Source organism: Neoarius graeffei, chromosome 27 (assembly GCF_027579695.1).
Source record: "Neoarius graeffei isolate fNeoGra1 chromosome 27, fNeoGra1.pri, whole genome shotgun sequence".
NCBI lineage: Eukaryota > Metazoa > Chordata > Actinopteri > Siluriformes > Ariidae > Neoarius > Neoarius graeffei.
The window spans coordinates 5712385-5777460 of NC_083595.1; the positions used below are offsets into that span (position 1 = coordinate 5712385).

The following is a 65076-nucleotide window of genomic DNA, read 5'->3' on the forward strand; positions in this document are numbered from 1 at the left end:
GTCATCCGACAGGTTGCCGCCAAGATACGTGAAAGTTTGGGTGCGCTTCAGCTCAGAACCATCAATTGTGATGGCGGATGGCTGGTCACACTGAGTATGCATCACTTCCGTCTTTGGTTTACTGATTGTGAGACCCCAGGACCTGCAGGCGTTGTTCAAAGCTGTGACTCCTTCCTGAAAGGCAAGGCAAGTTTATTTATATAGCGCATTTCATACACAGTGGCAGTTCAATGTGTTTTACAGAAGTAAAAGTAAAACAGTAAATAATAGAAAATAAAATTGCATAAAATAAATGGAGAAGAAAATTAATAAGAATTAAACAATAGTAGAAATAAACTAAAATGAGATAAAAGTTCAATTTAAAAAAAACAGCAGAATAAAATAGAATAAAAGTTAAGTAAAATTTAAAACATGGAGAGACTGTAAAAGTAAAGAGTTTAAAACATGTAGAGATGGCAATATTAATAATTTAGCACAAAGCATCTGAAAACAGCTTGGTCTTTAGTCTAGATTTGAAGCTGCCAACAGCAGGAGCATTTTTGATGTCCTCTGGCAGTTGGTTCCATAGCTGTACTGCATAGTAGCTAAAAGCTGCTTCACCACACTTTGTTTTAACAACAGGTTTTAACAGTAAATTTTTCTGCTGCGATCTGGTAGATCTGATTGGGTTAGGCCGCTGCAACATATCAGAGAGGTAATTGGGCCCTGTACCATTTAGAGATTTGTACACCAGCAGCAATGCTTTAAAGTCAATTCTGTAGCTTACTGGAAGCCAGTGAAGGGACCTTAGAATTGGAGTAATGTGTTCTGTTCTTTTTGTTCGTGTGAGAACCCTAGCTGCTGCATTTTGAACCAGCTGAAGTCGTTTGACGTTTTTTTTTTGGCAGGCCTGTGAAAAGGCCATTGCAGTAATCAACCCTACTAGAGATGAAGGCATGTACAAGTTTTTCCAGATCATTTTTTGACATAAGTCCTCTTAGTTTGGAAATGTTTTTAGGTGATAAAATGCCATTTTAGTGATTGCTTTCATATGCCTCTCAAAGTTTAGCTCGCTGTCAATGAAAACACCAAGATTTTTAACCATTTCTTTTGTTTTAATCCCCTTTGTGTCAAGAATAGTGGTAATCCTGAGTCTTTCATCTTTTTTTCCAAATAGAATTACTTCTGTTTTATCTGTGTTCAGCTGAAGAAAATTTTGTGACATCCAGTTGTTGATTTGATCGATACACTGGTAGAGACATTCAAGGGGGGCATAATCATTAGGTGATAGAGCAAGATAAATTTGAGTATCATCTGCATAGCAGTGATATAAAATTGAATTGTTCTTGATAATTTGCCCAAGTGGGAGCATATAAAGGTTGAATAGTAATGGTCCAAGAATCGACCCCTGGGGGACACCACAGGTCAAGGACATTGACGCCAAGGTACAATTTCCCATGGTAACAAAGAAGCTTCTATCTTTTAAGTATGATTTTAACCAATTGATAACTTTACCAGTCAACCCAACCCAGTGTTCAAGTCGATATAGCAGTATGTTGTGATCAACAGTATCAAAAGCTGCACTGAGGTCCAGTAATACCAGGACCGATGTTTTGCCTGCATCAGTATTAAGACGTATGTCATTTATAACTTTAATCAGCGCTGTTTCAGTGCTATGATTGGCACGAAATCCTGATTGAAAGTTATCAAAACAGCTGTTTGATATCAAGAAGGCAGTTAATTGATTGAAGACAATTTTTTCAAGGATTTTCCCGATGAATGGTAGATTTGATATTGGCCTGTAGTTATTTAATACTGAAGCATCCAGATTATTCTTTTTAAGTAGGGGCTTTACAACGGCTTTTTTCAAGGACACAGGAACAATGCCAGTCTCTAGGGATGTATTTATGATTTGAAGCACATCTGTAATTATAAGATGTAGAACAGACTTAAAAAAGTCGGTGGGCAGAATGTCCAATTCAGATGTTGAGGAACTGAGATTTTGTACAGTTTTTTCAAGAGTCTCATAATCAATTAAACAAAATTCTGACATTGTGTTGAAGTTATCTGTCTGTGTCACTGGTGATTGCAGTTTTTCAATTATTTGCAACTGAGATATATTATGAGCAATATTATGTCATATTTTATCAATTTTACCTTTAAAGAAGGATGCAAACTCATTGGATTTATTAACTGAGAGAAGTTCAGGTGCTAATTGTGGTGGGGGATTTGTTAGCTTCTCTACTGTTGAAAATAGCACACGGGCATTGTTCATATTCCTGTTGATGTTGGAGAAGAAAGACTGTCTTGATTTATGAATTTCATAATTATATTTACAAAGCATCTCTTTATGGATTTGATAATGGATGTGAAGTTTAGTTTTGCGCCATTTTCTTTCAGTCTTTCTACATTCTCTTTTTAACAGTTTAACAGCTGGGTATTGCTTCCATGGTGCTTTCTGCTTATCATTGACTCTTTTGATTTTGAATGGAGCAATATCATCCATAATTTGGGTCATATTTAAATTAAAAATTTCCAGTAAATCATCTACAGAGTCTGACATTTTGGTTGAGATCCGAGAGAGAGCTTGCTCAAAGAGAACACGTCATTTATGACTCTCCTACCCATAGTCATTGAGCTGTTCTGAATGTGAGGAGACATAGAAACATCAGAGAAAACACAAAAATGATCAGATAAGGCCAGGTCAACAACAGTAGTAGAAACAGTAAGACCCTTTGTGATGACGAGGTCAAGGGTATGACCACGAGAGTGGGTCGGCCCCTGTACATGTTGTACAAGGTTGAAGTTGTCAATAAGTGCAAGTAGTTCATTGGCATAGGTGTTTTCAGGATTATCTACATGCAAGTTAAAATCCCCAGATATAATAAGACAGTCAAACTCTAAGCAAATGACTGACAACAGTTCACCAAACTCTTCCAGAAAAACTTTGGCTGAATGTCTCGGAGGCCTGTAAATAGTTAATAATAATATGTTAGGAGAGCATGTAACAATTGCACATAAGTATTCAAAGGATGTAAAATCACCAAGTGAGGATTGTTTACATTGAAAAGAGAATTTGAATGTATTTGTGATCCCTCCACCTTTCCCCTGTTGGGTAACATTCATAAAATTTAAAATTTGGGGGAGTTGCTTCAATAAGCGTGGTAGCACTATTTGCTTGATCCAGCCAAGTTTCAGTTAGAAGCAAAAAATCAAGATTATGTTTGCAGATAAGATCGTTAATTAAAAATGACTTGTTTGAAAGTGATCTAACGTTCAGAAGAGCTAGCTTTACAGAAAGTCTAGAAGTAATATCCGTGTGGGCACTCTGATGTTGTTTTGAAACAGGAAGGAGACTAGACTGGTTTACCCCCTGGGTTAAATATGCTCTATGTTTTCTATTTCTTATCAACACAGGAATAGAGAATGGCATAGGCATACTGGGTCCCAGCTTGTTTTCAAAACTACACCCAATGCAGGGACCCCCAGCACATCATACTAGACTTTCTTTATGTTCCATTTTGTTTGAGATTGAGAGGATTGGAGATGTCATGTATCTTTTAGATGGTGAAAAAGATTGGTAGCCAGCTGAAAGTCCTGGGCGAACACAGTTCAGTCTGTTGGTTGATTTTTGATGAACTGGGTACACAGCTTGTCGTGACAGATTTGGGCTGGAAAAAGAGAGTGTAGCCATTTGCATCAGTCTTTGCATACTATTTGGGAAATCCATTCAAGGGGGAGACGGAGATGGTACGATAAAATCAGAAGAGCGAGACTTTGGTGAGGCCTCTGCAAGTGTCTCCATGACTGTCTCTGTGGTGACCGTCTCACTGATTGTGATAGTTGCATGGGGTCGAGAAGTGGACGAAGCAACCTTGACATGGTTATCTTTAGTCAGGTCCTTAATCTGGATGGAATCGCATGATAAAATCGCATGCTCACATTCTCCGTGTGATTGTTGTTGTCCTTGGCAGTCTGCTCCAGATGGCTGTGGTGAAGACTTGCATAGATGATTGTTTTGGCATTGCAGAGGAATTGTTTGTTTATAACTAGGTCAGTCTGCGACATCTTATCAACTGTTCTCTTCAGTGTTGACTGAGAGAAAATTGTCTATAATTCTGCTAAAACTTTGGTCCCAATCCAGCTAAGTTCAGTGCTGTTTGGCTTGAAAAATTCTCTGCGATTCCAGAAAAGGTTAAAATTGTCTATAAAGTTCATACCAGATGAAAAACAAGTTTTTCCAAGCCAGGTGTTAAGACTGAAAAGTCGACTAAATGCAAAACTTCCCCTTGCAGGAAGTGGGCCACTGATAAAAGATTGTATTCCGGTCTTATAGAGATGAGAAAAGAGTTTTTTGAAGTCCTCTTGGACAAACAGCTGTTCTCTGAAAACATCATTTGCTCCCACATGCACAACAATACGTTTGATAGTTTTATGCTCAGACATGAGTTTCAAAATGCTGTCTTTGGTGTCAGAGATGGATGCATTTGGAAGGCAGCAAATAATCATTCCATGTCCTTTTAAATGTATTACAGTGGAATCATCAAGAACAAGGGTTGTGGGATCAGGTGGTGTTTTGAGCTGCTTTTTGCCTCTTCTCACAGCTCTTCGGTTGTGATGTGTTCGATGTGTTTGTCCGCCTGAAAATTCCTCTTCCACATCCCTGAGGCATTCAAATTTGTTCTGAAGCCTTATGGGCTGTGGATTTTCCATAGGATTGTAAATCCTATTGTAATTTGTAGACCTAGCTCTATTTCTGATAGCATGGCTGTGGAGCATGGGTCGCACAGTATCAGAACAAGCTGGTGTTGAGGTAATAAGTCTTCTGTTTTTATTTTCATCTGTACTCACATTTTGCCCTGTTAGATCGATGAATTCATCCACTCAATCTGCAATGTCATCGGCTTGTCGGGGTACATTCTCTGCATTCTCAGCCACTGTTTCTGTACTCCTTTCCTGAGATATTGCTCTTAATTCGTCAGTCTTTGGCAGAGCATCAATCTTTGATTCCAGGATAGAAATCCTCTGTTCTAGTTCTGTGCATTTTCTGCAGGATCTCCTGGATTTTTTGCCCCCTGGCATTTTGTTTTAAAAGCTAACTTATCTTATAAAGATGAAAAATAAAATGAAGAAATAGTGGAAATTAAATTAAAAGCTTATAAAGATGAAAAATAAAATGAAAAAGTAGTGGAAATTAAATGAGAAAGTAAAGTAAAATAAAGATCAAGCAGGAGTAAAGCAGGAGCAAAGCAAAGAAGTGTCCTCCTCGCTTGAGTAGGAGGAGCAGAGCAGAGTCCTGTAAGGACTCTGATGTTTGTGTAGCTAAGGCTGCATCATCTGCATAGAGAAAGTCATCAAGTTTTGATGTCGTTACAGACTTAGCTTTGAGTCTCCAGAGATTGAAGAGTCTGCCATTAAGCTTGTGTTTTATATCTACGCCAAACGCTGGGATGGATTTGTGGGCATGCAGGAGGACAAAGGAGAAGAGGAGGATAAACAGCGTAGGGGCTAGGATACAACCCTGGCGGAGACCATTAGCTACTGCGAAGGATTCAGTGAATTCTCCACCAATAAGTACCCTTGCTTCCATGCCATCATGGAAGCCTTGGATAATGTTGACAGTTTTGGGGGGGGATTCCGATCTTCTTCAACAAAGCCCACATAAGTGGTCTGTTAACCATGTCGAAGGCCTTGACTAAGTCAACAAAGACTATGTGTAGTTCGTGGTGCTGTTCACGACATTTTTCTAAGAGCTGGCGGACAGCGAACATCATATCACTGGTCGCCCGGCCACTTCTAAAGCTGCACTGTGCCTCTGGGAGGTGTTTCTCTGGTCAAGGCCACACTCTGCTCAGAATAACGCGGGCGAAGACCTTTCCAATAACAAAGTAGCGTGATCCCACGATAATTGCGGCAGATGAAGCGGGATTGCTTCTTGAAGATAGTAATAATGGAACCATTTTTCAGGTCCTGAGGCACCCTCTCTTCCTCCTAGATGGTAAGGAGGAGTTCATGGAGTTCCACGAGAAGGGTAGGACCACCTGCTTTAAGAACCTCTGCTGGGATAAGGTCTGGACCAGGAGCTTTGTTGTCAGCTAGATGGTGAAGAGCTGACTTCAATTCCTCAGTTGTTGGGGGTCCTTCGAGATTGGTGAGTGGCTCCTCCTGTGGTATATCATCAAGAACACTAGCGTCTGCTGTCCCTGTTTGGTTCAGTAGGGCACTGAAGTGCTGTTTCCAGCGAGCTAAGATGTCTTCTTTTTCGGTCAGTCAGTTGCCACCTTCATCGTTGATGGGGCTCATGCCACTTTCGTGTTCCTGATAAACAAATTTGACTGACTGAAAAAAGGATCTAGAATCGTGCCTTTCTGCATGCTGTTCAATTTCTTTGGCATGATCCAGCCACCACTGGTCTTGGAGGTGGCGAATTTCCCTTTGGCAGATGTTCCTGGCAAGTCTGTAGCGCTCACGGTTTTGCTGGGTGTCACTGCCAAGTACAGCCTGGAAAGCAATTTGCTTCCGGTGCAGTAGGTCCATGATAGTTGGATTATTTTCATCGAACCAGTCCCGATGATTGCGCTTTTGATAGCCAATGGTGGTAGCAGTGCTAGAATGGAAAGTATCCTGAAGGTTTTCCCAACGTTGTTCGAGGGGCTGGTGTCCAGCACGGTTGCTTGGTAGGTTCTTACAGATGGATTTGCGCAGTTGCTCAGCTTTGCTAGGGTCCTTCAGGTTGTTGACATTGAATCGCTTAGGTGCGTTGCTTTTCCGCTTTTGAGCTGAGAGATGGAAGCGGAGTTTCAGATGAGCGCATACCAATTTGTGGTCAATCCTGCAGTCCGCGCTGCGATGAACCCTTGAATCAATTATGTCGCTCTTGTAGTGTTAACAATAATATAATCGATGAGGTGCCACCTTTTTGACCTTGGGTGTTGCCACGTTCCCTTATGGATGTTCGCATGGGAGAAGAGCGTGTTGGTAATACAAAGGCTGAAACGGGTACATAATTCAAGCAATACGGTGCCTTGATCATTCATGTCACCGAGCCCGTAACGGCCAATTACATTTGGCCAGGCTTCTGAGTCTGTTCAAATGCGGGTGTTGAAATCACCAAGCAGGAAAACTCTGTCGAGTCTGGGAGTTGCAGTTAAAACTTCCGATAGTTAATCATAGAACAGTGCTTTCTCCTTGGGTGGTCTTTTGAAGGTGGGGGCATAAATACTAATCACTGTTGCAGTGAATTTATCCAGCTTGATCCTCATGCTCATTACCCTGGAGCTAATTCCCTTCCAGCTGATCACAAGGGGGCAGATGGTGTTCTTAATTACGATAGCGACTCCTTCAAGCTTAGGTTGTTCAGGGGGTCTTCCAGAGTGGAGAAAGGTGTAGTCTCCTTCTACGAATTCGCCTTCACCTGGTATACGACATTCACTGAGACAGGGGATGTCGATATTAAGGCGTTTAAGCTCTAAGGCTATCAGGGCTGAACGGCGCTCTGGGGCCTGGCGTTTGGTGGTAGCTTCCATCAGACATAGTCCTGACGTTCCAACAAGCTAGTTTGACTTGCTTGGGGTTCTTACGAGCAGATCTGGGTTGATCAGGGCCACGGGGTCTTTTAGGCTTTACCCGGGGGCCGTCATGCTTGTTGTTAAGCTGCCCAGATCCACGGCGTACTAATTGGAGTTGATGTGCTTTTAATGGGTCCGTAGCGGGTAAAAAAATACCATTGCTCAGGGTTGCTAGCCCCATGCAGTGGGCAAGTAGGCTGCCCTCTTCCGTACTTGTGTTCCTCAGTGGTTTGATTTTGGAGTTTGGAGTCGATTTTGGAGTTAATCAGGGGTTTGATAACTGCTAGTTTAAAGGATTTGGGTACATAGCCAATCCTAAGAGAAGAATTTATTATTTTTAGAAGCGGTTCAATTACTTCAGGTATTATCTGTTTGAATAGATGTGTAGGTAAGGGATCTAGTAAATAAGTTGAGGCTTTTGATGCGGAGATTAATGAAAGTAATTCAATTTCTCTAAGGGGAGTAAAACATTCTAATTGCTGATCTGACACAGTTATATTATTAACTACAGGGTCACTTACATTGTCTGACCTTAAATTACTAGTTTGAATTTTTTGTCAGATATTCTCAATTTTGTCATTAAAAAAATTCATGAAGTCGTTTGCTACTACATACTGCAGGTGTGCACGTGTCTATAGTGAACTTATTCCTGGTTAATTTTGCTACAGTATTAAATAGGAATCTAGGATTATTTTTCTTATCTTCTATTAGGGAGGAGAGATATGTTGATCTAGCAGCACTAAGAGCTTTTCTGTACTTCAGGAAGCTCTCCTTCCATGCTAATTTGAACGCTACCAATTTTGTTAGACACCATTTACGTTCCAATTTTTGAGTGGTCTGTTTTAAAGTGCGAGTTTCATCATTATACCAGGGTGCTAATGTTTTGTCTCTGACCATTTTCCTTTTTAGAGGAGCTACATTATCTAAAGTATGGCGGAATGTTGACTCTAAGCATTCAGTTGCCTGATCAAGTTCTGCAGGGGCTGACAGTGACCCAGTCAGAGTTGATAACTCTGGGAGATCATTTATAAAGCTCTGTGCAGTAGTTGACGTGAATGTACGTTTAATACAGTACATACAGGTGAGGTGCATATATAACCCTGATTCCAAAAAAGTTGGGACAAAGTACAAATTGTAAATAAAAACAGAATGCAATAATTTACAATTCTCAAAAACTGATATTGTATTCACAATAGAACAGACAACATATCAAATGTCGAAAGTGAGACATTTTGAAATTTCATGCCAAATATTGGCTCATTTGAAATTTCATGACAGCAACACATCTCAAAAAAGTTGGGACAGGGGCAATAAGGCCACACCAATTTAATTAGTTGGTTCTCTGATTTTTTCAGGAAAAATATGAAGCGAGCAAGCGAAATAAAAATAAAATTAAAAAAATGCTCTGATGGTAAATTTAGCGGTGGAAATAGAGGGCTTTCATAATAGAGAAACAAAACAAAGACAATACATTATTGTTACACATTTCATATGGCTCTTTTAATAGCCATAATAGCATCTTCAGTTCTCCTTTAATGTTAAATGCGGCTGTTTTCAAAGAGGGGTGTCTCAATAGCTTTGTTGTACATTTTATTTCATGTTAGGGGCAGTGAAGGCGAGCTACATCATCGCGTGGGAGATCGCAAAAGTGTCCAAGCCATTTTCGGAGGGTACATTCGTCAAGGATAAATACGCATCTGTTGGAATCCAATCTTTCTATCAGTCATTGCCACCAGAGTACCCAATTATCACGGCCTTTGCCGGTAAAATACTCTGTATGTTCGGGACAACATATTTATGTGAACAGGCATTTTCAGTAATGAATATTAATAAATCGAAACTGCGTAGTCGTCTGACCCATGGACATCTCAACGATGTCATGAAAATAGCAACTGCCCAGAGTCTGTCCCCCAATGTCGACAAGCTGGTAAAAAGTAAAAGACTTCTGGCTTCCACATGTAAAATGTAGCTGGTATTTCTCCCCCATGTAACCTTGTGCTGTGTGCTTGAGGGGGAATAAACAGGATGGGTGTGTGGAAATATATGTGGGACTTGACCAGCAAAGTTAATGTGCCATCTGTAGTTTGTTTTTATTGGTATGTTCAGGATATTTAGTCACTTGACCTATTGGTGGAATTATTTACCCTGGCACTTCTTCTTTCTTTTGACTCGTTTAGGCCTACTTGCCAATCGTTTTAATTGGCCTAATTAGGCCTATGCATTGACGTTTTTGATGTGCAAGATCAATAAATCTGATCTAAGTCATTTACAGTTTACACTTGTGTTATTTGTGTCTTAGTCTATTTCTGTAGCATTTTTTTTTTTATAAATGTAGGCTACTTGCATGCTTAGACTGTCACATTTTTTGTCTGCCATGTTATTGTGCGCCTCATTTTGAGGCTATAGCTTTACAATTCCTTTTGGGCGTATAGGCCTTCAAAAATCATATAAAATAATGTCCTTTTGTTGAGTTAGTGTCTGGTCTTTTCAGGCCAAAAATGTAATTCGGCCCCCAAGGTCCCACTTGAAAAAAATTTGGCCCCCTTACCAATTTCACCCTGGCACCCCTGTTCTAGAGCAACATATGCTCCCATCCAGACGATGTCTCTTTCAAGGAAGACCTTGCATTTTCCAACATGACAATGCCAAACCACATACTGCATCAATTACAGCATCATGGCTGCGTAGAAGAAGGGTCCGGGTACTGAACTGGCCAGCCTGCAGTCCAGATCTTTCACCCATAGAAAACATTTGGCGCATCATAAAACGGAAGATACGACAAAAAAGACCTAAGACAGTTGAGCAACTAGAATCCTACATTAGATAAGAATGGGTTAACATTCCTATCCCTAAACTTGAGCAACTTGTCTCCTCAGTCCCCAGACGTTTACAGACTGTTGTAAAGAGAAAAGGGGATGTCTCACAGTGGGAAACATGGCCTTGTCCCAACTTTGAGATGTGCCGTCACGAAATGTAAAATCACCTAATTTTTCTCTTTAAATGATACATTTTCTCAGTTTAAACATTTGATATGTCATCTATGTTCTATTCTGAATAAAATATGGAATTCTGAAACTTCCACATCATTGCATTCCGTTTTTATTTATAATTTATCTGTCCCGACTTTTTTGGAATCGGGGTTGTATAATAAATAAACTCACCAGCTGAGTGACTGTGGGTGTAAAGTCTGATTCCACTGCTGATGTTGGGAGGTGAACCAGTTTGAGTAAAACAATACACTCCTAATTCATTAGTACTGATATTGTGAATAAATAAGCTGCTGTGACTTTGCCGTGAGAAAGTCTTGTTGAAGGTCATGTTTTTGTATTGTGCCCTCGTGGTTCTGGTTGAGTAAGAGCGTAATATAAACACTTCAGGTTCTGACGGCTTCATCAGGAACCAGAACACATGTTTTACAGATACATCACACTTTACAGTCACATTTTGTCCCAAATTCACTGACTTCTCGATGAAACCTTCTGCAGCTCCACAACACACAAGTAGATCTAATCATGACAAAACACACACAGATACACCACAAGGGTTCAGATTAGAATAACCTACATGTCATTCATGCAGAAAATAAACTCAAAAGACAACATTTTAGGTCCAAAGTATGGAAATAATATTGGATGTTGGATTAGAAACGTGTGAAGTTACTCACAGAAGTGAAGTTTTACGATCTTCATGCTGAATTCTGAACACTGTACACAAGCTCGAAACGCTCAGAGGCTGAACTGCTTCAGTCAGGAAACACTTGAGCAGTTGAGCTTCAGACGCTGGAGTATACGGAAGTGGGAGCTGATCTTGCACACACCACAATGAGCTTTCTCAGTACAACAAACAACATAAATGACGAGACAAAGACAGGTGCAAAGTGATGGGGACAGTGGTGAAAAAAGTGCTGTGTATAAGAGGAATAAAACACTTAGGGATGTGCTGTTATGGGAAAATAATCAACTGCAGGGTGGTAACAGTAACTCCACTTCATTGCACCACCCTGTCACTGATTCTGATTCTAAACTCAGGGGAGAATTTTACTGCAGAAGGTCACACTGTGAGAACGAGGAGCGGATGAAGGAGCTGTTCACCTTAGACACGTGTGAAATGTGTGAGAGTGCAGACCATAACCACAATCACATGACACAACTTATGGGGGGGGGGGGACAAACCACTGACCATTTGTGTGTGTGTGAGTGAGAGACATCACAGGGTGAAACGGAACAAACTCCACCACAGTGCAGCTGCTTTCATGAAGTCCTTTTGGAAACCAACTCTGTAAAACAGCATAAAGTCATGAGCACTGTGTGTACATTTATCTGTTAAATGGATTTCAATTATTATTATTTTTTCTTCAAAATAGAATTCATGCACATAATTTTACTCATAAATAAAATGAACACCTTAAAATATCAAAGTTTGATTGAGATTGAACAGGTTTTATTCTTTACACTAATGAAATCTGTCACTGTTCACACTAACACATAGAACACACACCGGTGGGTCCAGAAGTATTTGGACATTGACAATTTTTGTAATTTTCCCTCTGTACCTCTCACCACAATGGATTTGAAATGAAGCAATGTGACTGAAGTGGAAATCTGAAACTGCAAAATGGCTGAACATTGCTGTAGCTCAGTTCAGTGCAACATACGTCAGACACCGACTGTGTTTACATGCATCGATTTTCACCAAACTGAAGGAATTCATTCCACCTGCAGTATACCATTTTAAAGAAAGAATTATGGGATGTTTCCAAATTAAGGTGTGTATATGGTCCATTAATTTGATTGGTTGAGCAGCATTTGAAAAGTGCTTATATTGGAGTATAACCACACCGGGATGGGTTCTGTCATGTAATTTACAACATCATGGCGATACATTTTTCATGAATTCAACTTCTGACTGATAAAATATGAAAACTTGTTAGTTGAAGATGAAAAGGAAGAAGGGAAGCCAGTTTCACTGGATGCATCTTTAACAATAAAGCACAAATCATTGTTAGCTAGCTAACTAGAAGATTAAAAGATTCTAGACACAATCCCTTTCAGAGTACAACATGCATGTAGAGTTGAGTCGAGCTGGTACCATGCAGTGGAAAAGGGCTATTCATGAGACTCTTACAACATTCCTAGCAGTTCCTATTTTTGACCACTAGGTGCGCTGTAGAGAGCTACAACGGCCAGTGAGCAGGCAAACAAACCAAAGGATCTGTCAAATAGCAGAAATAATTAAAGCCACTAGCGGCCTTGATGGGCCCTCGCACATGTGGTTCTGCAACCCAGGACATTCCGCCACCCAACAAAACAGTCACGTCATATATTCATCAAATGTTCAAAGGTGATGGCATTTGCAACATGCACATGACTGCTTGACGGATGAGAGATAGACAGACAAAGATTGTGTGCGTTTTTCTGTGGTGTGAAAATGTACATTTATATAATGTACAAAACTATACATGTGTCTCCTCCTTATCTCTATCTCACGCCGTAATCTTAAGTCATCTTAGCTTTCCTGTGTGTGTACATGCAGAGTTTTCATATGTCTGCAGCAAAATGCACAATGATGGCAGGTCACTATTATTGTGTGTGTGTCTGTTTGTCAGAGGGAGAGAGAAAGTGTGTGTGTGTGAGAGTGTGCTCATAGATGTTGCGTGTGCATGAGTGCATACTTGTGAGAGAATGTATGTGTGTATGCATAAATATGCATATGACTGTCTGTATGAGTGTGCACAGAATTGTATATGTTACCCATTCTCGTGAGTATTCATGTGTGTGTATATGATTGCAAGTGTGTGTGTGTGTGTGTGCGCATGCATGCTACATGTATAGCATATAGATTTAGGCACTGCCTAAAAGCGGAGCTGCCATCTGTTTCTGGGTTGTAGAATTTTCTTATGTTTAATTTCTTTACTGGCTAGCACTGGCCACGAGGTGGTGTGTATGACTGGTAATTACTCACACTGACCACTAGGCGGTGTGTATGACTGGTAATTATTAACACTGACCACTAGGCGGTGTGTATGACTGGTAATTACTAACACTGGCCACTAGGCGGTGTGTATGACTGGTAATTACCAACACTGGCCACTAGGTGGTGTGTATGACTGGTAATTAACACTGGCCACTAGGCGGTGTGTATGACTGGTAATTAGTAACACTGGCCACTAGGCAGTGTGTATGACTGGTAATTACCAACACTGGCCACTAGGTGGTGTGTATGACTGGTAATTACTAGCACTGGCCACGAGGCGGTGTGTATGACTGGTAATTAACACTGGCCACTAGGCGGTGTGTATGACTGGTAATTACCAACACTGGCCACTAGGCAGTGTGTATGACTGGTAATTACAAACACTGGCCACTAGGCGGTGTGTATGACTGGTAATTACTAACACTGGCCACTAGGCGGTGTGTCTCATCTCATCTCATTATCTCTAGCCGCTTTATCCTTCTACAGGGTCGCAGGCAAGCTGGAGCCTATCCCAGCTGACTACGGGCGAGAGGCGGGGTACACCCTGGACAAGTCGCCAGGTCATCACAGGGCTGACACATAGACACAGACAACCATTCACATTCACACCTACAGTCAATTTAAAGTCACCAGTTAACCTAACCTGCATGTCTTTAGACTAGGGGAAACCGGAGCACCCGGAGGAAACCCACGCGAACACGGGGAGAACATGCAAACTCCACACAGAAAGGCCCTTGCCAGCCCCGGGGCCCGAACCCAGGACCTTCTTGCTGTGAGGCGACAGCGCTAACCACTACACCACCGTGCCGCCCCTAGGCGGTGTGTCTCATCTCATCTCATTATCTCTAGCCGCTTTATCCTTCTACAGGGTCGCAGGCAAGCTGGAGCCTATCCCAGCTGACTACGGGCGAAAGGCGGGGTACACCCTGGACAAGTCGCCAGGTCATCAGAGGGCTGACACATAGACACAGACAACCATTCACACTCACATTCACACCTACGGTCAATTTAGAGTCACCAGTTAACCTAACCTGCATGTCTTTGGACTGTGGGGGAAACCGGAGCACCTGGAGGAAACCCACGCAGACACGGAGAGAACATGCAAACTCCACACAGAAAGGCCCTCGCCAGCCCGGGGGCTCGAACCCAGGACCTTCTTGCTGTGAGGCGACAGCGCTAACCACTACACCACCGTGCCGCCCCTAGGCGGTGTGTATGACTGGTAATTAACACTGGCCACTAGGCGGTGTGTATGACTGGTAATTACCAATACTGGCCACTAGGCGGTGTGCATGACTGGTAATTAACACTGGCCACTAGGCGGTGTGTATGACTGGTAATTACTAGCACTGGCCACTAGGCGGTGTGTATGACTGGTAATTAACACTGGCCACGAGGCGGTGTGTATGACTGGTAATTACTAACACTGGCCACTAGGCGGTGTGTATGACTGGTAATTAACACTGGCCACTAGGCGGTGTGTATGACTGGTAATTACCAATACTGGCCACTAGGCGGTGTGCATGACTGGTAATTAACACTGGCCACTAGGCGGTGTGTATGACTGGTAATTACTAGCACTGGCCACTAGGCGGTGTGTATGACTGGTAATTAACACTGGCCACGAGGCGGTGTGTATGACTGGTAATTACTAACACTGACCACTAGGCGGTGTGCATGACTGGTAATTAACACTAGCCACTAGGCGGTGTGTATGACTGGTAATTAACACTAGCCACTAGGCGGTGTGCATGACTGGTAATTAACACTGGCCACTAGGCGGTGTGTATGACTGGTAATTACCAATACTGGCCACTAGGCGGTGTGTATGACTGGTAATTAACACTGGCCACGAGGCGGTGTGTATGACTGGTAATTACTAACACTGACCACTAGGCGGTGTGTATGACTGGTAATTAACACTGGCCACTAGGCGGTGTGTATGACTGGTAATTACCAATACTGGCCACTAGGCGGTGTGCATGACTGGTAATTAACACTGGCCACTAGGCGGTGTGTATGACTGGTAATTACTAGCACTGGCCACTAGGCGGTGTGTATGACTGGTAATTAACACTGGCCACGAGGCGGTGTGTATGACTGGTAATTACTAACACTGACCACTAGGCGGTGTGCATGACTGGTAATTAACACTAGCCACTAGGCGGTGTGTATGACTGGTAATTAACACTGGCCACTAGGCGGTGTATATGACTGGTAATTATTAACACTGGCCACTAGGCGGTGTGTATGACTGGTAATTACAAACACTGGCCACTAGGCGGTGTGTATGACTGGTAATTAACACTGGCCACTAGGCGGTGTGTATGACTGGTAATTACCAATACTGGCCACTAGGCGGTATGTATGACTGGTAATTACTGGCACTGGCCACTAGGCGGTGTGTATGACTGGTAATTACCAACACTGGCCACTAGGCGGTGTGTATGACTGGTAATTAACACTGGCCACTAGGCGGTGTGTATGACTGGTAATTAAACACTGGCCACTAGGCGGTGTGTATGACTGGTAATTACCAACACTGGCCACTAGGCGGTGTGTATGACTGGTAATTACCAACACTGGCCACTAGGCGGTGTGTATGACTGGTAATTACCAACACTGGCCACTCGGCGGTGTGTATGACTGGTAATTAACACTGGCCACTCGGCGGTGTGTATGACTGGTAATTACCAACACTGGCCACTAGGCAGTGTGTATGACTGGTAATTATTAACACTTGCCACTAGGCGGTGTGTATGACTGGTAATTACAAACACTGGCCACTAGGCAGTGTGTATGACTGGTAATTAACACTGGCCACTAGGCGGTGTGTATGACTGGTAATTACCAACACTGGCCACTAGGCGGTGTGTATGACTGGTAATTACCAACACTGGCCACTAGGCGGTGTGTATGACTGGTAATTACTAGCACTGGCCACTAGGCGGTGTGTATGACTGGTAATTAACACTGGCCACGAGGCGGTGTGTATGACTGGTAATTACTAACACTGACCACTAGGTGGTGTGTATGACTGGTGGTACACCTACACGGACAAACAACAAAAAAAATCGACTTGATGGGTTTACTTTTTCTTCTTAGGTATGGTGCTCCGCTCGGGGCTCCGCTATGAGTGCGATTGTGTTGGTGGCGTTATGTCAGGCATGTCATAGATCAATCCGTCAAAGCATTGAAAATTTTTGGCACATTTCCTGCTTGGTCAGATGGTGATACTGTGCTACGCATGTGATTTAGACGTGTCAATATCATCAGAATCACAATATCCAATATTTTGTAAAATTTCAGATCAATGAATTGAACATTTTTTCCCCATTTCCTGCTTGGCCAGACGGTGGCGCTGTGCTAGGCATCTGAATTACACGTGAATATCATCACAATCGTAATACACAATATTTTGTAAAGTGTCAGATCAATCAGTTAAGGCATTGCCAATTTCTGGCACATTTCCTGCTTGGCCAAGTTATGGCGCTATAACAGGCAGGCCCATTGGGCGTCAGGTTATCATAATAATCATAATATCTATTGAAGTAAGAAGTGTCTGACCATACAGTCAATGCACTGTGGCTTTCTGATACATTTCCTGTTTATGTGGCAAGATATTAAAATCATAAGGCCATTTCAACATATTACAAGATATCAAAAATCCCCTCGCAATTTAATATCAGCGACATCTTGGCATCATGTATAACAAATTTCACATGAATCTCATGAACCGTCTAGGAGGAGCATGTTAAAATTCATCATGTGTCAAAACACCAAAACCCTATTCTTTCCTTGGCCATTTCCTGTTTATGTGGCAAATATTAAAATTCATAATATTGCCATTTCAACATATTACAGCATATCAAAAATCCCTTCACAATTCAACATCAGCAATATCTTGGCATCGTGTTTGCCAGGTTTGACATGAATCTGATGAACCGTCTAGGAGGAGTACGTTAAAAATGACCATGTGTCCAAACGAATATAAGCCCAATTACCTCACTTTCTGTTGGGCGTGGCTAATGCAATGTACATATGAAAGTTGTTCGTTTTGGGACAAACTACATAGGAAACCCGCTTTGTAGTACAGGGCCCTGCTATTGAGGTTTTTCACCTGACGTCACAGGGTCACGTGACGCCCCGGTGTCCGCCATTTTGAAGGTCAAGCTACATACTAACGCTGCAGACAGAGGGGGAGAACCAGCTTGAAAAAAAACGTGTTACAGACACCGGATCCAGTGTAAATAGCTGCCGGAGCGCGCTCCGGCTTGCTCCCCCTCAAATTAAGCAGCGCACTCCGGCTTGCTCTATGGAGAGATTTTTGTTTCTTTATTATCCGTACTCACAGACACCGTGATCCACGCGAATTATATAATATGCAAACGCAAGTACAAAATTCGTGACTTGTAAATTGGGATTTGCACGTATGTATCAGGTTTTGCATGTGCATCTGTACTGAAATTTCGTTTGCGACTCCTGCGTTCTTTTTGTGAAGTGATGAATCTGCATTTGCAGATCACCCAACACGCGGATGAATCCTTGCTTCCGCTTGCGTAATTTTGAGACATTCATTTCGCACTTTTCCAATCCGATCCGCACACGCAAAGGTCTCAGTCCACACGCCAGAGGCTTGCACCCCCCTCCAGTAGAGGGCGGTGTTTCTACTTTACCGAAGTTCACTCCGGTTCGGCTACCCGCAAACAACTACTGTACTACCAAGGTGGCTGTGGTACTACCAGAGGTCTACCAGAAAATTTTTAATGGAGCGAAATATGGAAGCAATAACATCACGTTAACCTCAAGGACGAAATGGAAACAGAAATGAATGCCTGGGTGAGTCGAATATTTTGACATGATCAAGTCGTCAGAGATTAAGTACTTTAGACTGACTTTGCAAGTAGTCTACTGACTCGCTAGTACTTTTGGCAATGTGTGTTTTGTTTCATTTCCCTTATGAAGAAATGTACAGTAAAAAGTACAGTAGCCTATTACTGAATAGCCTACAATATGTTGACACAAAAACACAAAAACGCAAATGCAAAAAGAGAGTGTATTGCAGTTATTCCATAAGGGCTGTCACACATAGGCTATCACATTGCTAGCAGGCTAGTCGACTACAAACGAAACAACCAAATGAAATGACGTTTATGTAGGCTACAGTGGAAATGTATGGTCTAGGTAGCCAAATGCAGATTGCGTATAAGAAAATGGCTTCCAGTCGATCGATGGCGTTATGGATTTCAGACAGATTTAAGCTTTCAGGATTGAGACAAAAACAGCATTATCTAATAAACAGACAGTCCACAGTATGCAGCAAACATTGTAATCATAGATTCATAGGCGCCAAAACTATTCACTTTTCTAAAAGCTATCTCTGGAGTACCATTAACGTATGAAAGCTTATTCTCTCTGGATTTAATATAAAAAGAGGGATGTTCCAACCTCCTCTATACTTTATTGCCCACACATGATTATAAATCAAATGCATAAATACAGTAGGTGCATTTACTTAGGGCTTAGGGGGCTGGTACGTTTAATAACAGTATTAGGGAGTGAATACTTTTAGGGGGTTTATTATTTTCTTTAATTTTAGAGATTATGCATGCCATCTTATGTTTGATTTTTCTTTGTAGGAATTATTGAGACAGCATGTTTTGGACAGACTGTTGACCAGGGTCACACTTGTTCTTCAGCAAACAGACATGGATGAAGACTACCTGCGGTTTGTGTGTACACAGGAAATGGTTTTCCTGGACATCATATCCCACCATATTCCAGTGTCCCAGGAAATAACTGACTGTTTGAGGGCATTGGTCAATGCCCTGATGCTAAGGGAACATCAGCACCACCCTGTAGCACCAGTGCAATTTGAAAGCCGAAGTACAGCTGGTCGACCTAAAATCTCCATTTGTCCTGATCATTTGAAGCACCTTCTAGACATTGAATACCATAGCTGGATTGATGGGGTTGTGTCGTGCTACATTGTACAGAAGGATGTCTGAGTACAACATTTCTGTCAGAGAACTGTATAGCACTTGCACAGATGCTGAGCTGGATGAGCGCGTTTCTGCCATAAAGGAGACAATGCCACATGCAGGATACAGGCTGGTCAAGGGGACTCTGGCGGCATAAGGGTACCGAATCCAATGGAGTCGTGTTAAGGCTGCTATGCATCGTGTGGACAGTCTAGGGACACTATGCAGAATGACTCAAATGGGGTGTGTTGTAAGGAGAACTTATTCAGTTCCCTGCCCTATGTACCTTGTGCATATGGACACAAATCATAAGCTCATAAGGTAAGTCAGCTAAGTCAATTGTGAAAGTCAACTTTATTGTTATACAAAGGAATCAAAATTACGTGTCTCACTGTTTTGTGCATAGGCAAAGACAGAACAAACATTAAATTCAGAACATGAAGTAAAGTATGGTATTATGTTCTTAACCATCCTAGGTTTAACAAGTAACATTATTGTAATAACATTTTTACTAGCTACTACAGTATCCTCAAATACATAAAGCTGAACATCTTGTAGTGCGTGTGTGTACATTATTTATTTTGAGCATGTATCTTGGTTTACAAAAATGCGAAGTGTTACTGCATGTCTTTTCATGTTGTTCCCCCAGATACAATATCGTCATCTTTGGCTGCATAGATGGCTTTTCCCGTAAGGTGAGTACAGCACAAAAGTCCAATCATCCATGCCGTTTTATGGTAATCCAAGTGTGGTCACAGAATATTGGCTTTGCCATGTATTTACATAAATTTGAAAACAAAAAAGGCAATTTGAGACACATTGTGTTTGCTTACCTGCTTGTTTATGTCAAAAGCTATGGTTGAACGTTTTTTTTTTTTTTTCTAAACTTGTCCATCTTGTAAACAGATAATGTACCTGAGAGCTGCAGACAATAATCTGTCTGAAACAAACCTAGCCTTCTTCCAAGAGGCAGTTCAGGAATTCGGCTATCCACTCAGGTGAAATTTCACTTGGGTCCACTATGTCAAGGAACTACTAACCATGGCACAACTATTCAGATAATCTTATTGACCATGTCTACATGCCTTAAAGGAACAGACCGCCGTATTTCTATAAATGTGTTCTTCTCTGAACTGAGACAGGCTGATAGGTAGCTCTCTGAGCTCTGTGCGTGCCCCCAGTCAGTTAGACGTACCCCCCAAAGTTGTTAGAATGTAGCTAGGCTCAGCAAAGTGGGTGGCATTTTTTCGGGCTAACGTTAGATATGACCAAGCTCTTCCACATTTTTCCCTGGACACTTACAATGTTGAGCATTCACGCCATTGCATTGACGGTGTTGCCATGTCATTCAGATGTTTTCCAGGTTCCTTATAGTCCTCCTCTGTGAAATGCTCAGAGCAAACTCGCCAGGTCTTCACAACTTCCAGTGTTGAGGGATCCAGTTGTAATGCAACTAGCTTCTAGCTGCTAGCCAAACTTGCCGTTGTTTGTAGTAGGTTGGAATTGTGTGAAACATCACAGGACTGTATACCCTCGACTTGTTGTCTCAACCCAGCAAGATGCATTTAACAACCATTACATGCATTTCATTATAGAAATACAGTGGTCTCTTCCTTTAAATTACTTCATTCATTTCTGAGCCTGATGATTGGCTGATATTAGTTAACATACAGTAAAACAGGCTTGCCCGAAAAGGGGTAGAGGACTATTACAGTATGTGTTCCCTATCACCTTCAATTTCACTACCATTATACAAACACAATTGCTTGACATCTGTGATATTCATTCCCCTCTCATGTAGGACCTGTTTACACGTATATGGATATTTTTGTAAACGTACAGTAAACATCAAGCGAGCCACTCCAACATTCTCTCCCCCTTGATCTGTTCGAACTCTATGCAAAATATTGTCAATGAAACATAAAATAAGGTGTGGCAAAGAACAATATCATTTAACAAGCATACAAGGAACTTACAAAGAGCAAATAAAGGACAGCTTCTTTACTGTGATATTGGACTGGTGCAGTGGACATGTGGGAAAGGGAAAATGTGAAAAGGGATATGGGACCTACTGATTAGGGACTTGGTTACACGTATGTGGATATTTTTAAACGCTGATTTTTTTTTTTTTACCTGTTTACATAAAAACACGGCATGTGGATAAAAATAAAAACGCCATTGTGACAGGTGTGTTTCAGAAATCTCCACTTAAAACTCCTACTTTAAAAATATCCACTTTAGGGAGCTAAAACTCTGTTTATGTGTAACAAAAGGCCCAAACGGATACGTTTACAAAAATATCCATATATACCCACACAGTTTGTTCTTTTAGTTAATATTCAACTAATGTTGGTTTAGAGATTTCAGATTTGTGATGGCATTTTAAACTTTAACCATCCAAACTTCAACAGAACTTGTTGGGGTAAGTTAATATCCAACTTGCTAATTCACATTAAAATAAAGGTAGCGTTATATCTCCAATATTGTTGGTGAGGCTTGAATCTAAAACTGGCTAGCACTTACAGGGAAAAGTTTATAAAGTTACCGAAAATCTAAATTAAACCTAAATCTGTTTTTTTATGGTTTGGTCCAAGAAACTTTAGCAATACCACAGTTTTCAGAGCATCATTTATTCAATAAAAACACATGAGCAAAAAAAAAAACAAAAAAAAAAACACAAAGTAAATAAAATACATGTAAATACTTCATCAGATGTGTCAAAGATCATCATGAACCTATTCAAACCTGGCATTAACATCCATCCGTGGTGCTCAAGGTCAAGTCAAGGACAGAACTTAATACTGGTGTGTGTCTCAGGGTTTGATCACTCAAATGTGGTGGGGCATTCAAGTCGTCACAGAACACTTGTTTCAGTTTCAATTTTTGTCTTCATCCAAACCCAGGGCACAGTCACTAAAGCCCAAGTCTAACTAATGACTTGTAACATGCTGTAAAGTGTTTATACAGGCCGAGCCTAATCTAAAATCCTTACATAGCTGCCTCGTTACTGATATAACAATTTGATCAAGGTTTTTGATTGGATCCACATCAGTGCCATTCCGATATACGACATCAATACACTCACCACCCAGGGATGAGTATATTCTGGTGTCATGGAACATAAAGATTATAAATATCCAGAAGATTTAAGAAAATTAATTCTTGTTTAAATTGTTTCAACCCACCCAGCCTTCGAGTGACCAAAAATATTGGAACATGTAGCTGGCATGTTTCTTGTTGCCCAGATGTGCCCTGTGAGTTTGACTGTGTAAAGAATTACTCGCTCTTAATGTCTACTCTTGGAATAAGCCCTGGGTTTCACCTGTAAATACTGCATTTGTTGTTTTGAAAAATAAATTAATTAAAAATGTAAATAAACCCGATAGACCAACATGAAGACCAGAGAGCTGTCTATGGGAGAAAAGCAAGCCAAATGTCTTCAATGTCCAGCAAAAACAAAAGAATTAGCCTTGCTGTTCCAATACTTTCAGAGAGCACTATATGTTAGGGATGATAATTTTCCGTGATCATTAAAAAAAAAAAAATTAGTAGAAATTGCAGAATCGCTGGTCCGAAATGGAACTGGCATTGTGCAACGGAAAACAGGTTTTTGTCGGCATCCAGTTTCAAAACCCGAGAAATTCAATCCATGCAGCTATACAGCGAGGGTCTTTTTTTTTTTTTGGGGAAAAAAGAAACCAAATCTTGGTGTAAACTGGGCCGTCAACAAACTATCAATGTCCTGTCAGTGACACGAGGGCTTATGATCAGTGCACACTAACTGGATAAAAAGATATCCGGGGATTATAAGTGGGAATGCCTCACCACGGAAAACACAAAGCAGCTCGCAATGCTGATGTATAATGGTGATAGAGACTCGGTTTGGGTGAATCCTGCTGAAGCGGTCTCTCATCTGTTTCTTCATCAGTGATCAGTTCAGGTTCAGTGCCATTTCTGTGATTTGAATACTTTGTGAATTTATGGTGACATTTCATCATGCACATGCAGGGCTCAACATTAACGGTACTGTCCGGGACGACCCAATATTTGGTCCAGTCAAGTCAAATCTGCATCTGCCTATCTGATGGGACGAGTTGAATATTTGTTGAAAATAATTTTTAATAGTAATTATTCAAGAGTGACATCAATAAAGTTCCAACTAAACTAGTTCAATCCCCTCAGTGATCCTGCCGTGTTATTGTTTATGAAATTCCAGGAAAGCCGAGTACAGCAGGAGTGTGTGTGTGTGTGTGTCTGTGTAACCACAGTGTAATATCTAATTATAGATTATTAGACTTCATCAAAATCAGAGAAATGGCGATCAAATACCTCAATAAAATAAATATCTGTGCTGAATCTTCATTTTATTCAGATAATCAGTGTATTTTTCTTTTGTATGATTCACATTAACATCACAAATGTTGTAAAATATTTCGCAGGAATTTTACGACAGTGCCGATTCGGTGCTGAACAGTGCCGAACTCACTCACGGTTTGTTTTCATTCACAGTGTGATTCTGTCCCCCTCATCATGTCCAACTTGTTTTCTTTTGGTTTCATTTCTTTAAATTAATTTATACTCCAAGTTTTACTGGATTACCCCTCCTAGAACTGCCACCTTATTGTGGTGGAGGGGTTTGTGTGCTTGAATGATCCTAGGAGCTATGTTGTCGGGGGCATTATGCCCCTGGTAGGGTTTCCCAAGGCAGACAGGTCCTAGGTGACAGGCCAGACCAAGAGCAGTTCACCAAAAAACCCCTATGGAGAAAAAATCCAGGACCGTGACGTCGCCCGGTAGGACGCAGCCGGGGCCCCACCCTGGAGCCAGGCCCGGGGTTGGGGCTCGTATGTGAGCGCTTGGTGGCCGGGCCTTTGCCCATGGGGCCCGGCCGGGCTCAGCCCGAAGAGGTGACGTGGGCCCGACCTCCTGTGGGTTCACCACCCACAGAGGTAGCAGTAGGGGTTTGGTGCAATGTGGATTGGGTGGCAGTCGAAGGCAGGGGCCTCGACGACCTGATCCCCGGACACAGCGGCTGGCTGTTGGGACATGGAATGTCACTTCGCTGGGGGGGAAGGCGCCTGAGCTTGTGCAGGAGGTTGAGAGGTACCGGCTAGAGATAGTCGGGCTCACCTCCACGCATAGCTTGGGCTCTGGAACCCAGCTCCTCGAGAGGGGCTGGACTTTCCACTTCTCTGGAGTCGCCCGTGGTGAGCGGCGGCGGGCTGGTGTGGGCTTGCTTATAGCTCCCCAGCTCAGCCGCCACGTGTTGGAGTTTACCCCAGTGAACGAGAGGGTCGCCTCTCTGCGCCTTCGGATTGGGGAGAGGGCTCTTGCTGTTGTTTGTGCCTACGGGCCAAATAGCAGTATAGAGTATCCGGCCTTCTTGGAGTCCCTGGGAGAGGTACTGAGGGGTGCTCAGACTGGGGACTCCATTGTGCTACTGGGGGACTTCAATGCTCACGTGGACGACGACAGTGACACCTGGAGGGGCGTGGTTGGGAGGAACGGCCTCCCCGATCTGAACCCGAGTGGTGTTTTGTTATTGGACTTCTGTGCTAGTCACGGTTTGTCCATAACGAACACCATGTTCGAGCATAGGGGTGTCCATAAGTGCACGTGGCACCAGGACACCTTAGGTCGGAGGTCGATGATCGACTTTGTAGTCGTTTCATCTGATCTCCGGCCCTATGTCTTGGACACTCGGGTGAAGAGAGGGGCTGAGCTGTCAACTGATCACCACCTGGTGGTGAGTTGGATCCGCTGGCGGAGGAGGAAGCTGGACAGACCTGGCAGGCCTAAACGTATGGTGAGGGTCTGCTGGGAACGTCTGGCCGAGCACTCTGTTGGGGAGGTCTTTAACTCCCACCTCCAGGAGAGCTTTTCCCAGCTTCCGAGGGAGGCGGGGGACATTGAGTCTGAGTGGACCATGTTCTCTACCTCCATTGTGGACGCAGCTGTTCGGAGCTGTGGCCGCAAGGTCTCCGGTGCCTGTCGTGGCGGCAATCCCCGAACCCGGTGGTGGACACCGGAAGTAAGGGATGCCGTCAAGCTGAAGAAGGAGTCCTATCGGGCCATGTTGACCTCCGGGACTCCTGAGGCAGCCAACGGGTATCGGCGGGCCAGGCGTGCTGCAGCTCGGGCAGTTGTGGAGGCAAAAACTCGGAACTGGGAGGAGTTCGGGGAGGCCATGGAGAAGGACTATCGGTCGGCCTCGAAGAAATTCTGGCAAACCGTCCGGCGCCTCAGGAGGGGGAAGCAGTACTCTGCCAACACTGTTTACAGTGCGGGTGGGGAGCTGTTGACCTCGACTGGGGACATTGTCAGGCGGTGGAAGGAATACTTTGAGGATCTCCTCAATCCCACCGTCATGTCTTCCACTGAGGAGACTGAGGCTGATGACTCAGAGGTGGACTCGTCTATTACCCAAGCCGAAGTCACTGAGGTGGTTTGCAAGCTCCTTGGTGGCAAGGCACTGGGGGTGGATGAGATCCGCCCTGAGTATCTCAAGTCTCTGGATGTTGTGGGGCTGTCTTGGTTGACACGCCTCTGCAACATCGCGTGGCGGTCGGGGACAGTGCCTCTGGAGTGGCAGACTGGGGTGGTGGTCCCTCTTTTTAAGAAAGGGGACCGGAGAGTGTGCTCCAATTATAGGGGAATCACACTTCTCAGCCTCCCAGGGAAAGTTTACTCCAGGGTACTGGAGAGGAGAATTCGACCAATAGTCGAACCTCGGATCCAGGAAGAACAATGCGGTTTTCGTCCTGGTCGCGGAACACTGGACCAGCTCTATACCCTTCATAGGGTGCTCGAGGGTTCATGGGAGTTTGCCCAACCAGTCCACATGTGCTTTGTGGATCTGGAGAAGGCATTCGACCGTGTCCCCCGTGGTATTCTGTGGGGGGTGCTTCGGGAGTATGGGGTTCGGGGCTCTTTGCTAAGGGCTGTCCGGTCCCTGTACGAACGGAGCAGGAGTCTGGTTCGCAATGCCGGCAGTAAGTCAGACCTGTTCCCAGTGCATGTTGGACTCCGGCAGGGCTGCCCTTTGTCACCGGTTCTGTTCATAATTTTTATGGACAGAATTTCTAGGCGCAGCCAGGGGCCGGAAGGAATCCTGTTTGGGAACCACAGGATTTCATCTCTGCTTTTTGCGGATGATGTTGTCCTGTTGGCTTCTTCAAACCAGGACCTTCAGCATGCACTGGGGCGGTTTGCAGTCGAGTGTGAAGCGGCTGGGATGAGAATCAGCACCTCTAAGTCCGAGGCCATGGTTCTCGACCGGAAAAGGGTGGCTTGCCCTCTCCAGGTTGGTGGAGAAGTCCTGCCTCAAGTCGAGGAGTTTAAGTATCTCGGGATCTTGTTCACGAGTGAGGGAAGGATGGAGCGTGAGATCGACAGGCGGATCGGTGCAGCCTCCGCAGTGATGCGGTCGCTTTACCGGTCCGTCGTGGTGAAGAAGGAGCTGAGCCAAAAGGCGAAGCTCTCAATTTACCGGTCGATCTACGTTCCGACTCTCACCTATGGTCATGAGCTTTGGGTAATGACAGAAAGAACAAGATCGCGGATACAAGCGGCTGAAATGAGTTTCCTTCGCAGGGTGGCTGGGCGCTCCCTTAGAGATAGGGTGAGAAGCACAGTCACTCGGGAGGAGCTCGGAGTAGAGCCGCTGCTCCTCCACATCGAGAGGAACCAGCTGAGGTGGCTCGGGCATCTTTTTCGGATGCCTCCTGGACGCCTCCCTGGGGAGGTGTTCCAGGCATGTCCCCCCGGGAGGAGGCCCCGGGGAAGACCCAGGACACGCTGGAGGGACTATGTCTCTCGGCTGGCCTGGGAACGCCTCGGTGTTCTTCCCGAGGAGCTGGCCGAGGTGTCTGGGGAAAGGGAAGTTTGGGCTTCCATGCTTAGACTGCTGCCTCCGCGACCCGGTCCCGGATAAGCGGAAGAAGACGAGAGACGAGAGAGTTTTACTGGATTAATCAGGATTTAACTTTATTTCCTCCAGAAGCTTTGAATTTGGGTGACTGACTTAAAACTGCAGATCAGGTAATGGATTAGAATACACACCATAATGGGACACTTCAATACAAATGACTGCACTTCTAAAGACCCAGCTGTCAAGCTCCTAAAATTTGCAGACGACACCACTGTCATTGGGCTCATCCAGGATGGTGACGAGTCTGCATATCGGCAAGAGGTTGATAGGTTGGTGGCCTGGTGCAGTCAACACAATCTAGAGCTAAAGACCGTGGAGATGGTTGTGGACTTCAGGAAGTACCCCACAGTGCACTTTTGTGTTCTTGGTCTCAGAGCCGCGCACACGAAACAGACACAGAAGACAGAATCAGCGTTTAACATAATTAACAATGCACTTTTTATGGAGACGTTTTAATGTTATTCTTTATTTTTTTATCCAGTTGAATATTTAGCGCACAAATGTATTTTCAGCTCTTAAAAATGACCAAGGTCCGGACCTCAGTGGCCTCATAGCTGGCTACGGCCATGGAGATGAACAAGACACTAATAGGAAGATAAGACAGTTCAATGACAAATGGAAGTTCAGGCGAGATTGGCTAGTTCACAGCAAAACCGAAAATACCATGTACTGCGAAGACTGTAGAAAGTCTGGCAAAGACAGGCACCAGTCATTTTAAACTCGAAACCATAAAGGACCACGAAAAGTCAAATGCACACATCGGTACTCACACATCAAAACTGGCAAAGATGGCTGGTTCACTACAGCTCGGCATTGCTTTCAAGTCCCTGGCTGTCATGAAGTCGGCTGAGCTGGAGAGGATGGAGCTGCTGTTTAGAAATGTTCACGCGATTGTAAAGAAGTTGATCTCGCCCCAGCTATCAACTTATGGCCTGCTGGATGCCTCAGGTCACGAAGACCATTTTTCATGGACCATTCAGACTCCTCTGATGAGGAATGTAATGAGGATATTTAATGTCTCTTTTTACACATGTTCACACATGCATCACACTCACACACACACACACACACACACACACACACACACACACACACACACTAACAGATCAGGGCTTGAAATTCGTGGTGGTCCGGTCGCCCGAGGCGACTTCATTTGTCATTTGGCGGGTAATTCCTGTCACTAGGCAGCCCAGCTGGCTAGTTGAAAATAAAAAAATATATATGAAGCGAAGATTCAGACTAGGGCTGTGCGATATATTGAATATCCTCAATATATCTCTGAAAATTCTGTGAGAGATACATAAAATTATTATATCGTAACTATCGAGTATTTTATGGTCATCTGCCGACTTGCGTTTGTTTCGTGTTTGTTTAAAACATTTTCCGGTGGTTTTCTCCCTGTCCCTCAGGCAGTAACGTGAGAGGCTGCCTAAGGGTAAAAAAAAAAAAAACAATAACGTCACACACTCGCCAACCAATCCCGGGCGACATCTCGGTGCTGAAAGGAACTTGCCGGAAGATTTTCTAGTTCCGGTTTACAGCGCTGACTCAGTTCATGCAATCGCTGGTGTTGCATAGGCTACCATGTAAGCTCTGTCAATTTCAGCGACAAATTAAAAATGGAAGCGGACGAACTGGTTCTAGTAAGGGGTCAGTCATCTGGCATTTTTTTGGATATCGCGAGGAGGACGTGGAACAGCAAATGCCAATTTGTAAAGTGTGCAAAAAAAAAAAAAAACAGTATCAAAATACTCGGGTCTTGAAATAAATGCACATTAGTCATGAACAATGGTAACTACTCTCTTGTGTTATTTTTGACAGAAGTAAAATTCATACATGAACAAATTTTGGCGAGTTGATTTTTCTGTTTAGCTAGTTACTTTGGAAGGTAACTAGTCTGGCTGGCTGGCGAAAAAAAAAAAAAGAATTTCAAGCCCTGTAGATAATACATAATATACATAATAATACTTGATAATACACATAATACTAGCATATCAAAACATCAAATGTTTTTCAATGATAAATGTTTTGAATTGGACTTTTAATATTAGAATCAGTTCAGTTGTACTGAATGTTATTTTTCATATTATGCGATATTTCATATTGTAAGGGGCTTGAATTTGAGTCAATAAACAGAATACTGTTTATATTTTTGTCTGAACTGGTTGCATGTTTTCATATAGGGAGCTACCTTAACAGCACTGAATACTTGAGTGCTACTGTAGAGATACATTATACGCTGTCATTCATAATTAAATCTAGATCTTCCGAACTTTAACGTATCATGGTGAAGAAAAAACTGCGATTTCCTGGCAACAAAATTGTGACTAGTGAAAAGGCTGAATGGCTAGTGACTCGGGAAAACCACTAGCCACAGTGGCCGGTGAGCAAAAAAGTTAATGTAAAGCTTTGATGTGTCTCTGTGTGCGCGCGCACACAGCAAAACATCTCGAAACTCCAACAGCAATAGAAATAGAATATTTTGCCCAGAATTCAACTTTGCAGTTAGAACCTTCAATGTTGAGCCCTGACATGATGCCTTTTATTTAATTTTAGTGTCTTTCAGTGGAGGCGATGCCATACATTTCTTCAACTCTCAATTTGAACCTGAAAGTCTATAATTATGTAGAAATTGAGTAAAAAAAAAAAAAGTGTTGCTCCAGTTTTGTTTTTATGGATTTCAGAACTCCAAAACTGTATCATCAGTACATGGAAACTTTTCCCATCTCTTATTACAGAAAACGGGGGAAAAAACGGAATTGGCAAAATCACAAAAGGGAACTGGCAATTTTAGAAACGGAAAATCATCATCCCTTCTTTACATTCTCTTATGAAATGTTTATAACAGCCTACCAAATATGAACCAGATATCAATTTCTGTCTAGAATGTTCATAATGTGAAACTCAGAGAATAGAAAAGCTTTGTACGAAGGTATGCTTCATAACGTCCTGTTTTTCTTGCGACAGTGCTTACATACAAGTTGCGCTTCATGTTGTCTTCAAAAGATCAAGCTGTACAGGAGACTGCACACCAGCAGGAACATACTGCTCGCTCTTCTCGTGCCGTCACCAGTTTTGGGAGCAGGAGTTGGACCGATAGAAGCTTCTGGATGCAAAAACAATCACGGAGAGAAATCAATTACTTTGTGTGACAGATACAAAACAAACCCACAAACTCTTGCAAATGAAAAAGCAACGTGGAAGTAAGTCAAGGTGACTGGTCTCATCGAATGAGTTTTAATAACCAATCTGGATACTGACCCTGCAGTGTGGGAGACTGGTTTGTGAAACTTGGAGGGAAAAATCAAAACTGAGTTGAGGTGCGAAAAACACTTTTCTAAACAAGTCGTCAGGTTGTACCAGCAAGTAATATGGGAGGATTTACACCTGTGTCTAATTACTGGCTGTCCATTAATGTGTCTCTCTGTGTCTTTTGGATGGCCAGTAATGAGAGAGAGCGTTGCATTCCCCAATGTGTGTATATACATGTACTAGTAATCACTGAAAAATGCAAGTAAAAATAAAGCGCACCTTGACCTATCACACTTGTCACCAGTTCCAATCTGTCCAAATCTAAGACGGTGTTCTTCTCTCGAATAATCAACATTAAAATGTCTGTTAATCTAAACACCACTCCATTTTAGAATCAAAACACTGTAATTGTCTGTGTACTATTAAAAAGATGACTTGTACAAACCTTTAACAATCAGTTGTACGTTCATCTTCTGCCCGGATTTAGAGAGGGTGGAGGTGTAAGTTCCAGTGTCTGAGAGTTTCACATCACTCAGTTTGATGGAGAAGTTTCCCTTTGCAAACTCGGCTGAAAAAGCTCTAACTCTGCCTCTGTATTCTTGACTCTGGTATTGAAAATTCTCTTTACCGTTGATGATCTCCAACACTACTTTGTTTTCTTCATATCGCCAAAATACATCCCCAATCTCTGCAGTGGATTTGGTGGAACAGGGTAAGATGACTGTACCACCTACGACAGCATTACGAGTCACTCCAACCTGTGCTGTTGCTGAAACAACAACATGCACACACAAGAAATCAAAGGTCAGCGTAATCCACTAACTAACACCACCCTCCCCTTTCTGGTTGTTTGTGTATCAGCAATGAAGAGGTGTGTTCATTTCTCACCATTGTCTATCAGCAGCTGGATCAGGAAGAAGAAAACACATCTGTGGAAAAAGAAAAGTGGAATTGCAGGATTAATTTATTCCAGTACAAGCCAATGTTACAGTTTTCAGTACAACAAATTGCAAAAAAACTGCTGCAGCATCTGTGCAAGGGTTCGAAATATTCCATTTGGGAAACTACGATAAAAATCATCTGTTGAGGGAACCAGGGCTCGAAATTCGTGGTGGTCCGGTCACCCGAGGCGACTTCATTTGTCATTTGGCGGGTAATTCCTGTCACTAGGCAGCCCGGCTGGCTAGTTGAAAATAAAAAAATATATATGAAGGGAAGATTCAGACTAGGGCTGTGCGATATACCGAATATACTCAATATATCTCCGAAAATTCTGTGTGAGATACATAAAATTATTATTTCGTAACTATCGAGTATTTTATGGTCATCTGCCGACTTGCATTTGTTTCGTGTTTGTTGCGTTTGTTTAAAACCTTTTCCAGTGGTTTTCTCCCTGTCCCTCAGGCAGTAACGCGAGAGGCTGCCTAAGGGTAAAAAAACCCCAATAACGTCACACACTCACCAACCAATCCCGGGCGACATTTCGGTGCCGAAAGGAACCTGCGGGCAGTGTTGCCAGATTGGGCGGTTTCCCGCCCAACTGGGCAGTTTTGAATTCTACTTTGCGGGCAAATAATGTCTTGGGCTGGTTGACAAAAATTGGGCGGGTTTAACGTTAGTTCGGCGGGTTTTTATCAGATGTTTATAAATATTTCGCACCAACATTCTGTGAGAGAATGCAGCCAGAGACACTTATATAGCCTTAGAAGGACTTTGATGCAGCACATTCTATGTACTATCTACGTCCACTAGTCTACATCCAATCCAATCCATATTAAACACTTCTGTGACACAATCAGAGATTGTGGGCATCACACGACACAGAGTGCAGTTAGTGAACGACGGCTAGTCAAGATGCCAAAGTGGGCAAAATACAAAAAAAAAAAAAGTACAGAAAGGAGTGGGAATGCACCAAGAATGACGCAATCCATTCTCCATTTTCTCTTCTCATGTTACATTCAGCCATGCATCGTAGCTTAACTTCTTTTTTTAATTGAAGTATATAAAACAGGTACAATCTAACAAATCCACAAAAATCAGGATAACAGATGAAGAAAATACATGGATGTAGACAAAAATAAATTAAGCAGAATAACTAGGCCTATTAAATTAATAAAACAAACAGGATAAGTAAAAAGATAAATAAATAAAAAGACAAATAAAAAAAAATAACCTCAGCAATGCAGATGTTAGATATGCATTGTAGCCTAACATAGCCTACATAACATTATGCGTGTGCGCCACCTACTGGTGCATGTAGGATGCAGAACACAGCAGATGATTGCTAAGTTATAATCTGATTCAACCACACAGAGCCGAGTACCATACAGCAGATTTTTCACCTCCAGCACTGATGGTCTCATGTTGCCATTTAGAAGTTGTTTGCATTGTTGTTCAATTTACAAAAATAGTATACTGGTCTTTAGCTACATATTTTTACTTTACAAGATAAGCATCAAGTACATTTTGGGCGGTTTTAAGTGCGTTTTGCACGGTTTTAAGTGCATTTTGGCGGGTTTTGAACATATTTTGGGCTGGAAAACGTCAGCGGTATCTGGCAACACTGCTTGCGGGAAGATTTTCTAGTTTCGGTTTACAGCGCTGACTCAGTTCGTGCAATCACTGGTGTTGCATAGGCTACCGTGTAAGCTCCATCAATTTCAGCGACAAATTAAAAATGGAAGCGGACGAATTGGTTCCTAAAAGAACTAGTAAGGGATCAGTCACCTGGCAGTTTTTTGGATATCACGAGGAGGATGCGGAACAGCAAATGCCAGTTTGTAAAGTGTGCAAAAAAACCAGTATCAAAATACTCGGGTCTTGAAATAAATGCACATTAGTCATGAACAATGGTAACTACTCTCTTTTGCCTTATTTTTGACAGAAGTAAAATTCATACATGAACAAATTTTGGCTAGTTGATTTTGTGTTTGGCGAGTTACTTTGGAAGGTAACTAGTCCGGCTGGCTGGTGAAAAAAATATATGAATTTCGAGCCCTGGGGAACCCTTGGTAAACCTTTAGCACAAACAATACAAATGGTGTTCAAAGTCCACAGGAGATGTCTTGGGAGCCCCGATTTGATTCTGCATCTTGATGTATTTCCTGTTCAAGCAAGAAGTCAGTGATGGCATGTTGAAGTGCTAATAACATTTGAGATACACCACACCCCCGCCCGATCTAAAGAACCTGACAGTAGCTGAGTGAGCTCGCTAAATATAGAGAAGAGTCATGAATTTGTAATAAGTGGTTTGTTTGTTTTTCCAGTTGTGGAGATTTCTCCACTGTCTTCACCCACACCTGTCCATTTAAACCAGGATGACATCACATGTTCTCAGAGTTATACTGTACATGTTTGTGCCGAGGCCGAGCCTGAAGTGCTGATGGTCACACAGAGCCAGAGGGTCGTCTCCGAGAGACATCTAACACATCTGAGTGGTAGGTTTATGGCTAAAATTAATTAAATATTTATCTACATTTCAATTCTATTTCATTTGTTAAACAGCATTCGATCAAACCGGAACTCAAAACTGTGTTCCAGGTGTTTGTACTGCATCCAAAATTTTTGGTTAATGACTAAAATGTAAAAAAAAAAAAAATTAACACACAAACTACAACATAATTAATTTGCACTTGGATTAAATGGTATTCATTAATCCTCGTCATCCAAAGTAGTGCATGAGGCCGCCACCATTCCACCAAAGCCCTCCAACAAGCTCGATTTTTCTCCCTCATTTCCTTTTCAACTGTCCTCCTGCAAATTTCCTTGGGCCTGCCTCTGTTACTCCGGCCATCATGAGTCCATCTGAGGGCTACTCTTTGTATTGACGTAGGTGGCATGAGCAGCACGTTTTCGGTTTAGTGATGGGTTTGGTAAATGTTTGTCTAACTTGATGTTGGAGATAGTGTTGGGCCAAAAGATGTATTAATTGGTATTACTTATAGGCAACAGCTTGAGTAATTCCGTGCCAAATCACCAGATTTTAGAGAAAGTTCCCGACTGACCATCTCAGATTTTGTTCATGTTTTTTATTTTAATGTCCTTGTTACTAATAACTGCTGTGCAAAATTTTAGGCCAATATCTCCACTAGTTTCGGAGATATTCAACCTTCAAAAAGGGGGCGTGGCCCCATATTTAGCATAAAAAGTGTTACAATCAAACACCCATAGTTTGATGGCTAATAACTTTTGAACTGTTCATACTAAATGGTTCAAATTTTCACACATGATTCTTTGATATAATAAGGTTCTGTAGACAGAAGGAGAGCTTTGTATGTGACACATTTGCAGATTTATGGCGTGCCAAATATGGCTTCCTGGAATGCGCATTTGTCCATGGTAGCACTTTTGGCTCTCTATATCTCCAGATTTAATGACACCAGATGTCTGATTCTTTTTAATATATGAGACATGTTATAGTACTATCAGGAAAACATGTTATATCTCTGACAAAAATTATACTTGTCTTATATATAGGCCCCTAAAAATGGAAAAAAGCTTGTCGCATCTATTTTGAATGCTTATAGCAAACACCTGACAAGGTCTACCAGAAAACAAATTAGATCAGTGAAAAGAGCAAGGTCCAATTGATATATGTACCAAATATGAAGTTGGTGCTGTGAAGAAAACTATTTCATTCACACTGTTGAATATAGAAGGTTTTAAGACATGCGAAAATGCCATTCACAAGGTTACATCACATGCTACATTATTGTACTTTTGGATTTGTCTCTGTGATGAGCAGCTAAAACCGGACTCAAATATCTGCACACTCATTCCGTGCACACTGTATATTTATATTTACTATGTCATCCTTGCACTATGCACCATTTTGTACCAAAAGATTTTTAAAAATCCTTGTCTATACATATATTTACCGTTCTATATGTACATAGCTTTTTGTTTTTGTCTATGCTTTATAATGTTTGTACTAAGAGAGCTAAGTGAAACCAGAGTCAAATTCCTCCTGTGTGTTCACATACCGGGCAATAAAACTGATTCTGATTCCATTGTACCTGGTCAAAAACTAACATTAAAGGATATGGGACATGAAACATAAATGCACGCTATATCAGTTTCTTTCCATTAAAAATATGAATTAATTGCATCAACAAATACAAAATCATCTATTAAATTCAGTAAAATCGTTATATTCGTGATGATTATATGGCATTTCTGCTCGAGCTCCGATATGCATATTTTACAACCGGAAGAGCCGCGGTCACGTGATCATACGTCACAAAAACTTTTGGGCACAGCACAAGCGGGTAGATGAATAGAGAAGTGGATGACAAGAAAAATGTTTTTATAGTCTTTAACGTACATTGAACATCATGGTGTATTGTGCTGCTTATGGTTGCAATAATTCCAATGGGAAATGCCCTGGAGTAAGTTTTTTTGCATTCCCCAAGGACCCGAAGCTGAGGAAAGTGTGGGCTCACCTGTGCATGCGCAGTAGGCTTCGCGCATGCGCAGTAGGCTTGGTAGGACAAATCCAAGAGGTAGGATAATTTTACAGAACACCTGTTGAAAAAACTTTGCACCTACTGTTTCCCACAAACTGTGTTCGGACCATTTCACTGAGGATTCTTTCAACATTAATACTCAGGTACTGAGCGATATTAATTGCCAAGCCAAATTTAAGAGGCTACTTAAAGATGGAGCCGTTCCCAACGTCCCAGTTCAGGAACAAGACGGCGGAGTGAAATCCGAAGTGCTACGGCTACCACTAGGTGCATTCGCTAAGCGACTGAAAGCCGAGGTAAGGATTAGTATTATAATTTTGGGTGTATCAATTATTGATTATCATAATTCTGACTCGTTTCGCCATTTTGAATGTTTTCATCTCAGACTCTGGAAGCATTGTATCTCAATCAATCTCGAAAAATATCAGCAAAAAAAAAAAAAACTAGCTTGCAACGGACTTTAGCTAGATCTATGATGAACTTTCAATGTATGATACAAAAATAATACTTCTTTCAACAGATCATTAGGCTTTGAGCAGAATTGTTTTTAACTTACCAGGAAGTGTTATCGAGCCGACCGCTTTCAGTTTCATGGGGATTGAATGAACTCTCACTCTCAGAATCATCTGACCCGTCAGAGTAAAGACAAGATCCATGTTCATGTGAATTTCCAGCTATCGGTTCGAATTGATAGGGTCTAACTTCACATCTCTGTGAAACATCGGGAATATCACTGTCGATGGTGTCCATTTCGGTAACCTGTTTACATTAGATACCCAAGCGCTGGCTCCTTGGAAAGTTTTTGTGACGTCACGGGTCACGTGACCACCTAGCTAATTAACGAATCATTGTTTTACGCTGATGTATAAAAAAAGTTGAATAATGTGATGATTTTCACATTTTTGACGCCCTGCAGTGATTTAGATGCCATTTCTTATGTCCTTTATACATAATTATACCCAGAAAAAAATCCATGTCCCATATCCTTTAATTTCAGAGACACTTTAAACTTTGTGTAATTCATAGCAATTTTTTTTTTTTTTTTTGCACAGTCTATACTAGTATAAGATGCCAAAAATGCAAGCATTCCAGCTGGCTTTAACACTGTGCCACTCCTAATAGCTGTAGCTCAGGTAGTATTAACTCAGCTGGAGTCTGAATCCAGGTTAACTCCCTCAGTAAAGGACCACGCCTTTGTTATACTCCAAGGATGAAAAAGTGTAAAGGACCTGTTGGGGACACGTTCTGCAAAAGCACATAAGGATCTCGTTTTAGAAACTATGTGGGAGGGAACGGTGGTTGAATATAAACCTCAACCTGTGGAACTCACACCTGTGAGACCTGTCTAATCATCAACCATGTTCATTCCTGAGCTGTTTTCCCAGACAGTCATCTTAAAGCACCACAGAAAGGTCATGAAGGCCAACTGCACCTGCTTCTCATCCAGCCAGAATCCAGCCCAACCTTCTTTACTCACAGAACTTTAACATTTTTAAAAATATTTACTTATAAGTCATCTTTTGGTGGAATATGAACTCAAACTTTCAAAGAAGAAGGTGGTCACTCTGTACTTAATTGTTTTGAAGTAAGGGCGACCGGAAATACAGAATGGCAAACATTAGTTAATGAATTAAGACATTAATTATTCTTATAAACCCGATATGACATGTTTAAGACAGTGGACGCGCTAATTGACTGACAGCAATTTAAAACTGTAGTTGTCTCCCTCCAGTGAAAGGGCAGCTCTTTAGCTAGCATAGAAAGCGTTAGCTGTTAGCTAGTTTGGGGTTTTTCCGAACAAGGCCTCATTGTAGTTTGTTCAGTCAGTGACTCACAACTGGCCAGTTTTACTCGATACGTACCTTCGACTCATGATGTAGAACACGAATTTTTTAAAACAAACAAAAAAGCTCTTTGTGAAACAGGAACAATACCAACTAATCAAATATAATGTTCGCTTTCTCTTTCGTTCTTCCGTGCTCGTATGCTAGCATCTAGCTCGCGAGCTTATTACTGCCACCTACAGTATCTCCTGGCTAAGGCACTTCCGCATACTGAGTGTGTGGAAACTAAAACACCACACACAATTATTTTTGTGGTTTTCTTCTTATTATTATTACTCCAGTTCGTCTCGAACCTGAACTGTGGAGACAGGGCGATAGTCGCACAGATCTCCTCCAGGCGAACCGAGCCTTGTTTGTCTGATGGGGCGGCACTGCTCATGGTTCTGGATTGTCACTCATGAGGCGAAGAAAAAAGATAAGATTCTTCCCTCTACAGCTACTTTGGCTCAAATCAAATATTTAAAAAATCAACAAAGCTCCACCAACTTACATTTTTAATGTTAATGTGCATCAAAAGTTCATCAAATTATTGCTAAATAAATAACTTGGACAGTGTATCGTCTCTAAAAAGTAAAGCAACCCCAGGTCTAGCGCCCCTGCTGGCTGCCTGCAGTATCGTGTGTACCATCCCCAGGTGTTTCAATGACAAAACAGAATTTTTTCCATCTCACTTTACTCATCTAAACTGTCTTTCCATCTACAGTGTCTCATCCAAACAGCTAGTTTCCCCATGCTGATATCTGCATGTTTTCCCCCTAGAAATTATTTATTTACATGACGTTATTCTAACATATAAGAAGGTGTGGGTACACTTGGGAATGAAGTGACTGACAAACAAACCACTAACCAGTGTGTGTGAGAGACATCACAGGGTGAAACAGAACAAACTCCACCACAGTGTAGCTGCTTTCATGAAGTCCTTTTGGAAACCGACTCTGTAAAACAGCATAAAGTCATGAGCACTGTGTGTAGATTTATCTGTTAAATGGATTAAAATTTTTTTTTTTACTTCAAAATAGAATTAATGCACATAATTATGCTCATAAATAAAATGAAGAGCACCTTAAAATATCAAAGTTTGATTGAGATTGAACAGGTTTTATTCTTTACACTAATGAAATCTGTCACTGTTCACACGAACACACTTTTCACACTAACACATACTTGTAGAACACACACCGGTGGGTCCAGAAGTATTTGGACATTGACAAGTTTTGTAATTTTCCCTCTGTACCTCACCACAATGGATTTGAAATGAAGCAATGTGACTGAAGTGGAAGTCTGAAACTGCAAAATGGCTGAACATTGTTGTAGCTCAGTCCAATGCAACATACGTCAGACACTGACTGTGTTTACACGCATCGATTTTCACCAAACTGAAGGAATTCATTCCACCTGCAGAATCTGAATATACCGTTCTAAAGAATTAATTATGGGATGTTTCCAAATTAAGGTGTATATATGGTCCATTAATTTGATTGGTTGAGCAGCATTTGAAAAGTGCTTATATTGGAGTATAACCACACCGGGATGGGTTCCGTCATGTAATTTACAACATCATGGCGATACATTTTTCATGAATTAAACTTCTGACTGATAAAATATGAAAACTTGTTAGTTGAAGATGAAAAGGAAGAAGGGAAGCCAGTTTCATTGGGTGCATCTTTAACCATAAAGCACAAATCATTGTTAGCTAGCTAACTAGAAGATTAAAAGATTCTAGACACAATCCCTTTCAGAGTACAAAATGCATGTAGAGTCGAGTCGAGCTGGTACCATGCAGTGGAAAAGGGCTGTTCATGAGACTCTATTAGCATTCCTAGCAGTTTCTATTTTTGACCACTAGGTGCGCTGTATAGCGCTACAACGGCCAGTGAGCAGGCAAACAAACCAAAGGATCTGTTAAATAGCAGAAATAAATAGCAAAAGTGATTGGGCATGTTTGCTACCATCAGCCTCATTGCTACAAATAGCCCAGCATAGAGATAGAAAACTTTAATATTATTATTAGCAGTAGTACGTAGCACTATTACTTATATTGTTTAAACACAATACGGTTAATGATGATCTCTACCGAAGCCTACAAGTCTGTTGGCTTTTCTGTGAAAAACTGGAGGTTGTGAAAGTTAGTGTGGTTGTTTCATTGCATGTGATTCCAGCCACAAAAGTAGATTTATTGAAACTTTAGAAAACAGCAGGTACCATGTTCCTTTTCACACAAGGAAGGAAAACAAAATAGTTTAATGATCATGTATTTCACATGCTCCCTCACAGGGAAAAAAACAAACAAACCCCACACTGTGTGTTCTTTTAGCTAATATTCAACTAATGTTGGTTTAGAGATTTCAGATTTGTGATGGCATTTTAAACTTTAACCATCCAAACTTCAACAGAATTTGTTGAGGTAAGTTAATATCCAACTTGCTAATTCACATTAAAATAAAGGTAGCGTTATATCTCTAATATTGTTGGAGAGGTTTGAATCTAAAGCTGATGAGCACTTACAGGGAAAAGTTTATAAAGTGACTGAAAATATAAATTAAATCTAAATCAGTTTTTTTATGGTTCAGTACAAGAAACTTTGGCAATACCACAGTTTATAGAGTATCATTTATTTCATAAATACTCATAAGCAAAAAAAATACAGAGAAAGTAAATAAAATACATGTAAATACTTCATCAGATATGTCAAAGAACATCATGAACCTATTCAAACCTGGCATTAACATCCATCCGTGGTGCTCAAGGTCAAATCAAGGACAGAACTTAATACTGGTGTGTGTCTCAGGGTTTGATCACTCAAATGTGGTGAGACATTCAAGTCGTCACAGAACACTTGTTTCAGTCTCAATTTTTGTCTTCATCCAAAACCAGGGCAGAGTCACTAAAGCCCAAGTCTAACTAATGACTTGTAACATGCTGTAAAGTGTTTATACAGGCCGAGCCTAATCTAAAATCCTTACATAGCTGCCTCGTTACTGATATAACAATTTGATCAAGGTTTGTGATTGGATCCACATCAGTGCCATTCCGATATACGACATCAATACACTCACCACCCAGGGATGATTATATTCTGGTGTCATGGAACATAAAGATCATTATAAATAGCCCGAAGATTTAAGAAAATTCTTGTTTAAACCCACCCAGTTTTCACATTTTCAAAAATATTGGAACATGTAGCTGACATGCGTTTCTTGTTGCCCAGATGTGCCCTTTGAGTTTGACTGTGTAAACATTTACTAGCGCTGAATGTCTAGTCTTGGATTAAGCCCTAGGTTTCACCTGTAAATACTGCATTTGTTGTTAAAAAAGATAAACCAACATGAAGACCAGAGAGCTGTCTGTGGGAGAAAAGCAAGTCAAATGTCTTCAATGTCCATCAAAAACAAAAGAATTGGCCTTGCTGTTCCAATACTTTCAGAGAGCACTATATGTTAGGGATGATGTTAATTTTCCGCGATCATTAAAATAAAATAAAATTAAATTAGAAATCGCGGAATCGCTGGTCTGAAACGGAACCGCCATCCTGCAACGAAAAACAGGTTTTTGTCGGCATCCAGTTTCAAAACCCGAGAAATTCAATCCACGCAGCTATACAGCGAGGGTCGGGGGGTTTCTTTGGCAAAAAGAAACTGAATCTTGGTGTAAACTGGGTTGTGAACAAACCATCAACGTCCCACCAATGACACAAGGGCTTATGATCAGTGCACACTAACTGGATAAAAAGATATCCGGGGATTATAATCCGGGGATTATAAGTGGGAATGCCTCACCACAGAAAACACAAAGCAGCTCACAATGCTGATGTATAATGGTGATAGAGACTCGGTTTGGGTGAATCCTGCTGAAGTGGTCTCTCATCCGTTTCTTCATCAGTGATCAGTTCAGGTCAGGGGCGTGGCGACCGGGGTGGCCGGGGGTGGCATTGGCTACCCCTGAAATTTGGTTGGCCACCCTAAGTGGCCCCCCCTCCCCACCTCAGTAAGGGAGAAAAAAGGAGGGTTTAATTAATTGCAAAATTTATTTTTCCACGCATATGTATAAAAGTACAATTTAAAAGTGTTTTGATGTTGAGCAATATTATTTTTAATTATTTTGTATGCAACAGTATAACTGCTTTTGTGAATAAGTTATTGGCCGCACAGGAAGAACGTCAATTTCATCCAATCACAACAGAAGAAGTTGGACCTCTTTCATGTTCATCAAGCTGGTATGGTTCCTGAGAACACCACCACTGCGGTGGTTAAACACAAAGATTAATTAAGGTAAGTGAGAATGTCCAAAGTGTGAAAAAAGTGTGAATGTTAGTGTTTAATGTATTGGGAATTTCGCAGGTGATTAGGTAACGTTTGTGTAGCTGAAGTTAAGGAGCTAACGTTAGCAACATTAGCTCGACAGTATGTTATCAGCATTTAGCTGTGCAGTTATGTACTCGCGTATGGGTCCCAAAAAAGACGGTTCGAGCAGGAAAATAGAAAGGTCGCACATGTGCGAGTACCGAATTCAGCCCATTCATTCTCATTTTTCTCCAGGAATGAATTCGTGCAAAGAGGATCTAAGTACAGTAACTTTTTCGCGCATAAACAAACTTCCCTTTGGCACACCTCTAACACAGCCTGATAGATTTGACTTGAGTCAGGTCGGTGTCCTGAGCAGCCGCCTGAACTAGGCTACGTCCCTCGAGGGAAAAAAAAAACACGCAGCCCCACATGCAGACAGTAGCCTCGTCAAAAAATATCACCCCATCGCGTTGAGGCTGAATGTCTTTGTCTAAATTGTTGTATGCACCATGTAGTTTGCCATCTCATGTCGTCATATCTCCATCTTTGCATCCTCTGCGTTGTGTTGCTGGGCAAAGATGTGCTCCGATCAAATTGCCATGCGATCTAAACTGTAGGCTACTGTAGCCGTCAACCTAAGTAAAAAGTTAACAAAATGGCGAAGTTATGGGGACATAAAACGAACTTGTGAACTTAAAATAATGCCATGCCGTGAGAATTTGTGTTTGTTTAATCTTGATAGGCTACATCAATCACTCATCAGTGTCTATGTTGTGAAAATACTTCCCCCAACTGAGCATCCTTTCCTGTCCTCCTACTTAGTGCTTATTGTCGGCTTGGGTAAAGTCAGTTTTATATTGGACATTTATTTAAGTAAATATTCAAAATAGAAACGTGATAGGGGCGGCACGGTGGTGTAGTGGTTAGCGCTGTCGCCTCACAGCAAGAAGGTCCTGGGTTCGAGCCCCGGGGCCAGCGAGGGCCTTCTGTGTGGAGTTTGCATGTTCTCCCTGTGTCCGCGTGGGTTTCCTCCGGGTGCTCTGGTTTCCCCCACAGTCCAAAGACATGCAGGTTAGGTTAACTGGTGACTCTAAATTGACCGTAGGTGTGAGTGTGAATGGTTGTCTGTGTCTATGTGTCAGCCCTGTGATGACCTGGCGACTTGTCCAGGGTGTACCCCGCCTTTTGCCCATAGTCAGCTGGGATAGGCTCCAGCTTGCCTGCGACCCTGTAGAAGGATAAAGCGGCTAGAGATAATGAGAATGAGATGAGAAACGTGATAGACCTACATCTGAAAAAAATGTGACACATGAGGATTGTGGCACATGAGGATATTTGTCTGTTTCAAAGTTGGTTTGACAAAAAACAAGTGTTATTTTTTCTGACAGATCTCGCTTGTATGTTGAATGTTAAATGAATGTCCAATATAAAATGTCTTCATCCAACGTTGAATGTAGGCCTATGGGATGGTCCCAAGGCATTTTGGGAGATGTAGTTTTCTTATAGAGAGATAAATGTTTGAGTGTTCAAAGTATGGAACACAAAATCAATATGTACTTGTACTAATGTACTATGTATCTATGTATTTGTATTATTAGCAGTATGATCACTAATGGCCTATCACACATGATAAACGAATCGTGACCCCAAAACCAAGGTAATCGTGATTTGTGTATCGTTACACCCCTACAATACAATATGCCACCCCTCTACAGATTGTGACCCTATTTGGCCCCCCCAAGAAAAAAATCCTAGACACGCCCCTGACGGTCACACGGAGCCAGAGGGTCGTCTCTGAGAGACATCTAACACATCCGAGTGGTAGGTTTATGGCTAAAATTAATTAAATATTTATCTACATTTTTATTCCATTTTGTTTGTTACACAGCATTTGATCAAACCGTAACTCAGTGCTGCATTCCAGGTGTTTGTACCGCATTCAAAATTTCTGGTTAATGACCAAAATGTAAAAAAAAAACCAACAACACACACACAAACTACAACATTATTCATTTGCATTTGGATTAAATGGTATTCATTAGTCCTCATCGTTCAAAGTAGTGCATGAGGCCTCTGTGGCAGCGGGGGCATGGTCAAGCGCCGGTCTGTGACAGGAGGGCGGAGTCAGGGAAGGTTAATGGCAGAATCACTACACCTGACGGCAATTAACCTGTGTTTGTGTGTCTTCCCAGTGACCGCGCCCTACTTAAGGAGGGAGAGCGAGAGCAGAGGAGCTCATCTCCGGACTAGACGCTGGCTGTGTGTGTGTCTAGCCTATACGAAATTGTTCACTGAAAAGTGTGGCAATAAAGCCTTTTGCAAACCTGATCTCTGTCCTGCTGTCCTCTGTGCTCCACTCACGCCTAGTGAACCGTTACAGCCTCCTATTGACGTAGGTGGCATCCAGAGCACATCTTCAGTTTAGTGATGGGTTTGGTAAATGTTCGTCTGTCTAACTCGATGTTAGAGATCGTGTTGGGCCAAAAGATGTATTAAATAGTATTACTGATAGGAAACGGCTTGACTAATTGGACAAACACAAAAATAGTGCTGGATGATGCCTCCATTTCCCCCGAGAAGGGACAAACTAGAAAATTTTAATTTAAGAATAAGAATAACTCCTTTTATTGTGACAGACATACAGTAGTGCTTGAAAGTTTGTGAACCCTTTAGAATTTTCTATATTTCTGTATAAATATGACCTAAAACATCATCAGATTTTCACACAAGTCCTAAAAGTAGATAAAGAGAACCCAGTTAAACAAATGAGACAAAAAAATGTGATACTTGGTCATTTATTTATTGAGGAAAATGATGCAATATTACTTTTTTTTGCTTTTATTTGCACTACATTGCCTTTTCTTTGTATTATTTCTTCCGCCTATTTATTTACTGTAGCAGTTCGTAGGAGGGGGAGGAACACAGAAGACGGCAGGCCAGAACTGAGTTTCGTAACTCTTTTTATTTTTACACACTTTTCAGTGGTCTCTCATAAACATACACACACAGCCAGACATGTGCGCGCACACATCAGGTGTCTGGTTCGGGAGAGAGCTTTCCTCTGCTCTCGCTCTCTCCTTAAATAGGGCGCGGTCACTGGGGAAGACACACAAACACATGTTAATCAACATCAGGTGCAGTGATTCTGCCACTTACCTTCCCTGACTCCGCCCTCCGGTCACAGACCGATGCTTGACCACGCCCACGCTGCCACATACCCCCACCACCCGACTCAGGCAGGGCGGCCGTCCGGCCTGCAGCCAACTCCCCCCCCCCCCCCCCCCCCCCCCCCCTTGACGGGAGAGGAAGTCCACCACGACCATCTGCGCCCCCGGCCTGTGGATCACCTTGAAGTTAAAGGGTTGGAGTGCCAGATACCAACGGGTGATCCGCGCGTTGGTATCCTTCATGCGGTGGAGCCACTGGAGGGGCGCGTGGTCTGAACAGAGGGTGAAAGGGCGTCCCAGCAGGTAGTAACGGAGGGCGAGGACCGCCCACTTGATTGCCAGGCACTCTTTTTCAATGGTGCTGTAGCGCCCCTCACACACTGACAGCTTACTACTGATACAGTGGGGCAAAAAAGTATTTAGTCAGCCACCAATTGTGCAAGTTCTCCCACTTAAAAAGATGAGAGAGGCCTGTAATTTTCATCATAGGTACACTTCAACTATGAGAGACAAAATGGGGGGAAAGAATCCAGGAAATCACATTGTAGGATTTTTAATGAATTAATTGGTAAATTCCTCGGTAAAATAAGTATTTGGTCACCTACAAACAAGCAAGATTTCTGGCTCTCACAGAGCTGTAACTTCTTTAAGAGGCTCCTCTGTCCTCCACTCGTTACCTGTATTAATGGCACCTGTTTGAACTCGTTATCAGTATAAAAGACACCTGTCCACAACCTCAAACAGTCACACTCCAAACTCCACTATGGCCAAGACCAAAGAGCTGTCAAAGGACACCAGAAACAAAATTGTAGACCTGCACCAGGCTGGGAAGACTGAATCTGCAATAGGTAAGCAGCTTGGTGTGAATAAATCAACTGTGGGAGCAATTATTAGAAAATGGAAGACATACAAGACCACTGATAATCTCCCTCGATCTGGGGCTCCACGCAAGATCTCATCCCATGGGGTCAAAATGATCACAAGAACGGTGAGCAAAAATCCCAGAACCACATGGGGGGACCTAGTGAAAGACCTGCAGAGAGCTGGGACCAAAGTAACAAAGGCTACCATCAGTAACACACTATGCCACCAGGGACTCAAATCCTGCAGTGCCAGACGTGTCCTCCTGCTTAAGCCAGTACATGTCCAGGCCCATCTGAAGTTTGCTAGAGAGCATTTGGATGATCCAGAAGAGGATTGGGAGAATGTCATATGGTCAGATGAAACCAAAATAGAACTTTTTGGTAAAAACTCAACTTGTCATGTTTGGAGGAGAAAGAATGCTGAGTTGCATCCAAAGAACACCATACCTACTGTGAAGCATTGGGGTGGAAACATCATGCTTTGGGGCTGTTTTTCTGCAAAGGGACCAGGACGACTGATCCATGTAAAGGAAAGAATGAATGGGGCCATGTATCATGAGATTTTGAGTGAAAACCTCCTTCCATCAGCAAGGGCATTGAAGATGAAACGTGGCTGGGTCTTTCAGCATGACAATGATCCCAAACACACTGCCCGGGCAATGAAGGAATGGCTTCGTAAGAAGCATTTCAAGGTCTTGGAGTGGCCTAGCCAGTCTCCAGATCTCAACCCCATAGAAAATCTTTGGAGGGAGTTGAAAGTCCGTGTTGCCCAGTGACAGCCCCAAACCATCACTGCTCTAGATGAGATCTGCATGGAGGAATGGGCCAAAATACCAGCAACAGTGTGTGAAAACCTTGTGAAGACTTACAGAAAACGTTTGACGTCTGTCATTGCCAACAAAGGGTATATAACAAAGTATTGAGATGAACTTTTGTTATTGACCAAATACTTATTTTCCACTGTAATTTGCAAATAAATTCTTTAAAAATCAGACAATGTGATTTTCTGGATTTTTTTTCTCATTTTGTCTCTCATAGCTGAGGTATACCTATGATGAAAATTACAGGCCTCTCTCATCTTTTTAAGTGGGAGAACTTGCACAATTGGTGACTGACTAAATACTTTTTTGCCCCACTGTATATAGCACTGGGCGGTCCTCCCCCTCCACCTCCTGGGACAAAACAGCCCCCAGCCCTCTGTCCGATGCATCAGTCTGTAACATAAAGGGGAGAGAAAAGTCAGGGGAGTGTAACAGTGGCCCCCCACACAGTGCAGCCTTCACCTCAGAAAAAGCCCGCTGGCATTGCTCCATCCACTGGACTGGATCTGGTGCCCCCTTTTTAGTCAGATCAGTCAGCGGGCTGGTGACGTCCGAATAATTAGGTATAAACCTACAATAGTAGCCAGCCAGCTCCAGGAACTGTCTCACCCCCTTTTTGGTCTTGGGCCTTGGGCAGGCCACAATTGCTGCTGTCTTGTTAATTTGGGGACACACCTGCCTGTTGCCCAAGTGGAAGCCCAGATACCGTACTTCCATCTGGCCAATCGCACACTTCTTCGGGTTGGCTGTGAGACCCGCTCGCCTCAGCGACTTAAGGACAGCCCTCAGGTGTTGTAGGTGCCGTGGCCAGTCATTACTATAAATAATGATGTCGTCGAGGTATGCGGCTGCATAGGTGGCGTGGGGGCGGAGGACCCTATCCATCAGCCGCTGAAACGTGGCGGGCGCCCCAAACAGCCCAAAAGGAAGTGTGACAAACTGGTGTAAGCCAAACGGTGTGGAAAAGGCCGTTTTTTCTCGGGATAATGGAGTCAAGGGGATCTGCCAATAACCCTTTGTCAAATCCAGTGTCGAGTAAAAGAGAGCCGTGCCTAGTCGATCGAGCAACTCATCAATACAAAGCATAGGGTACGTGTCGAATTTAGACACCGCATTGACTTTTCTATAGTCTACACAGAACCGGACCGACCCGTCGGCCTTGGGTACCAAGACCACCGGGCTGCTCCAGTCACTGTGGGACTCCTCGATGATGCCCATTTCAAGCATGGCCTCGAGTTCTTCCCGAACCACTTTTTTCTTGTGTTCGGGTAGCCTGTAAGGGCGGCTACGCACTACCACCCCTGGGGGTGTCTCAATGTGGTGCTCTATGAGGTCGGTGCAGCCGGGCAGGGGCGAGAACACGTCCGAAAACTCGGTCTGCAACCGGGCAACCTCCGTGAGTTGGGATGGGGAGAGGTGGTCTCCACAGGGGACCGGAGAGGTACACGATGCCAATGCTCCCTTTTGAACCTCCGGCCCCAGCTCCGTCTTCTCCAGAACCACCAACACCAATGCCACGGGACCTCCTCGTTCCAGAGTTTGAGCAGATTGAGGTGGTAAATCTGTAGTGCCCCACCCCTGTCCGTTCGTCTCACCTCATAGTCGACGTCCCCGACTCGCCGTGTGACCTCAAAGGGTCCTTGCCACTTGGCGATCAATTTGGAACTTGACGTGGGCAACAGTACGAGTACTTTATCTCCCGGTGCAAACTCCCTAAGGCGCGTACCCCTGTCGTACAGGCGGGTTTGCCGTTCTTGGGCCTGCCGCAAATTCTCCTGGGTTAGGTGTGTGAGTGTGTGGTGTTTTGCACGCAGGTCAATAACGTATTGATTTTCATTTTTACTTGGTGAAGGTCCCTCCTCCCAATTTTCTCGCAGCATATCTAGAATGCTATGCGGCTTACGCCCATACAATAACTCGAATGGGGAGAACCCCATGGAGGCTTGGGGGACCTCTCGCACTGCAAATAACAAGGGTTCGAGCCATTTATCCCAATTACGTGCGTCCTCACTTACAAATTTTTTAATTATATTCTTGAGCGTACGATTGAACCGTTCAACTAAACCGTCTGTTTGTGGGTGATACACGCTGGTGCGGATCGGCTTAATACCTAATAACCCACACGGTTCATTCAGTGTACATGACATAAACGAGGTGCCTTGGTCAGTCAGAATCTCTTTCGGGATTCCAACTTGGGAGATGATGCGGAAGAGTGCTTCTGCAATACTGCGTGCTGAGATATTCCGAAGAGGCACTGCTTCCGGGTATCGCGTTGCATAGTCCACCAGAACTAAAATAAAGCGGTACCCTCATGTTGACTGATCTAATGGCCCGACGAGATCCATCCCAATTCTTTCGAACAGGGTCTCGATTAATGGGAGAGGGCACAAAGGCTCTTTTGGAATGGCCGCTGGATTTACTAACTGGCATTCACGGCACGCCGTACACCACCTACAGACATCGCCGCGAATCCCTGGCCAATAGAACCGGGCCATTAGTCGGGCTAGTGTCTTGTCCAGCCATGGGATTAAAGTGAGCCGCCTGGAATACCAATTCCCGGCGGCTCTTTGGAATCAAAAGCTGTGTGACTTGCTCTTTAGTCTGAGTGTCCTGCGTCACTCAGTATAATCTATCCTTCATAATTGAGAAGTAGGGGAAGGACAGGGTGGCGTTTCGCTGGAGCGTTTGACCATCGATTACTCTCACTTGGTCAAACACATGCCGCAGAGTCTCGTCTCGCGACTGCTCTAATGGAAAATCCGCAAGGGATTCCCCAATAGAAGGAGGAGGAGCCGGCGGCTCCTCACTCTGACGTGGAGATGACATAGATGGCTCTGTGACAGCTGCTCCCACCAGTGCGACACCGGGACCTCCCCGTGCAGAACTACGGCAGGACCCACTCTTCACTAAATGACTCATTAATTCCCCAAATCCTGGCCAATCAGTCCCCAAAATTATCGAGTGGGTAAGGCAAGGATTAACCGCCGCCTTTACTCTAAATTTTTCCCCTCAAAAAAGAATGTGGACCGACACTAAAGGGTAGTTGTGAACATCCCCATGCACACACAACACCTTCACCAATTGTGCTCCCCCCAATGCCTCGTCTCGCACCAGGCTTTGGTGGATTGAGGTCTGATTACAGCCAGAGTCCACCAACGCCTGATATGTATCCCCTTGGACACTCACTGGTATGCGATACACTCTGGCCCGATCGAGGGCGGCTCCTGGCGTATCGGGGATCCGAACCACCGCACCCACCTCCATTACCGAGCACTGCTGTTGGAGGTGGCCCGGCTCCCCACAATGCCAGCAAACCGGCCTGGGCTTCCTCTCTGCACTGGTGCTCTGGGGCTCACTCACCTGAGGGGAGGGGGGGGGGGAGACAGACACAGAAGGGAAAAACAGGAGGGCACCGCGGGTGCGGCGGGCCGGCTGGGGAGGCACCGGCCCCCGCCTCCGCGGTGGGGGAACGGGGCGAGGATAAGACACAGGAGGGGGGGAGAGAGAGAGAGAGAAGAAGAGGTTGTCTGCTGTCCTGCCATCGGGACAGCCGCCAAATGGTCCTCCGCCAGCTCGATTGCCTGATCCAGCGACGCCGGGCAGTGGCACTGGACCCACTCTGCGGTTCTTGCTGGTAGGCGAGCGATGAACTGCTCCAGTACCACCTGATCGATGATTCCCTCGGCGTCGTGGTTGTTGGCCCTCATTCACCACCAGCAGGCGTCCCGGAGTTGCTGGCCAAACGCAAACGGCCGGCCGACTTCCTCCAAGCGCAAAGCGCGGAAGCGCTGTCGCTGTTTTTCAGGGGTGTGCCCCACACGCTGGAGGACGGCCCGGCGAAGGTCCGCGTAGGCCAGCCGGTGGTCAGCGGGGAGCTGTAGTGCAGCCAGCTGCGCCTCACCCGTTAGCAGGGGGAGGAGGCGCGCCACTCGCTGTTCCACCGGCCAGCCTGAGGTCTCTGCTACCTGCTCAAAGAGCGTGAGGAAGGCCTCGGGGTTGTCCTGCGGGCCCATCTTCATTAGGGTGAGGGGGGAAGGGCCCACATCGGTGGAGGTGGTGGACCCCGCTGACGCGAGGAGGTGCCGGAACGCCTGTCGATCTTCCTGCTGCACCAGCACCAGGGCCTCAAACCATTGCTCTTGCTCCTTCTGGAGGGCGACTAGTGCCTGGTGCTGGCTCTGCTGGACCGTGGCAAGGGCGTGGACCAGGTCAGCGAAAGGGGAGGACTCCATGGGGCTGTTCTTCTTCTGCGCTCCAAAATCCCGGGTTTCGGCACCACTGTAGCAGTTCGTAGGAGGGGGAGGAGCACAGAAGACGGCAGGCCAGAACTGAGTTTCGTAACTCTTTTTATTTTTACACACTTTTCAGTGGTCTCTCATAAACATACACACACAGCCAGACACGCGCGCACACACATCAGCTGTCTGGTTCGGGAGAGAGCTCTCTGCTCTCGCTCTCTCCTTAAATAGGGCGCGATCACTGGGGAAGACACACAAACACACATTAATCAACATCAGGTGCAGTGATTCTGCCACTTACCTTCCCTGACTCCGCCCTCCGGTCACAGACCGACGCTTTACCACGCCCCCGCTGCCACATTTACTTGTATTTGTAATTGGCATTCTTGGTGGACAGCTAACTAAGGATTTCATTGTGCAAGAGGACATGTCCTTACTGTGCATATGACAAACACTTTGAACTTGAACTTGATCTGTGAGTGGCAAAAATATGTGAACCTTTGCTTTCAGTATCTGGTGTGACCCCCTTGTGCAGCAGTAACTGCAACTAAACGTTTGCGGTAACTGTTGATCAGTCCTGCACACCGGCTTGGAGGAATTTTAGCCCATTCCTCCGTACAGAACAGCTTCAACTCTGGGATGTTGGTGGGTTTCCTCACATGAACTGCTCGCTTCAGGTCCTTCCACAACATTTTGATTGGCTTAAGGTCAGGCCTTTGACTTGTCCATTCCAAAACATGAACTTTATTCTTTTTTACAGGGCTCGACATTAACTTTAAACCCACTTGCTGGGGACAAGTGGGGGTAAATTTCCACTTGCCCCCCAAAATCACCACTTGCCCCCTTTTTTGCGAGTACTACTTTTATTTTAGGAAAACCATAGAATAGTTGTGAATTGCAACGTCAAATGAAAATCACACATTGAGTTGAAGTTTGGTTATTAGTTACTTTTTAATTGTAACAGACAATCATAATTTTATCCAAAATAGTTTTTCCTGCCCTAGTCGATTTATTTCCATTTCACATGCATGCAGCTGTTGTGAAGTTCAGCGTTTTTCTGTAGAACTCTCTCAGACTGCTGGTTCATGACTCGATAATGTAGAAATCATAAAATAGAAATCTATAACAAAAAGTTTGTATGAAAACAATAGGGTACCAAGACTTTTGAGAATATTTATATATCCTTTTTTCGTTATATCATCCATCTCTAGGTTTAACAAACAAAAAAAAGGTGCTGCATCATGACAGACAGGGTAATGTTTGAGTTTAAAAATTAGTGTGTAGGTTGTGGGTGTTTTATACAGATCTTGCAACCAGTAACTGAATCAGTGCAGCCATCTGTCATGAAGCAGCAATTTTTTTCATAAACCTAGAGGCAGATGATAAACAAAAAAAAAGTTATATAAATATTTTGCACAGGACTGTATTCCTCTGATAACAGAAACAAAGCTCCAGCTCTCTCTGCTTTTAATCTGTTCTTTCAGGATTTATCACACGTCACTCCTTGTTGAATTTTTTATGCCCGAGTTGTTTGAAAGTGTTTGATTTTTTTAAAGAAAATCAAACACTTTCATGAAGGAGCTGACTCGAATGCGAGCAGAAAAAATAATACGAGATTCTTAAGCAAACTCTTCCATACGCACTTCCCCATCACACTAAAGCACAGAAGAACTAAAAGTAGATAAAGAGAACCCAGTTAAATAAATGAGACAAAAATATTATACTTGGTAATTTATTTTTTGAGGAAAATGATCCAATATTACATATCTGTCAGTGACAAAAGTATGTGAACCTTTGCTTTTAGTATCTGGTGTGACCCCCTTGTGCAGCAATAACTGCAACTAAACATTTCTGGTAACTGTTGATCAGTCCTGCACACTGGCTTGGAGGAATTTTAGCCCATTCCTCCATACAGAACAGCTTCAACTCTGGGATGTTGGTAGGTTTCCTCACATGAACTGCTCGCTTCAGGTCCTTCCACAACATTTCGATTGAATTAAGGTCAGGACTTTGACTTGGCCATGCCAAAACATTCACTTTATTCTTCTTTAACCATTCTTTGGTAGAACGACTTGTGTGCTTAGGGTCGTTGTCTTGCTGCATGACCCACCTTCTCTTGAGATTCAGTTCATGGACAGATGTCCTGACATTTCCCTTTAGAATTCGCTGGTATAATTCAGAATTCATTGTTCCATCAATGATGGCAAGCCGTCCTGGCCCAGATGAAGCAAAACAGGCCCAAACTATGATACTACCACCACCATGTTTCACAGATGGGATAAGGTTCTTCTGCTAGAATGCAGTGTTTTCCTTTCTCCAAACATAACAATTCTCATTTAAACCAAAAGTTCTATTTTGGTCTCATCCATCCACAAAACATTTTTCCAATAGCCTTCTGGCTTGTCCACGTGATCTTTAGCAAACTGCAGATGAGCAGCAATGTTCTTTTTGGAGAGCAGTGGCTCTTCCTGCAACCCTGCCATGCACACCATTGTTGTTCAGTGTTCTCCTGATGGTGGATTCATGAATATTAGCCAATGTGAAAGAGGCCTTCAGTTGCTTAGAAGTTACCCTGGGGTCCTTTGTGACCTCACCGACTATTACACACCTTGCTTTTGGAGTGATCTTTGTTGGTCGACCACTCCTGGGGAGGGTAACAATGGTCTTGAACAGTGGCGATCCTAGAGTGATTTACTCCCCGGGCGAAACCCCCTGCTGGCGCCCCCCCGGCCCAACCCGACAACCACCTCCCACCCACCACCTAAGAAAACACTAACTTCGTCCAGAACACACACGACCCCATACACAAACTCACAACAGCTATTTTCAAGAACAAATTTCCAGTTTTAATGACTAGTGCAATAAAAAATACAAAGATAAACAATAAAAGATAAACAATAAACAAAAAGACTCAATGACTTCACATTACAGCTATCCACAGCTATTTAAGAAAGTACAACTGTACTACAGCACCACCCGATGGTCAAAATATTGCACAAGTCAGTCAGTTTTACCAACAGAGTGCACAATGAATTATCATAGAGTACCATTCACCATTATTATTAACAAGAAGACTTAAATCTCCATTAAAGTCGCAACATATATAACAAAAGAAGCTAAACAGTTAAACAATCACAAGGGGGGTCACAGTTGCTGACGGCAAGTCAGGAAAGTTCCTGATCTCCTGCACGAGCTCTTTTTTTTTTTTTTGGGGACCATTTTTTTTTTTCGCGCCCGCGCTCGTGACCCCCCCCCCCCCATGATGCCGCCCCGGGCGGCTGCCCGGTTGGACCACCCCCAGGACCGCCCCTGATCCCAGAGAACTTAAAATCCTGCAAAAATATATTATAAATATATTTTTATAAATTTATTTTTATTATTATTATTATTATTATTATCTTCCTTTAAAAAAAAGAGTAGATTCAAGACAAATTGCATTTTCAGAATTATATTTCTTGGAATTTATCATCACCTTGACCAGGAGAGAATCTCTAAGCATGTTCTGTTGGCAAAGCGTGTGGATTGACACTGACCCTAATTGCTTAAGATTTATAGCTGTTAAACTGTGAAAATAATAAGAATAATAAATCAGACTGGGGTGGCACGGTGGTGTAGTGGTTAGCGCTGTCGCCTCACAGCAAGAAGGTCCGGGTTCGAGCCCCGTGGCCGGCGAGGGCCTTTCTGTGTGGAGTTTGCATGTTCTCCGCGTGTCTGCGTGGGTTTCCTCCGGGTGCTCCGGTTTCCCCCACAGTCCAAAGACATGCAGGTTAGGTTAACTGGTGACTCTAAATTGACCGTAGGTGTGAATGTGAGTGTGAATGGTTGTCTGTATCCACGGGCGCAGATAGAGGGGGGGACAGGGGGAATTCATCCCACCCAGATTTAAATTCACCTCGTTCGGTCCCCCCCACTTATAGAGAGGAAAAAACGTCTATGCTGTCTTTCTTTGCATAAGGCAAACCTCACGGAAAAATCAAAAGACAAATTACCATTCGGTTTATTGAGGTGCACAGCAGTATATACATAGTTGCAACTGCGCAGACTGCACGGGTTGCGAGCTCGAGCTTGGTTGCTATGGTCACCCACAACAAGTTTGACAGGCATATCGGGGACAGCTCCTCCTAGTTCAGGACCCCAACACGGCATGATGAAGGGTGCCAAAAGGCAGAAAACGATTATATCGTTTAAAAAAAAAACGACTGTAAGTAAACTGTGCCTTACTTTATCATATCACCTTGCAATTTTTTGATAGTCTGTTCAAAGTAATGTCGTAGTGAAAATAAAATCGTACGGAGTAGAGATGCCTTTCTGGTAGCCTCCTTCGTTTGGTGGTAGCCTGTAGATACAGTGCTCAGAAGGCAGTTTTAATGTTTAATCTGGCGTTCCCTGCCATAATTTCAGCGAGCATATTGTTTCATAAGGAAACTTTGCGAAGAGTTGTTGACTGACTGCCGCTCATGCAACACACAGGCATAGTTAGAAAGTCAGGATGCACTGGTTTACACTTTACACACACACACGTAGCCCAGCCTCTCGCTATGTTTAACAGTTGGAACTTAGCGGTTTTAAAACTAGTTTTGCAGTTTTGCAATTTCTGTGCGTGATGATAATGCGTAAACTTTAGATTTCCATAGGCTATGTTAAAATGTTATCATTGTCCTGGCCTGCAGGTAGTTCCTGGTGATGGAAGTGAGGGAGGTGAAATAACATGTATACACACTACCGTTCAAAAGTTTGGGGTCACCCAGACAATTTTGTGTTTTCCATGAAAAGTCACACTTTTATTTACCACCATAAGTTGTAAAATGAATAGAAAATCTAGTCAAGACATTTTTCTGGCCATTTTGAGCATTTAATCGACCCCACAAATGTGATGCTCCAGAAACTCAATCTGCTCAAAGGAAGGTCAGTTTTATAGCTTCTCTAAAGAGCTAAACTGTTTTCAGCTGTGCTAACATGATTGTACAAGGGTTTTCTAATCATCCATTAGCCTTCTGAGGCAATGAGCAAACACATTGTACCATTAGAACACTGGAGTGAGAGTTGCTGGAAATGGGCCTCTATACACCTATGGAGATATTGCACCAAAAACCAGACATTTGCAGCTAGAATAGTCATTTACCACATTAGCAATGTATAGAGTGTATTTCTGATTAGTTTAAAGTGATCTTCATTGAAAAGAACAGTGCTTTTCTTTCAAAAATAAGGACATTTCAAAGTGACCCCAAACTTTTGAACGGTAGTACATAACACACACACAAAATGGAATCATTTGCTGACAGCTCAGTCCCCCCCAGTTCAAAAATCCTATCTGCGCCCCTGTCTGTGTCTATGTGTCAGCCCTGTGATGACCTGGCGACTTGTCCAGGGTGTACCCTGCCTTTCGCCCGTAGTCAGCTGGGATAGGATCCAGCTCGCCTGCGACCCTGTAGAACAGGATAAAGCGGCTAGAGATAATGAGATGAGATGAGATGAGAAATCAGATTGGCTTTCCTGTAGATTCCGTGCACGAAACATCACTTTACACTGAAACTCACTTTTACAGCTTTCAGTCACTACCCAGGTGCATCCGCTAGGTGGAGATATAGATAAACTTTTTCTTCAGCACGTCCTCACGTTCTGCGTAATAGTTAACGTCATCACGCACAGCGCAGCGCAGTGACGGTCAGCTGATTCTTGGTGCGCGAGGAAAGTGTTGTCGTTTCTCTAAAGTCGGCGGATGATGAAGAGCGCGGTAGTTTTCGTTACACTTGCGGTTTTAGCAGGTAAACATTCAGCGATTTAGGACTGATTTTGTAAACGTTGTAAAAAAAAGGGTACATATTTATATATCATTGTCTAAACGCGTCAGAGAGATGAACTCTTGAGGTTAGCATAGGATGCTAATACAGCCGGCTGAAGGGTTAAATCCCAAATAGCTTCATGTTCACTCTGTAAGTGCACTATATATTATACACGTTATGAGAGAATGCAGCTTACAGCCTGTGAAGTGCACTATATAGTCATTATACAGGGTTTTGGGGATTCAGCCATGTCTTCTCTCAGCTCGATAGGGGTAGATTAAATATTTGTCCTCATATCTTTACTGACGACAAATGCTTTTTAAAATGGGCTTTTTTATATTTCAACAATTTGTGAAAAACTAAATGCAATTTTAAACGTTAAAGAGTGAAATATCACCCGCTTTCGGAGCAACAAAACGGATGCGGTGTCACGTGACTGCTCTGATCACATGACGTGCCTTCAGTCAGGCCTGAGCAGGAGCTGCTTTTCTCTTTTTTTTTTTTTTTTAATTTCCTGGTTTTGTTAAAATTATTATTTTTTAATTAGAACCCAATAAGTGATCTGATGTTCTGTTAGCACAAGAACTGGGCCTGTAAAGAGAGAGAGAGAGAGAGAGACTGAAAGAACTCCTTTAAAGACTACTTTGCTTTTTTGGAAGATTTTTACCCAGAACATTTTTTGTATTAAGGAGTGCAATTCACACATGGAAATACCTTATACATGAAAAATAGTATATTATACACAGTTCATAAAATTTATCGTATCTAATCAGTCCAATTGCATTAAACTGTAAAAGAGAAAATTGTGGGGGGTTTTTTTTGCAGGTGTTTTTGGAGACCAGCTGACGGTGCTGCGTAGCCCTCAGTATGTGAGCTTCAGGTCGGGACAATGGCCGCTAGCGGGAGAGAAGATCCCGGACCTGGTAGCTCTCACCATGGGCTTCTCCGTCCGTGAGGTGTGCAGGATCAAAGCTGTTAAAAGTGGACCAATGTTTATTATTCCAGACTTAATCCAGATGTGCTCATGTTGTGTTCATCTCTTGATAATTGCTTAAATACTCAGACTGTGTTATGGTTCGGTGATGACATCAGCATGGATATCTTGTTCAAACTCTGGGGAACTTCTTTTGCTAAAGGTGTTGTGTAACTGTCTCTGTCTTGTTTTGATATCCACACTTCGTATTTGATGAAAGAACATTTCAAATGACTTTTCTTGGAAATAACGTGACCATGTTTGAATTGTCTTTGTGAGATTTAAGTTGATATTTGCGTGATTTGTGTGTGTGTGGAAGATCTCGAATGGCCAGGCTTAGCAGCAGGTTCCCTGTTCCAGCGTCCTCGTGCCAGGTTCCCTGTTCCAGCGTCCTCGTGCCAACGCTCTGATTGCCGTCCATGGCATTGATGGTTTCGATCTTCCCTCTAACATCTCTTCTTATCCTCTGGAAAATGTAAGTGTCTTAATCCTTAAAGGGATAGTTTGGGATTTTTGACATGAATCTGTATGGCATCCCCATCAATAGTGTCGTGCAAACACACTGACTTACCCCTGACAGCATCCTGTGAGTCCAGTTCTTGTCCAGTTTTGGTCCAGACGAAAGTAGTCCGGCAAGTTTGTTGGGGTCACGAAAGTAAAACGTTTTTCGTCTCAAAACAGTATGTGTTCAAAAGAGTGATATATTTGCATCACAAAACTGTTGCCAAATAAAAAGTCAGACCTCGAAATCGCTTGGCACTATTTTCTCTCCCTCGGTATCACTGCGCGCTGTCATGTTGACATCTGCGCAGGAATCAACACCTTTCCCACTGTTTGGCAGTGATTAGGAGTTCAGATCAGCGGCGCTAACAAGCTAATTTGAGAGCAAGAACAGCGACAAATTTATCACCTTCTATAACCTATACAATAATATATTTGTGAAAATGGTGCGCACTTGCGACTATCCAGGCTGTAGCAACAAAGATGTGGCTGAATCTCCGCACACATTTCACCGTCGTAGTCAGACATGTTGTCGCTAACTTTGCTACCAGTAAACAATGTAGTGATGTGTCGGTCGCGAATGATCCGGTTCAAAGAGCCGGCTCTTTGAAGTGAACGACGGGAGCCGGCTCTTCGGTGGGAGCCGAGTTGGGGAACCGAATCAGTTTTTTGTCCTTAGGTGCCTCAGAGAGAGACAGAGAGAGAGACGGAGAGAGACAGAGTTCAGCTCAGCTGAAGGATGATTGTCTATTTGACAACCATGATCATTGTTTTGTTGCCGTGAATTCCTAAAGCTCATGATATAAATTGTCGCTCATAAATTGACAGGTTCGGTCGGCAACCGCCTTGGCATGGCCAGATTAATCTGCGGTATACAACGAGACAGCAGTCATTATAACAGGCGCATATTTGCTGTTCCAGCGGTTTCTCATTACTGGTGGAGCAGAGTGCGGCACTTTTTTCTCTTTTTACATGCGCTCAAGGTGCCACATATTTTGTTGCACATTGTTCTGTGTTTGTTAAAATAATTTCCAACTTTGCTTCATAGTTTCTTAGGCCTGATTTATACTTCATAATTTATTTTGTGGCATTTTGTTCAAGGTCGAGTGTGAAATAAAGCCATAAAGGATAAACAGTTGATGTCTTCTGTGTATTTTATATTGGTAATATAACACAGTTTTGCATTATGTTTGTGAGAAAATAATTTATTAATTGGTAAGTTTTATTTCTATAGCGAGAACATTGTTACACTGCTATACTTTACAAAGCTTTACAATGGCTACAAAAACTAAAAAATAAAATGGAAAACATCCTATTGATAAAATATAAATAATAATGTAATTAATTAACTAGTTAATTGCAGCAATTAAATAAAAAATAAAATCTCAGGAGCCGAAAGAGCCGGCTCCTTATAGTAAGAAGAGCCGGCTCCCGAAAAAGAGCCGAAATTCCCATCACTAAAACAATGAATGAAACAGCCGTGGCTGTCACCTGGCGGCAGCGCGCAGTGATAAGAAGGGAGAGAAAATAGTGCCAAGTGATTTCGAGGTCTGACTTTTTATTTGGCAACGGTTTTGTGATGCAAATATATCACTCTTTTGAACACATACTGTTTTGAGACGAAAAACGTTTTACTTTCGTGACCCCAACAAACTTGCCGGACTACTTTCGTCTGGACAAGAACTGGACTCTCAGGATGCTGTCAGGGGTAAGTCAGTGTGTTTGCACGACACTATTGATGGGGATGCCATACAGACTCATGTCAAAAATCCCGAACTATCCTTTTAATGCTTCTTTGGAATCTTTTATTTTGTCTATTCTGTACAAAAAGGAAGTGGCTAGATTTTTTTTTTTTGTAAATGAGTGTTCTTGAAGGTTCGACTTCCCTTGCAGTTATTTTAATATTGCGCAGTTGTGGAATTGAACAACTTTTATTTTACTGTTATGAGACTCTCAGCATGGGTGCCTGTGGATTCCCTCCTTCTGTGTCTTACTAACCCCCCCCCCGCTCTGTCTCATCTCAGACGGTGCCGTTCACCACACACTGTTTGCTGAGAGCACGCCTGTGGTTCTGCAGCTCACCCCCAGCAAGGAGGTAAACACTCCTGCAGCAGTGTGTGCAGATCTAACACATGCGTGCGCGCACACACGCTGCACATGGCCTCCTGTCTCAACTTAACTGCTTACCTCACTCTGGTTTTTAGTGGAACAGAACTATAAAGAAAAAAAACCCAGTACTGGAAATAAGCAGTAGAAAACAAACACTCGGTGGAGCCTGGTACTTGAGCCACATTCCTCAAGTACCAGGCAATCGTCCTTCACTGACACAGGTAGCAACTTGCGGCAAACAAGTCGCCCCATTTGTCGCCTCTTACGATCAGCAAGGGGGTGCTAGGGACCTATTCTACCCCGTAGAATAGGTCCCTAGCACCCCCTTGCTGATCGTAAGAGGCGACAAATGGGGCGACTTGTTTGCCGTAAGTTGCTACCCGTGTCAGTGGAGGACGATTGCCTGGTACTTGAGGAATGTGGCTGGCTGCGGCTCCCACAAGTCCAACACAGTGCTTTGGCTCCTACTTCACTTAGACGGGAGGTTGGAAGGGCCCGATCCAATCAATCGGCTTGTCAAAGTCTTTTATTTTTCCTTAAAGACTTTGGCTGAGGGTCAATCGAGTGATATGAACATTTTTGTTTAAATTGCTCGAGTATACCATCCCTGTATCTTTGATGCATATCTGGAGGAGAACCGCAGCTCTGTGCATCCCCTAGTTGGGCTCCGAGGTGGGTGAGGAGCAGAGATGATGAATTTTTATCCGCAAATATGGCTACTAATCAACCCAATAAGAGAAGATTCATGGATCAAGACTTGGATGACGGCTCTGAAATAGCATTGATGTACCCCCCTAAAATAAATAACTGGCCTAAATTTATAGTTCTGGAATCTGCAACACCAGACATGCCCCTCACGAAGTTGTCCCCTTTTGCGATTCAGAAAGGAATCTCAGGAATAGCGGGGGCTGTTAAAGATGTTAAGAAACTGCGATCTGGTCAGATTTTAGTTGAATGTTCAAGAAAGTCTCATGCAGACAATTTATTACACTGTAATAGTTTAGCAGGAGTACCTATGCGGACCTTCCCTCACCCTCATCTGAATAGCTGCAAAGGAGTAATCCGCACTAGAGACCTCCATGATATGGAAGAAGCTGACATAGCTACTGAATTGAAAGAGCAAGGCGTGACTCATTTAAGGAGAATTACCTTGAAAAGGGATGATAAAATCATAAAAACTGGTACCTATATCTTGACCTTCAATCTACATGACCATCCTGAAAGAATCCTAATCGGATACTTAAGTGTGCAGGTGGATAAATACATCCCTAACCCTTTGAGATGCTTCAATTGCCAAAAATTTGGCCATGGCTCTGCCAGTTGCAAAAATAAATCAGTTTGCTGTACCTGTGGAGAAGATGGGCATGAACTAATCTGTACAAGACCACCAAAATGCTGCAACTGCCAAGGGAACCATCCAGCCTCATCAAAGGACTGCCCTGTATGGATTAAAGAGGGAGAAATTCAAAGGATTAGGGTCACTAAGAATATAAGCTATCCACAGGCAAGGAAACAGGTGGAAAGATTTTCCTTGTACAAGTTCCAGCAATCGTTTGCTTCTATTGTGAAACCCCCTATGAAGTCAACTGATTGTCAAACAGACTTTACCTGGCTGAACAAAGATAAGCCGCAATTGATTAGTGGAAACAAAACATCTTCAACTTCCAATAAAAACAAAAACATGAATTCCCAGTCTTCTGCCAGTCAAACGTCTGTCATGATTGAACCTTCCCAACCATCAAAAGAGAAAAAGAAATCGACAAATACTACTTCAGTCTAAATCAAGTCAAGAACATAGGAATGGAAACTATAAGGATGTGGAAATGAAGGAATCCTCAACCCCTCGTAGCCGAAGCTCCGCCCCCAAAAGTAGGAGCAAGGGCCCTGTTTCTGTTCTACCCACATGACAATAGCTAACCATATTATTCAATGGAACTGTCATGGTTTTAAAGCAAACTTCTCTGAACTGCAGCGATTAGCTGCTCTTTTCAATCCTCTTGTCTTCTGTCTTCAAGAAACTCGCCTATCGCCAAATAATATTATGTCCTTAAAAAATTATACAATGTTTAATGCCTATGGCCCAAATGTTCATCGTCCTTCAGGTGGGGTGGCTGTCCTGGTACGGAACGACATAATACACAGCCACCTTGTAATTACTACTCATCTGCAAGTGGTGGCAGTCCGTATAACACTTCATAAAGTAGTTACTTTGTGCTCCGTCTATATTCCTCCTGATGTCACTGTAATTTTGCACGACCTGGATGACTTAACTGACCAACTGCCTACCCCATACCTCCTCTTAAAGGACTTTAATGCACATAACCCTGCATGGGGTGGGAATCATTCAAACGCTAAAGGCAAGACTCTGGAAGGTTTTATCTCTAAAAATGACTTATGCCTGTGGAATGATGGATCTTTTACCTATTTACATCCAGGCCATGGTACTTACTCAGCAATTGATTTATCAATATGTGACCCTGACATCTTGCTTGACTTCTCTTGGCGACCCTTGGATGACCTTTGTGGGAGCGATCATTTCCCCTTGATCATGACATCTACTGAAGCAGATATACAGTTAAGACCTCCTAGATGGCAACTTTAAAAAAGCTAACTGGAATGTCTTCCAATACCTTTGTGACGCCCAACTTGGTCACTTACCCCAAAATATTGAAAATCCTGTTGAGCACTTCACTGAAACATTGATAGCAATTGCTGAGGAAACTGTCCCTAAGACCTCAGGAAAGCCCCACTGTAAAGGCCAATTTATGCTGACAACCCAGTCCTCGCAGACGGTGTCGCAGACAGTGTCTGCGTAGCCCCCCCCCCACCTTCGCAGACGCTCTGCGCGCACCTCCCAAAAATTGTGACCACCGCAGAAGCCTCGCAGACAGCGCCGCAGACAAGAGGGCTCTGATTGGTCCACTCTACCCGCTGTACACGCACTTCCGCTTCCCTACTTTCCCGGTTTTTGTTTTCACGACCGGCATTTTTAAAAACACGAGCGAAGATGGAGCAGCACGAAGAGCGGTTGATTGAGGAAGTGAGGAAGTACGTACATCTATACGACTCCAGTTCTAGTCATTATAAAAAAAAAAAGTTCTAGTCATTATAAGTAACCGGAGGATAAACACTCCACTAACCACACCCACCAACTACTCCTAGTGACTTCGGCCCCCCCCCCCCGCGTTGTGCCGGTGAATAACATCGCGCACGCCTATTCCCCCGCTCAACAATAAATTACAACTGTCTGCGAAAAGCTATCTGCGAAAGCCTTGTCGCAAGAGCATGCAGAGGCCTTAAGTCCAACCCATGGTTTAATGACAACTGCAAAAAGGCCATTGACTCCCGGAAGAAAGCAGAGAGAATTTTTAACAAACATCCAACAACAGAAAATCTCACTAGATTGAAAATCTGCCGGGCTCAAGCACGTAGGACTATCAATGAGTCTAAAGCACAAAGCTGGAGACAATATGTTTCCAGTCTTACATCCGATGCATCCTCTAAAAAGGTGTGGAGTTTTATTAAAAAGATGAAGGCAAAAGGTGGAACCTCACAAGTTCAGCACTTGAAATGTCAAGAAGGTCTTCTGACAACAAAGCAGGACATTGTTGATAAACTTGCTGTAACGTTTGAAAAGAACTCCTCTGTGGAAAATTGACGACCTGAATTTCGAGCTTTGCGCAGGAAAGAGGAGGGAAAGGACTTGAATTTCCTGTCAGATAACTCAGAACCGTACAATCAGCCTTTCTCAATGGATGAACTACTCTGCTCCATAAGAAACTCCCATGATACTGCAGTGGGCCCTGATGCAATTCACTATCAGTTCTTAAAAAACCTGCCATCCAGTGCATTAGCCCATCTCCTGACAATATTTAATGCGATCTGGGAATCAGGAAATGTTCCACCATCTTGGCAGAAAGCATTTATTATCCCCATTCCCAAACCAGGCAAAGATCACACTGACCCCACAAACTACCGTCCAATAGCCTTAACTAGTTGTTTATGTAAAACCATGGAAAGGATGGTGAATAATTGACTAATTTGGATGCTTGAAACAGCAGGACATCTGACTGAATATCAATGTGGCTTCAGGAAGGGGAAGAGTACAGTGGACCACCTTATTCGACTGGAGTCCTTTATACGTGATGGATTCATCAGAAAAGAACATGTCGTAGCAGTTTTTTTTTTTACCTTGAAAAAGCCTATGATACAACGTGGAAATATGGTATTCTAAAGGATCTGTACTGCATGGGATTCAGAGGCCATCTGCCCATTTTTATCTCAAACTTTTTGTCCAACAGACGTTTCCAGGTCCAACTGGGTACTACCTTTCCAACTCCACATTT

General features: G+C 43.0%; 1 protein-coding gene across 1 annotated transcript; it reads right to left on the bottom strand.

The window, feature by feature from the left end:
- Positions 1–22115: 22115 nt before the first annotated feature.
- Positions 22116–38170, bottom strand: LOC132875228 (CD276 antigen homolog). Its single transcript, XM_060911927.1, has 4 exons — positions 38011–38170; positions 31572–31612; positions 31129–31452; positions 22116–30537 (listed from the first exon to the last, which is right to left on the bottom strand). Exons 1-4 carry the CDS (start codon positions 38019–38021, stop codon positions 30431–30433), a joined length of 483 nt encoding a protein of 160 aa, XP_060767910.1. The 5' UTR covers positions 38022–38170; the 3' UTR covers positions 22116–30430.
- Positions 38171–65076: the final 26906 nt, after the last annotated feature.

Bases quoted from the DNA above. Each gene is read 5' to 3' on its own strand.
- LOC132875228 (XM_060911927.1), bottom strand. The intron at 31,453-31,571 runs GTGAGAAATGAA...TTGTTGTTTCAG, and splicing joins CCAGCTGCTGATAGACAATG to CAACAGCACAGGTTGGAGTG. The intron at 30,538-31,128 runs GTTTGTACAAGT...TTTTGCATCCAG, and splicing joins CGTACAACTGATTGTTAAAG to AAGCTTCTATCGGTCCAACT.